Raw genomic sequence first — 67,731 nt, 5'->3', positions numbered from 1 at the left:
TGGTCATACCTTACAGCCTTCAGAATCTTAGTTCTGTGATCAGGGATCAAACCCAGGGCCCAGCAGTGAAAGCGCAAGTCCTAGCCACTGGACTACCAGGGAATTTCCTCAAAAGAAGATTCTGGGTTGTTTTGGCTGTGGGATATGTGGGATCTTGGGCTTCCCAAGTGGCATTAGTGGTAAAGAACCCGCCTGCCGATGCAGGAGACCTAAGAGACACGGATTCGATCCTTGGGTTGGGAAGATCCCTTGAAGGAGGGCACAGCAACCCACTCTAGTATTCTTGCCTGGAGAATCCCATGGACAGAGGAGCCTGGCGGGCTATGGTCCATAGGGTCACAAAGAGTCAGACACGACAGAAGCAACTTAGCACTGCATGTGCAATCTTAGTTCCCTGACCAGGGATTGAACCCACGCCCCCTGCATTGGATGCATGAAGTCTTAACCACTGGACCACCAAGGAAGTCCCAAGAGAAGATTCTTGATGGGCAATGACAGCTCCAAGGGCACAGGCACTTTGCAGACAGTGGGGAGGGGAGGACACAGGGAGGGAGAGACTTACCGTAGCCTAGGACCAGGATCACCATGACGATCATCACCCAGACCATAATGCCAGCCAAGAATCGGAGCAGGATGATGAACAGGAGGCTCAGCACCATGGCGATAATCAGGCCTCTGAGAGATAAAACAGGGATGTAAGTGGATCCTGATCCCCTCACCAATCTCAGATAGGGTAGCTCACCCTCCCTCTCAACTTACATGATAATCCAGTACCAGGAGACTGTGTAATCTTCAAATATCCTCATGGCCAGCTGCCGGGCCTCCAGGACTCCACTGGCCTTCCTGGGGGAGGGCAGACAAGGCTTAGGTAGGATCCCAATCCATGACTGGGCCAGCTCCAGGGGATGCCCTGTTCCCCACCTCACCCCACCCCCCAGGAAAGCACAGTGCTGGTGTGGCGGGTCGAGGTCCTCACTTGGCGCCTTCCACCAGCTCCGTGATGTTTTTCCGAGAGCCATGCCCATCCTCGTAGGTCGTCTCGTTGCCCACCATGAGGACCCCCTTGTGGGCATGGACAGCCGGGAAACATCGCTGGGCAACTATACGGAGTTGGAGATGGGACCAGTCAGGTGGAGCCCCTGAAACCTCCTCAGGCCCCTCCTGAGCTCAAGGGACCCCAGACTCACAGGGTTTGCTGGGAATGAGGACAGCGGGGCAGTCTCCATCTCGAAGGACTTCAGCCACACCCTGCCAAGAGACAGCATGTTGTCGATCCTGCGGGCCAGTACTCTGGACCTGCCTTTGCCCAGGCTCCCTGGGCAGTTATCCACTTACCTTGTTTTTCTGGAAGCCAGGTAAACAGTACTGCTTGTAGTACTCAAAGTCCTCAGATGCATGAGCATTCAGGTAGGTGAGGTAACGGCTGGGACATTTCTCCACACAAATCTTGGGAGGGGCAGGAGGCAGGGGTTGGGTGGGGTCAGAAGAGACACCTGATCCCCTTAGGACAGAGGTCCCACCCTCCTCCCCCTTATTCATCAAGGGGAGAAAGAGGGCTGGGAGAGAAGCTACTGCTAAAGGAGGAAAAAGGACCTGATTGATGTAAGCGGGGGAGAGAAAACAGGAGGAGAGGGGGGAAGTTACCTGGGGGGTGGGACACTGGAATTCCAGCAGGACCAGGGGGCTAGCACACTTCACGATGTTGAAATAAAACAGGAAGGGTTTGTTCCTGGGGTTGGGGAAGGGAGACGGAAACTGTCAAGACTTCTCCGTCGGCCTATATAGAATTTCTTAATGAAAATAGAAATAACAACCATAATAACCACAGCAGCAGCTTCATGCCAGGTGCCGTTTAAGCACTGGACATGTCCTGGCTCATCTAACCATCAGAAGAGTCCCACAAGAGTGGGAACATCAGGATCCCCATTTCGGAGATGAGGCCCAGAGAGGCCGAGACACTTGCTGTAGGTCACACAGCCAGGGAGCGGCACAGCTCATTTTGAACTTGCCCATTTGCCTCACCTGACATCAGATCTAGGGCTGTCTCTTCTCTGTCTCTCCCCTAATATTTGGGCCGCCAGAGGACAAGACTTTGAATGTCTCACTGAGAGCCCTGTCCCCAAGGCCTCGAACAGAGGCTGGGGATGGTGGGAGTTTTATAAATACTTGCTGACTGGACTGGTGGATGGATGGAGGTGAGGGAAGCCTAGAACCTTCTCCCCAGTACTGAGGAAGTCTCTCCAGACCCAGGAGGCCCCAAGGAGCCACACTCACTCATTTTTCGTGCCCTTCTGCCCGCAGAATTGGCCTCGGCTGTCAGTGGGGTAGATCACCTTTCGAGGGTCTCCATGGGTCCAAGCTGTGGAGGGATCCAGGAATGTTGAGGTGATGGGACTCCACCACCAGCTCCCTGTCTGCCCCAGAGGCTGTGGGCTGCCCGCAGACCCAGGAACTGCCATCCCATCCCCTCCTTCGCTTACCTATGATACCTACAGCTACATAACCCACGATAGCCAGGAAGAGGAAGACACAGCAAATGATATCTGTGCAGCCTCTGTGGAGGAAGAGACCATATCAGCGTGGGAGTACTGGTGCCCTGGATATCATGGACCCAACCTGCCTTGTGCACGCGTCCATGCTCAGTCATCAGTTGTGTCCGACCCTCTGGTACCCCGTGGGCTGTAGCCCACCAGGCTTCTCTGTCCATGGGATTTTTCAGGCAAAAATACTGGAATAGTTTGCCATTTCTTCCTCCATGGGATCTTCCCAACCCAGGGATTGAATCTGAGTCTCCTGCACTGGCAGGTGGATTCTTTACCTCTGAGCCACCTGGGAAGCCCTGTCCTGCCTTGTAAATGTACCACTGCTGCTGCTGCTAAGTCGCTTCAGTTGTGTTCAACTCTGTGCGACCCCATAGACGGCAGCCCACCAGGCTCCGCCGTCACTGGGACTCTCCAGGCAAGAACACTGGAGTGGGTTGCCATTTCCTTTTCCATGTGATATTTGGACACATGTTCCTGAGTGGTACCAATGCGGTGAATTTTAACTATTAATGCCTTTCATTGCAGCACTATTGATGATAGCCAAGATATGGAAGCAACCTAAGTGCCCATCCATAGCTGAGTGGATAAAGGTGTGGTATATGTGTATACAATGGAATATTACTTGTGTGTGTATCTCTGTGGGCACGCACTCAGTCACTCAGTCGTGTCCAACACTTGGCGACCCCATGGACTGTAGCCCGCCAGGCTCCTCTGTCCATGGAATTTTCCAGGCAAGAATACTGGAGAGGATTGCCATTCCCTTCTCTAGGGGGTCTTCCCAACCCAGGGACTGAACCCACATCTCCTACATTGTAGGTGGACACTTTCTCTCTTTTTAAAATTGTATCCTTTGTTTTTTATATCTGTTATTTTTGCAGGTGCATTCTTTACTGCTGAGCCACCTGGTAGCCCTGGAACGTCACTCAGCCCTCCATAAAGGGTGAAATCTTGCCATCTGCACAACATGCAACAGACCTGGAGGATATCCTGCTAAGTGAAATAAGGCAGACAGAGAAAAACAAATAATGTATGCTTTCACTTCTATGTAAAATCTACAAAACAAAACAAACGAACAAAAAAACAAACCAGAAACAGACTCACAGATGCAGGGCACAAACTGGCAGTTGTCAAGAGCGGAGGTGGGAGGGGGAACGGACAGAACAGGTAAAGGGGATTAAAAGTTACAAGCTTCTGAAGAGGTACAAACTTCCAACTACAAAATAAACAAGCCATGGGAATGTGATACACACAGGGAATGCGGTCAAAACCATTCTAATAACACTGTATGGTAATGGATGGTAACTGGTCTTATTGCAGTGACCATTTCACAACATATAAAAAATCCTGAATTACTAGAGAGTCCACCTGAAACTAATATAATATTGTCTATTAATTATAACTCAATTTTAAAAAGCAAAAAATAAAACATAATTTTAATACCTAATGCTACACTATCCTCAATGCAGGCTGCAGCATTGTTTAGCTCTCTTTTGATTACGTGCCCATTTCACTACATCCTTACCAGCATTATGGATTAATGTTTTTTAAAATTTAAGCTATTTTGTGGGGACCATTTTGCAATGTACAGAAATACTGAATCACTATGTTATGTACCCAGAATTAATTAAGTGATGTAGGTCAGTTATACTTCCAAAACAAAGAAACTAATTCATAGAAAGAGAGATCAGACATGTGGTTACCAGAGGTAGGGTTTGGGAAGTGGAAGAGGGCATTGGATGAAGGTATTCAAAAGGTACAAGCTTCCATTTGTAAGATAAATAAGTACTAGTGATATAATGTACAACACGGTAAATATAATGTTGCATGATAAATTATGAAAATTGTTAAGAGAGTAGACCTTAAACTATTTTTTAATATCATAAGGTTAAATATGAATATGATAAAATGTAAACCATACAGGGATTTACTTAAGTAAGAACTACCTCCCACATAATCCTCCTCTCCGTGAGAAACCTCTGTTAACGATTTCTTATGAGTTTTTAATTTACTGGTACAAATGTTTTCCAAAAAAAAGTTTTTTGGTTAACCCAGGTATGATTATGATACACCCACAGTTTGTGTCTTGCTTTTTCACTATTATATTGAGAGGGATCCATGTGAGGACTCAGAAGGGCTCTTGTACATTTTGGTTGTGGTGGTTTAGTCGTGTCTGACTCTTGCGACCCCATGGACGGTAGCCCGCCAGGCTCCTCTGTCCATGGGATTCTCCAGGCAAGTGGGTTGCCATTTCCTTTTCCAGGCTTGTACATTTTAGCAGCTGTGTAATAAGATGCACTGTAATGTATCTAACTAGTTCCCAGACATGCAACTCAGATTGTTGGTTTTCGCCCATCTAGGCAAGGTTTGTGGAGAAGGAAATGGCAACTTACTCCAGGATTCTTACCTGGAGAATCCCATGGACAGAAGAGCCTGGTGAGACCCAGTCCACAGGATCACAAAAAGTCGGACACTACTGAGAGACTAACACACACAGCTAAGGTTTGGGCTTCCCTGGTAGCTCAGCTGGTACAGAATCTGCCTGCAATTCAGAAGACCTGGGTTTGATCCCCGGGTTCTAAAGATCCCCTGGAAGAAGGCATGGCAACCCACGCCAGTCTTCTGGCCTGGAGAATAGCCATGGATAAGAGAAGCCTGGCAGGCTACACTCCATGGGGTGGAAAAGAGTCAGACACGACTGAGCGACTAAGCACAGCACAGCACAGGCAAGGTTTACTGAGAGAAATTTTTTCACATAATTTTAATTTCTGGAACGAAGAGCTGTACATTTTTTTTAATGTCATATTTCCTAATTCCCTCCAAAAAAGACTGTATCAATTAGTTTCAGAGCAAAATATGTATCAATTTTTTTAATTGAAGTAACATTGTTTTATAACATTATGTAATTTTCATGTGTACAATATTATATTCCTACTTGTGTATACCCTAGTGTGTCTTTTTTTTTTTTTTTAAGTGTGTCTATTTTTAACTTCTGCTAACCTGCGAGGGGGAAACTCTATTTGTTCCTGTTTTACATTACATTCATTTACTTTCCAGTGAGTTTGAACATTTCTCCATAACCCCACTGTCTATAGTATTTCTGGTTCTGTTAAATGGTCTGTTCCAGTCTTTTGCCTGAATTGAAAAAAATGCATTTGTAAAGACTATAGATGAAGAAAATTCCTTTATCATTCTGTTACCACTCTTTTATCTCTAAGTTGCAAATATGTATCACCAGTTTGTTGGAGAACAGATGTGGGTGCGGGTGTAAAGAAACAGGGGTGGAAGCAATGTTAGCTGACACTCCGCCCCTCCCAGGAACCCAGACCCCTTACCTGTTGTAAATGGGTCCTTTGAAGGCGGGGTCATACTTCTGCGGTGTTCCTGAAAATCAGAAAGATTGAACCGGGTGGTCCAAAATGAACCTGGCAGACCACCCTTCCCCAAGATGTTCCCAGGGATGCCTCTAGCCACAGAGGAGTAAGATTCAGAGATAACTGGATTTTCCGTGAACTGCCCGATTTATCACCTGGCTACCACTCACTGGAAGGACTGGGATTGGGGCTAAAAAAGGGGCTGCCCGGGAGTCCGGTGGAAGGGGGAGGACCCAAAAACGGGATCTGGAGAAGCAGGCTACGAGCCCAGACCTCTGGGATGCGGGAGTTTTGGAGGGACCTCCGGGTGGGCCTAGGGGCTGAGGGGTGCTGGCAGGTGATGCGGAGGCGAGGCAGGTACAGGCTGAGATCTGCCGTTCCGCGCTCCCCTCAACCCCCCTACCCCGGGTCCTCCGGCTGCTCCCTCCAAGTTGCCAGGCCCGCGTGCGCGGAGGGGGGCGCTGCCTACCGTGCTTCCCGTAATAAAGCTGCTGCTCCTTCCCCATCCCTGCGGGCGCCCGGCCCGACGGCGCCTGCCTGCTCCCGCTGCCGCTCCCCCTCTGGCCTCCGGTCCGGACGCGCGGGCGCCCCCAGAGGTGGAACCGAGGGACCGACTGGCGGCAGCTCCTCCCAGCAAAGAGCCAGGCGGGACGGCCCAAACCGGTCAGACCGGCCCTAGCGGAGCGGCTGCCTCGGACCTACTGGACCCAGAAACGGAGGGAGGAAGGGAGAGAGGGAGGAGAGAGCAGGGCGGGGCGGCAGCTGCTCCCGCCACTCACCCGCCGCCCAATTTAGCCCTCTCCGCCTCCCCCCCCCCCCCCCCCCCGCCAAACCCAGGGAACTCTGGCTTTACCCAATGGCCTGGGCTAGCCTCCCCCGCGCCCCGCAACGAGGCGACACAGCCCTAAAACATCTCTCAACCCTGGAAGGGACCTAATAATTGTCCCATTCTGCAGATATGGAAACTGAGGCATCAGTGTCTGGCCAGGCACCCCAAAACAGGCAGATGGCTGAACCCAAACAACCAATTATTCAGCCCATTTGGGCTGAATGCTCTCCAACCTGTGGGTGCATTTTTTAAAGAGTAAGTGCCAACAGTTAAATATTGAGACAGTCCATATAAAAATCCACACCCGTGTCTCCTGAGAATTCCCAAATTAGAAATGACAGTCCCTTCCCCTACCCCATGCCACATCCCTGTCTGGCACTGCTCCCCACTGGTTCCTTTGTGGCCCCCAAGGCTACACATCTCAGCTTACCATCCCTGCACCCTCTTACAGCTGATAATCCTGAAGCCTTTGCTTTGAAGAACATGCATTTATTGAGCACCTCCTGGGTACAGTGGCATTTGTGAAACCCAGTCTTGGGGAGCTGACATCTACAGGGTAAGCCTGGACTCAAATGATCCTGCCCCATCTGAGCCAGAGGATCCTCAGGTCAGTGCCTGTATTCTCTGAGCCTCAGCTTCCTCATCTGTGAAACAGGACTAAAGTGTAAAACCAAAACCAGCCATAGTGGGGACTTCCCTGGTGGTCCAGATGTTAAGAATCTGCCTTGCAATGCAAGGGACATGGGTTTGATCCCTGGTCAGAGAACTAAGATCCCACATGCCTCGGGGCGACTAAGCCCACTGGCTGCAACTACTGAACCCTTGAGCCATAGCTAGAGAATCTGTGTGCCTCAATGAAAGATCCTGAGTGCTGAAACTAAAACCCTATACAGCGAAATAAATAAAACAAAAACCAGCCAAAGACCAGGCATGGGATGGATACCAAGTATACAGTTGGCATAGATGTACTGTATTGCCAGTATAGGGGTATTCAACTGATGTGGAGGTATACAGTAGGTATGGGGTACTGGTGGTATGGGGTATATAGCCCATCAAGAGCTATACAACTGGGGGGGCATAGGGACAGCAAGGAGTTGTAAAGCTGGTAGGGTACACCCCCCTGCCCCAGCTATCCACCCCCACGTCAGCAGTATGCTCCTTTGATCATGCTCCTGTTCAAACTGCTTCTCCCAACAGCCCTTAGACTAGTTGCATACATCACACCACATTCAACTCTACGGGTGACATGGCCTGATACAATTGGTATGGGAGTGTAGGCAATAGGAAGAGATATCCAGGGTGGGGCACACAGTCAGCACAGGATTATCAATGTGGTCATATACAGTTGGTGTTCAATAATTGTTGCTGCTCCAAGTCAGGTAACCCCTGGTGGGAGTCTGGTCACCAGCTCAGCTTGTCCCTAGAGAAACAAAACATCACCTCCTGGAACTCCCAGGTGGCTCAGAGGTAAAGAATCCCCCTGCCAATGAGAGAGATGCAGGTTGGATTCCCGGTCTGGGAAGATCACCCCTCAAAGCAACTAAGCCGAGCGCCACAACTTCTGAGCCTGTTGTCCAGAGCCCAGGAGCGGCAACTACTGAAGCCCCAACTACCGTGCACCCTAGAGCCCGTGCTCTGGAACAAGAGAAGTCACCACAATGAGAAGCCCGCACAATGCAACTGGAGTAGCCCCCGCCTGTCACAACTAGAGAAAACCTGCACAGCAATAAAGACCCCACAGAGCCAAAAATAAACACACAATGAAAAAAAAAGAAAGAAATGTCACCTCCTCCCCAGTGGCTTCTAGCTGTCAAGGCCCCACTTGCCCCCTGGCCCACAACCTTCAGCAAACAGGCGAGGCCCAAGGCTCCAAGCCATGCCCTTGGGTGACCAGGCCTCTCAAAGGAGCCTTGTGGTTCCTGTGGTCCCTGCCAACTCAAAGGCAAACTGGTCCCACCCTGCCCAGGGCAAGCAGTGCCCAGGCTGAAGCTTCTTCTCTTTCAGATGTGCTAGGTCCCCTGGGGACACTCCTGCAGACTCCAGCTCCACCCTGATGATGCTCAAATGTGGGTCTCTGGGGAAGGCCTCACCCCTGAGTGGCACGGCCCTGTGGCACGTGCCCCCCTCAGCACCCCACATAGGGGCCTGATGGCACACCTCCCATTCAGCACGGCTATATCAAACCACCATGGTCCCCCAGGCTGCTCTGCCCTCCTGGTGCTCAGGCCAGAAACCTTGCAGTTCTCTTCCAGGATCCAACAGCTTCTCACCCCCTCCTCAGCCCCCGATCTTGTCACGTGGCTGTCATTTCCTGCCTGAAGAGTGCAGGTGTCTCCACCCTGGTGTCTGAGCTCTCACACTTGTACTCCAGTCTGTTTCCCTGGTAGGGCCCAGCGGAGGCAGTGATCACCCGATTCAGGGTATGTCCCTCCTCTGCCCTGAACCCTCTATGGCTCCCACCTCACTCTGAGCCAAAGCCCAAGTCCTCCCCATGGCCCACAAGGCTGTGCCCACTCTGCCCTGTCCCATCCCTGCCCTCAGCCCCTTTCATGCTCCCCTTTCCTTCTCTATTCCGTTCACTAGCCTCCTTGTTATACTGTAGGTTATACTGGTTACAGCTTTCCAGGTGGCTCAGCAGTAAAGAAGCCGCCTACCAATGCAGGAGACACAGGTTCGATTCCTAGGTCAGGAAGATCCCCTGGAGGAGGAAATGGCAAATGGCAATCCACTCCAATATTCTTGCCTGGAAAATCCCATGGACAGAGGAGCCTGGTGGGCTACAGTCCACAGGATCGCAAGTTGGACATGACTGAGTGACTGAGCCTGGAAAACCCTATGGACGCAGGAGCTTGGTAGGCTGCAGTCCATGGGGTCGCTAGGAGTCGGATACAACTGAGCGACTTCACTTTCACTTTTCATTTCGTGCATCGGGGAAGGAAATGGCAACCCACTCCAATGTTCTTGCCTAGAGAATCCCAGGAATGGGGGAGCCTGGTGGGCTGCCGTCTCTGGGGTCACACAGAGTCGGACACGACTGAAGAGACTTAGCAGCAGCAGCAGTAGCAGAGCGACTGAGCATGATACTATACTATACTCTATTATACTATACACTGTTGTTTTAAAACTTTTTCACTTTTATCAGTGGTTGTGACTATGAGGGATTCATAAAATGTCACAAAACTCTATTTGCTATTGAACTGTCTACTTCTAAATAGGAGACAGACACTGGTACAGCAATTGCTTTTATGTGGAAAGTTAAATTTTTTTGAGAAAAGACTGACACACACACACACATATATATATATGTTCCTTTTTTGAATTTCAACCCCCCAAATATTCCAGCAAAACAACAATAACAACAACAACAAAAAAACCAAGGGAAGTTGGGCTGGGTATCTGCTGCCGAGGATGGTGGAGTTGCCACCATGAGCCCTCGTCCCCCTGGTTATATTGTAAACACACCAGGTACGGTTCTTACATCAGGACCTTTGCACGGGCTGTTCCTTTTCCCTAGAGATCTCTTCCCTGAGAAAGCCACTTGGCTCCACATTTCTTTTTTTATATTTACTTACTTGGCTGTGCCAGGTCTTGGTTGAGGCATGTGAACTCTTAGTTGCAGCATGTGGGATCTAGTTCCCTGAGCAGGGATCAAACCCAGGATCCCCGCATTGGGAGTGTGGAGTCTTAGCCACTGGACCACAGGGAAAGTCCTGCTCCACCTCTTTCAACCTCAAACGTCACCTCCTTAGGCTTTCTCTGATGATCCTATCTAAAACAGCACCCTTTCCCCCGCTCCTGTTACCCTATTTTATTTTGTGTCTTGCCACCTGCCACATCACTTATTTACACACTGACAGTTCACTGTCTCTCCCCACATCTGCTGGCTGCACAAGGGCAAGGATTTCTGTTTTCTTCATAACACTGTCCCCAGCACTCAGCATTGCACCTGACACAGAACGGGCACTTAGTCAGAATTTGTTCAATGAACAACCACAATATATTATTCACTTATATATAGCTAAGACTGAAAATAAAAAATGCAGCTTAGAGTTCTCCAGATGCATGTATTTTTTTAAATTAATTTGCATTAATTTTACACATAGAAGAACTCAATTCATGAAATATCCAGTGGGCAGGGAAAGGATGAATCAGTCAGTTGCCTTGACTATGCGTTAGGGAGAAAATAGTTAATTCCACTCCCATCACACTGCAAAACAAATTCCACACAGATTAATCATGCATACAAATATATAAAACTCAAAACTTCAGCAAGTATGATGGGAAGATGAAAGAGCATATTTCTACCGTCTAAAAGCAGGTGAAACTGGTAAGGTGGGTGGGGGAGAGAGAAAGGAGCACTGGAATTTTCTCATGTCAGCCAAATGGCAGCCTGATCGGCAGAGGGGAAACAGTCAGATAAGAACAGCTGGTGCTGGGACTTCCCTGGCAGTCCAGTGGCTAAGATTGCATACTTCCACTGCAGGGGGTACAGGTTCAATTCCTGGTCAGGGAACTAAGATCCCACAAGCCACCTGGTGCAGCCAAAAAATATATACGTATATAGGACTTCCCTGGTGGTCCAGTGGTTAAGAATCTGCTTTGCAATGCAAAGGACATGGGTTCCATCCCTGGTCAGGGAACTAAGATCCCACATGCTGTGCAGCAACTAAGTCTGAGAGCCACAACTAGAGAGTCCATGAGTTACAAGGAATAGATCCAGCATGATACAAATAAGATCCTGCATGCTGCAATTAAGACCCGAAGCAGCCAAAAAAAAAAAAAAAAAAAAAATGGGCGGGCAAGTCTCAGCTCTCAGGGAAATCGGTAGCCATGGATGGGACAGGTGGGCTATAGCCTTGCATTGTCAACTTGAGTTATCCTTCCATAAGATGGAATTAAAGATGCAGAGAGAGGCACCTGGTTTAGCCTTGGCTCAAGGCCTTGCCTCGTGGGTGGCTCAGGAAATAAAAGAAGGAACATGGGTACTGCGGGGCTTCCCCCGTGGCTCAGCAGTAAAGAATCCAGCTGCAAGGCAGGAAATGCAGGAGACATGGGTTCAGTCCTTGGATCGGGAAGATCCTCTGGAGAAGGAAATGGCAACCCACTCCAGTATTCTTGCTGAAAAATTCCGTGGACAGAGGAGCCTGGTGGGCCACATGGCTCACCATGAGGTCACGAAGAGTCAGACACAACACAAGCGTCGGAGCACGCACAATTGGTATTGTCATCTGATCTGTTCCATTAGCTCCTGTTTTAACATTAGCCAAGTGGGGTGGAGGCAGGGGCAAGGCGAATACTAATGGTTTGATAACTGAGCCTGGTTCAAACACTGCAGGACAAAAACTTGCTGAATCTTTGCAACGATGATGCAAGATAATAAGAACAGTAGAACGCCCCAGTGTCCCCATATTACTGTGCGCCAGGCAGTCTTCTAAAACGTTACATGGTGTACCTTGGTTCACCCTTATAGCAATTCTGTGAGGTTGCTTCCATCACTGCTCCCATTTGACAGATGCAGAAACTGAGGCCCAGAGAAAAACAACATGCCAGTGGCCACAAAAATGAGGAGTAACAGAGCTGGGCCACCCAGCTACTCAGTTAGTGTTTCCTTTGGATGCTGTAAGCAATTACCACCAACTTGGTGGCTCAAGACACAAATTTATGGGACTTTCCTGGTGGTCTATTGGTTCAGACGTCACCTTCCAGTGCGGCGAGTGCAGGTTTGATCCCTGGTTGGGGAGCTAGGACCCCACAGGCTTCACGGCCAAAAAAAACAAAACATAAAACAGAAGCAATATTGTAACAAATTTAATAAGGACTTTAAAAATGATCCACATTTTTTGGATCATTTGTTTGTTTCTTCATTATTTGGATCATTTGTTTCATTTGTTTTGAAAACAAAACACACACAGATTTTATTATCACAGTTCTAGAGATCAGATGTTCAAAGTGCATCTCACTAAGCTAAAATCAGGGCGTTGGCCAAGCTATGTTCCTTCTGCAGTTTCTCAGAATCTGTTTCCTCGCCTCTTTCCAGCTTTTTGGCTCATGTCCTCCTCCTCCATCCTCAAAGCCAGCATTCCCATCAAGCCTACATCTACTTCCATTGCTGCGGCTCCTCCTCTGACTCCCCTACCTCCATCTTTTCTTTATGAGGACTCTTGTCCTTGGGCCCATTTGGATAACTGAGAATAATCTCCCCATCTCAAGATCCTAAACTTAATCCCATCTGCAAAGTCCCTGTTGCTGTGAAAGGTAACACATTCATGTTGTTTAGCTGCTCAGCCATGTCAGACTCTTTGGGACCCTATGTACTGTAGCCTGCCCAGACTGCTCTGGGCATGGGATTCTTCAGGCAAGAATACTAGAGTGGGTTGCCATTCCCTTCTCCAGGGGGAATCTTCCTGGCCCAGGGATTGAACCCAAGTCTCCTGCATTGGCAAGCAGATTCTTTACCACTGAGCCACCAGGGAAGCCCACAGGGTTCCAGGAATTAGGACATGGACATCTCTGCATGTGCGCTAGGTTGCTTGAGACATGTCCAACCCTTTGCGAACCCCTGGACTATAGCCCACAAGACTCCACCGTCCATGGGATCCTCCAGGCAAGAATACTAGGGACGGTTGTCATTTCCTTTTCCAGGGGATCTTCCCCACCTCAGGGTTCTGGCACTGGTAGGTGGGTTCTTTACCACTAGAGGCACCTGGCAAGCCCATGGACATCTTCGGGGGTGGGGGTGGGGGTTATTATTCTGTCTACTATGGCGTCTCAACCATTTTTTTCACACTTTAAAAAGGATAATTTTTACTATCTTCTACTACTTTTACTATCTTCTACTATCTTTTACTACACCATGCCGCATGCAGGATCTGCGTTCCCCAACCGAGGATAGAATCCAAGCCCCCTGTGGTGGAAGCGTGGAGTCTTAACCACTGGACTGCCTGGGGAGTCCTCATATCTTAACCATTTAGGACAGGAGTTGTCAAACCATCCGTTCCCCACTGGGCAAATCAGTCCACCATGTTTTCATATGGTTCAGGGCTAAGAACGGTCTTTCTGTATTTAAGTGGCTGACAAACATCACAAGGAGACTACTTTGTCACATTAAATTTGAATATCAGCAGACTTCCCTGGTGGTATGGTGGATAAGAATCCATCTGCCAATGCAAGGGACACAAGTGTGATCCCTGGTCAGGGAAGACCTCACATGCCTCAGAGCACCCAAGCCCGAGCGCCACAACTACTGAGCCTGTGCTCTAGAGCCTGGGAGCCACAGCTACTGAAGCCCCCCACCTCTAAAGCCCCGACTCCGAAACAAGAGGAGCCATCACAATGAGAAGCCCGCACACCGCATAGAAGAGTAGCCCCCAGTGCTCACCGTTAGAGAAAGCCCGAGTGCAGCTACAAAGACCCAGCGCAACCGAAAGTAAAGGAAGAAAGAAAATGTTTAAAAATTAAAACGTCACCAACTACAAATCAAATTTGCTTGGCACACGGCCATTCTCATTCGTTTTCATACGGCCAGTGGCTGCTTGCTTTCATGTTGTCTGTTATCTGTGGCAGACTAGAGTAGCAGGCATAGATTGTATGTGAAAACATTCACTCTCTGGACCTTTACAGAAGTTCACTGCCCCCTGATCTCTAGGCCGTGAACCAACAGGTGTTGGGCCCAAGTCTGTGCCAGCGTGTTGTGTGTGCTCTGCTTATAATGGTAAACGGTGGTAAAGGCACACCATTCATTCCCCGGCATTACAGATGGGGAAATGGACAAGCCCTTTCCCTTTGCAGTCCGCTGTTTTCCTGTGTGGAGAATGGGGCTCATACTTCATTTGCTGGTAGGTGTTGCCAGGGCTTGATGCTCAGAAAGCACTTAGCAGGGGCTTCCCTGGTGGCTCAGTGGTAAAGAATCTACCTGCCAATGCAGGAGATACGGGTTTGATCTCTGACCCAGGAGGATCCCACATGTTGCAGAGCAACTAAGTCCGTGTACCATAGCTACTGAAACCCTCTTGGCTACAGGCCTGTGCTCTGCAGCAAGAAAAGTCACTGTAATAATAAGTCGCAGCACCACAACACAGTGGACCCCGCTCACCACAGCTAGAGAAGGCCCACGCAGTAATGAGGACCCAGGACAGCCAAAAATAACTAAAGAAATTTACATTAAAAAAAAAGAAAAGAAATGCTAGCTAGGGACTTGCCTGGTGGCCCAGTGGTTAAGATTCTGAGCTTCCACTGCAGGGGGGCAGAGATTCAATCTCTGGTCAGGGGACTAAAATCCTACATGCCACATGGCCCGAAAAAGTTGCTAACCAGGAACATGGTACCATTTGACAGAGGAGGCAAACAGAGGTCACGTGCTCAGACCACATAGTTGATCAGGGAAGGAGCTCTGAATCAAACCGAGGGTCCTCTGGCTCCAACCCAGGCCTTTTAGGGACAAGTACTGCGAGAGGCAGAGCTAAAAATGCGACTGTGGTCGGGGAGAAGGCGTGGGAAGTCGAACCGTTAGATCAGGCTCCGGGAGGAGAGGCGGCTGTTGGGTCCCTCCCTTGCTGGGCACGAGGGCCAGCCCGCCCAGTTCAGTGGGTGTAGGAGATAAGTGAACAGGCTGCCCAGCCACAATTCCAGTGGTCAGGACATCAAGTGCCACCCAGCCCTTGTAGCTTCTGGAGACAAGCCAAGTCCCCAAGGCCTCCCCCACACAGCCAGCCCAGCCCTCCCCTGCCTTCCCAGAAACCTCTGCCTGGGTAATGGACATCCCAGCTGCCCAGACAAGTCCCCTTGTCAAATATTTCAGGACGGCAGCTGGGTAAGAAAACTAGAAGTGATTCTACTGACCAAAAGGCTAGGAGCAAAAGACTGAGCGCCTACTGTGTGCTAGGCATCAAAACAGAAATTTCCTCCTACTATTTCATTTTATTTATTTATTTTTAGCTGTGCTGAGTCTTCGTCGCTGCATGGGTTTTTCTCTAGCTGCAGTGAGTGGGAGCTACTCTCTAGCTGCTATGGGCTTCTCATTTCAGTGGCTTCTCTTGTGGAGCACAGGTTTCAGTAGTTGTGGCTCCTGGGGACTAGAGCACAGGCTCAACAGTTGAGACACACGGGTTGAGGTGCTCCTCAGTCCGTGGGGTCTTTCCGGATCAGGGATTGAACCTGTGTCTCCTGCATCGACAGGTGAATTCTCTACCAGTGAGCCACCAGCGAAGGCTTAGGAACTCATGTAATCCTTATGATGAAGGATTTCCCTGGAGGCTCATTGGTTAAGACTTTGTGCTTCCACGGCAGCGGGTGTGGGTTCGATCCCTGATAGGGGAACTAGGATCCCACATGCCTAAAAAAAAAAAAAATCCTTATATCGAGGCTCTGAGGGCATGTCTATGCTGTGCTTAGCTGCTCAATTGTCTCTGACTGTTTTGCGATCCCATGGACCAGGCTCCTCTGATCATGGGATTCTCCAGGCAAGACTACTGGAATGGGTTGCCGTGCCTTCCTCTGGGGGATCTTCCTGACCTGAGGGCATATTGCTCAATGAAGCAGAGACACAATGATGCTTCCTGACTTGCCTGAGGGACACAGAGCCAGCAGGAGCTGAAATTTTGAACTCTTCTCCTGAGACCATGCTCTTCTTTTTTTCCCTTCAAAACTTTTTCTTTTCTTTTCTTTTTTTTTTTTTGGTCGCACCTCGAGGCTGGTGGGATCTTAGTTTCCTGACCAGGGAATGGAAATCAGGCCCTTGGCCGTAAAAATGTGGAGTCCTAACTATTGAGCCTACGTGCTGTAACTACTGAAGCCTGTGCGCTTCCAGCCTGTGCTCCATCCACAACAACAGTACCAAGCAATTCCCTCAATTTTTATTTTGCATCGGAGTATAGTTGATTTACAATGCTGTGTTAATTTTAGGTGTACAGCAGAGTGATTCAGTTGTACATATATGGTTTAATCGGCTAAGTCACGTCTGACTCTTTGCAACCTCGTGGACTGTAGCCCGCCAGGCTCCTCTGCCCGTGGGATTTCCCAGGCAAGAAGACTGGAATGGGTTGCATTTCCTTCTCCAGGGGATCTTCCCAACCCAGGGACTGAACCTGCGTCTTCTGCATTGGCAGGAGGATTCTTTACCTCGGAGCCGCCAGGGAAGCCCTCAAGTCATGCTGTGCAGCCAAAAACAGCAGTAACAACAGAAACAAACAGGGCTTCCCCGGTGGCTCCGCGGTGAAGAATCCGCCTGGCAGTGCAGGAGACATGAGTTCAGTCCCTGATTCAGGAGGATCCTACAGGCCACAGAGCAACTGAGCCCGAGAGCCAAAACTACCGAGCCTGTGCTCTAGAGCCCAGAAACTGCAACTAATGAGCCCATATGCCACAGCTACTGAAATCTGAGCCCTAGAGCCTATGTTCTGCAACAGAAGAAGCCGCTGCAGTGAGAAGCCCCTGCACAGCAACTAGAGAAAAGCCCACACAGCCACAAAGACCCAGCACAGCCACGAATAGATAAATAGAAACAGACAACAGAGGCCCAGCTCCTCCCACGGTCCACAAAGCCCTATACACTCTGCCCACTCCCTCTCTTCCTTCACCTCTTCCTAGCCTACCCTTTTATCTATTCACTCCAGCCACAGGCCCTCCTGACTGCCCCTTCTAGAAACTTGAGACATGACCCTACCCCGGGGCCTTTGCACAAGCCTTGCCTACTGCCTGAGACGTTCTACAGGGCTCCCTTTCCTATGCCTCTGGTGACCTCTGAAGAATGACCGGTTTCTATTCGAAATTAAACCCTGCCTCCAGGCACAATAGATCACTGCCCTCCCTCCTTCCTGATAAACTTTTCTCCAGAGCCCTTCTCTGAAAGGAGAATTTCCTTAGTATCTTATCTGGGGGCCCCTTGACAAGGTCAGCTGGACAAGGGCTGGGTCTCTAGAGTTTAGGACAAAACCTGGCCCATGGTCCCTGCACAATAAATGTTTGCTGAAGGAAGTTAGGAACCTGTATGCTTATCAAGATTAAAAAAAAAAAAACTTCAGGGAGCCTTTAGACTAAGAAAAATCACTCTTCCCTGGTGGTAGAGTGGATTAGAACCCGCCTGCCAATGCAGTAGACACAGGTTCGATCCCTGGTCCGGGAAGATCCCACATGCCTCGGAGAAACTAAGCCCAGTGCCACAACTACTGACCCACGTGCTGCAACTACTGAAGCCTGTGCTCCGCAGCACAAGCCACTGCCTTGAGAAGGCCATGCACCTCGACGAAGAGTAGTCCCCACTTGCTACAACTGGAGAAAGCCAGTGCGCAGCAATGAAGACCTAGCACAGTTTCTTTTTAAATAAATAAATCATTTAAAAAATACAAAGGGAAAACCACTCTCCCTCTCACCCCTGGCCTAGAGCCATTACTTCCTCTCTGGGGGGCAGAGGGCAGTTCCTCTCACTGGATTCCCTTCTGAACACTGTCCACAGGTCACATACCCAAGCAGATTTCTAGCTATATTTATCCCTTGTTCTTCACTCCCCTTGTTTCCTTAAACACCCGGTTCCCTACTTTGCTGTTTCACAGCCTAACATAATTAGACACTGTTTCCCCATCAGCAAGGTTAGACCTACTTCATCTTACAAGGCAACATAGTAGCCCATTCTAGGAACAGTGCCTTTTCTCATGAAACCAACCTGAGGAGCTTTAAAAAGATACAGATGCCACACATACACACAGAAATAAACAGTCTAAGCTCTGGAAAGTCTTTCTGGCTGCCTTACCTCCCGGGCAAGGACAGTGAGCTGAGAGCATATGAAGAGTTCTTTTACTCAGAAACCTAAAATCTTCTGTGCGGTTGAGGGCTTATTTTTAATTTTCAGCCCTCCCCACCCCAGTAGACAGAATACATTAATTTTCTTATATGAGTTTTAAATCCTATTTTAAAATAATTTTCCTTGGGACTTTCCTGGTGGTCCAGTGGTTAGGACTTGGCACTTTCACTGCAGGGGCCTAGGTTCTATTCCCCGGTCAGGGGACTAAGATCTCACAGGCCACCTGGTATGGTCAAAATAATGAAAATTCTTCCACTGGGGACTGACTGGGAGCCGCAGGAGATACCTTCCTTATCAGGAAAGAAGGGTCTTATCAGAGATCTGCACATTTTTTCCTAAGGGCAAGGTGTTAAAGATTTTAGTCTTTCTGGTTAATATATTGCCTCTCTCACATATTTTTCTTCTTTTAAGAACCACTTAAAAATATAAGAGCCATTCTTAGTCCTTGGGCTTCCCTTGTAGCTCAGTTGGTAAAGAATCTGCCTGCAAGGCAGGGTTTGATTCCTGGGTTGGGCAGATACCCTGGAGAAGGAAATGGCAATCCACTCCAGTATTCTTTTTTTTTTTTTTAATATTAATTTATCTCTTTGGTTGTGCTGGCTCTTAGTTGCAGGATCTTTGATCTTCATTGCCTCAGGCAAGATCTTTAGTTGGGGCTATGAACTAGCTTCCCTGGTGGCTCAGAGGATAAAGCGTCTGCCTGTAATACGGGAGACTCAGGTTTGATCCCTGGGTTGGGAAGATCCCCTGGAGAAGGAAATGGCAACCCACTCCAGTATTCTTGCCTGGAGAATCCCATGGACAGAGGAGCCTGGCGGTCTATAGTCCACAGTGTCGCAAAGAGTCGGACATGACTGAACGACTTCACTTTCGCTTTCACTTTATGAACTCTTAGTTGCGGCATGTGGGATCTAGTTCCCTGACCAGGGATTGAACCCAGGCCTCCTAAACTGGGAACATGGAGTCTTAGCCACTGGACCACCAGGAAAGTCCCCACTTCAGTATTCTTGCCTGGAGAATCCCATGGACAGAGGAGCCTGGCAGGCTATAGTCTATGGGGTCGCAAGAGCTGGACACAACTTAGAGACCAAACCACCACCAGATGCATGAAGGAAGTGTAATGTGGGGGATGGAGAAGAAGAATGTTTTCTTAATAAAGCTTTCATCTTCTGTCTTTTGAACCACGTGAATGTATTATCACTTCCTCCAAAAAAGGTATAATTAACAATAACCTCTCCCAACAATATTTTTTAAAGCTCAGATGCCAGAGCCCTCCTACTGGCTGAGTTGAACTCTTTAGCGAATGGGGCTTTGGAATCTGTTTTTAAAACAAGTGCCATGGGCAGCCTTCCCTGGCAGTCCAGTGGTCAAAACTTTGTGCTTCCAATGCAGGGGGAATAGGTTCAATCCCTGGTCAGGGAACTAAAATCCCACCTGCCTTGCAGCGCGGCCAAACAAAACAAACAAACAAAAAAACAAGCACTGTGACTTCTTTCTCAATCCCGCACCCCCATCAGAGTCTATTGTTTTAGGTTCTAGAGTATTTTTCCATGCTGCTCATGCCAAGGGTGGGTTGGAAAGGATGGCAGTGAGCCTTCCTGACATCCGTCAGGGACAGGAGCCATTTCCTGGCTTCCTCAGAGATGCTGCCTTCCTCTAGGTATGATGTATAATAGGGAGGAAGCTTTCTGTCCTGCCCAGTCTTATCTAAGTATATGTCCTGACAAAGAGGTTTGCTTCCACATCAGCTCCTAGAAAAATCCACATCCTCAGGATCACCAGTCCCAGAGGCCTCCTGAGTGTCTCCAGATAACCAGGCACTGTGCAAAGCACTTTTCACCTGCCAGTACAGTCTGCCCAGCCCGACTAATGAAAATACCAAGTTTCAGAGAGGTCACCAACTCACCTACAGTCACACAGCTTGTATGTATCAGAACCAACCAGGATTTGAGCCTCTATCAGTCTGACATCACCCCCTAAATTCACAGTGACTGATAGGAAGACGCCAGAGTACAAGGGAAGTATAGGGGACCCACTCTTTCCAAAGCACAATTTCCCAGGGGAAATCTCCCTGTTTTCTGGCAGGGACTTCACAGGGCAGTGCGAGGACCCTAGATTTTTGGTTCTGATGAGAATGAATGACTTACAAACTAAGCAAGAAATCCCCATCGTCACGCCCACCCTTCGCAGCCACTTCAAGGAGTCAAATCCTGTGGCCCCTCTGGAGGAGGTGCAGGCCTGGCTGCAAGACCTGTCTCTCATTCTGAAGTCTCTATCTCACACTCCCCTGGACTTCACAGAGAGAAATCATGAAGCAACTGTGTGGTTAATTTGCTGTTCCCTCTGCCTGGACCACACTTTGCTTTAATCTTCCCATGGCTAGCTCAATCTCCAGCCGTTGGTCACCTAAAATAATCCCAGATGATTCTGCCCCAAATATACACACACACACACACACACACACACACAAAGACAGACACACACACACACAATGTCCTGTTCATTGCCTCACAAAGCATACAACAACCTAAAATTACTTATTTATTCAAGAATTTTTCCACTCTGTTCACTGCTGTATTCTGTGTCTAGACACTGCCTGAAAAAAGGATGCTCAACACATACTTGTCGATGGAATGTGTTTCTAATGCCCAGCACAAGGTCTGTTGGACACATAAGTCCCCTGTCTCTGGTGTGGTCCTGGCAGGTCTATGGCTGGCTCCCTTTGGCCAAATACCGGGTGAATCACATTATCGTCCCCTCTGTCCCCAGGCTCGCCTCCCAGAGGCCAAAGATACCAAAGGTGCTGCCCACAGACAGGCAGGACCCCCGGTGGAGAATTCCAGATCAGAGAAAGCCAGCCACACCCAAGGGACAGACAGCACTGGGCAGCCACGGGGTCTGGGGCTTGGGCCAAAACCAAGAGTGAGGGGGCCCCTCAGGAGGTCGGGGTTGCTAGCTTCAAGCAGGGAAGGGAGTGGCTGGGCAGTTGCCAGGCTCTTGGCTGGGCTGGGCAGGGACAGCCGTGTCTATCTGTCTGTCTGTGCAGCCTCTGGAGGCCGCAGTCCCTGAGGGGAGGGAGGCACAGCTCTACTCGGCTTGTTTTTCTTGATTATTTTTAAGTGGTTTCCGGCCCCCTCCCCAAGGCCCTTGGGTCTCTCACAGTTTCCAGGAAGTTTCGGTTACACAAGGAGAGGTGGCATAGCCCCTTTACCCCACGGCAGTGTCACGTGGGGCGTGTGACCAGCTGGGCTCTGGGGACCCAAAAATGGAGAAGAGAAAAGAGAAACTGAGGACTACACACCCCTCCGCGGGAACCCGGGGAAGGGAAGCACCACAGGGCGTGGGTGGGGAGGAAGCCTCATCATTGCCCCATTCCACTGACCCAGAGGCTAAGGCCGCCCTCAGAAGTTGGCGGGAGCTGGTACCTGTCGCGGGGACCCCTTCCAAAGGCGAGCCAGGCCCCTGGCCGCTGGCACAGGGCAGGGAAAGTTTCTCAATTGTTTCCTGCTTCCTTCCTGCCCCTTCGCCGGTGGCGCCCCTATTTCCTCCCTTTCCAGACGGCGGGCGAGACCCGATGGGTTCCCATCCCAGGACTTGGTCCGCCGAGACCTGCCTCAGTTTCTCCATCTGACCGAAAGCCCAGAACGGTTACTTCTAAGGGCGTGTGAGCCGGAGGAAGCAGTGGAGAAAGGGAATTGGAAGAGGAGGAGGATCTAGAGGGAGGCTGGGGCCCTGGTCCTTTTCTGAGCCCCGATCGCCGTGCCTCCCCTCCCCCGCCCTGCATCCGAGCCGCCCAGATAACGGGACCTCCCCAAGCGGAGCATGCGCCATGCGTCCCCGCCGATCAACCGGAGGGGTAGCAGGGGCTCCCGAGAGGGGACGCGGGGCGACCAGGCGGGAGCAGGGGGTGTGGGCTCGGCGCAGAGCAGGATGCAAGGCCGGGAAGCAGCAGGAGGCCCTTAGCTGCAGCGCGGGTGTTTAAGATCTCGGATGTCCCTTTCCCAAGGCCCCCCAACTCATCAGAAGCGGACGCGGGCCAGAGGCAACTCCTACCATAGGATCCGTCCTTCCGCTCGTCCACCATGGCCGCGGCGGGCGGGGAGGGGTGTCCGGGCCAGCGCGACCCCAGCCCAGTCGGGCTGGAGGCTCCGCGGGCTGCAGCTCCCCGCCCAGGGCCCGGCCCCGCCTCCCATCGGTCAGCCCCTCGCACTCCCACCAATAGGAGCCCCGAGAGGGAGGGGGCGGGACCCGGGGCGGGGCGGGGGCGGGCTCGAGAAGGGGTGGGGCCCCAACCTTTGTTTTCCATCTGGGATCCTGCGAGACCCTCTTGGTCCCTTTAGTGGGCTAGCGGCAGACGTCATTCATGCAGTCACCTATCCAACCATTCAATCGCCAAATAGATACTGAACATCAACTGTGTGCCAGTGAACAGACGAAAAGACGCATGTTTTTCATACATCAGATTGGCAAGAACTTTAGAGTTTGATAACATCAAGTGTGTAGACAAAGCTATGCTTTTTCCTCTAGTCGTGTATGGATGTGAGAGTTGGACCATCAAGAAGGCTGAGAGCCGAAGAATTGATGCTTTTGAACTGTGGTGTTGGAGAAGACTCTTGAGAGTCCCTTGGACTGCAAGGAGATCCAACCAGTCAATCCTAAAGGAGATCAAAACTGACTATTCTTTGGAAGGATTGATGCTGAAGCTGAAGCTTTGGCCTACTTTGGCCACCTGATGTGAAGAGCCGACACGTTGGAAAAAAACCCTGATGCTGGGAAAGATTGAGGGCAGGAGGAGAAGAGGACAAGATGGCTGGACAGCATCACAGACTCAATGGACATGAGTTTGAGCAAGCTCCCAGGGACCGTGAAGGACAGGGAAGCCTGGCGTCCATGGAGTCGAAAAGAGTCAGACACAACTGAGTGACAACAACATCAAGGGAGGTGATCTGATGCTGTGGGTCTGAATGTTCTCTAGCAAAAAGATTAAATCCAAACTGTGCTCACTCTGTACAATTCCTCTCTGTCACTGACCCTAGAGAAACCATAGCATGTATGTGCACAGGCAGTTAGTGCCAGGTATTACCTGCAGCTTTGAACATTCTTGTATAAAATGGGGGAGAATGTGTATGTCCACCAGTAGAGCAGAGCATGCAAACCCAGCGGTGTGCTCACAGAAGCAGGCAGCATTCAACGGATACTAACAATGCAGCCGGGCTTCCCAAGGGGTTAAGAATCCACCTTGCAATGCAAGGGACACCCAGTTCAATCCCTGGTCCTGGAAGGTCCCACGTGTTTTGGAGCAGCCATTCCCGTGCACCACAACTACTGAGCCAGTGCTCTAGAGCCCTGGAACCGCAACTACTGAGCCCACACGCTGCAACTGCTAAAGCCCAAGCATTTAGAGCCCGTGCTCTGCAACAAGAGAATCCACCTCACGTGAAGCCTGTGTGGGGCAACTAGAGAAAGGCTGCATGCAGCAGCCGTGAACCAGCACAGCCAAAAATAAATAAATAGATCTAAAAAAAAAAAAGGCAGCAAAGAAAAGGAAACAGGTCATCAGGGAAATGCACATTAAAACTTGATAATACACAACTACACACCCACCAGAATAGCTAAAACTCAAAAGACAGACGGTACCAAGTGAAGGTGAGTATCTGAAGCAAACGGTGGCTCTCCTACACTACTGGTGGGGGTGTAACATGGCACAACCACTTGGGGAAAAACCTGGTGGTTTCTTATAAATGAGCACCTACAGTACGATGCACATATTTACTCCTAAGTATTTACCCAAGAAAAATAAAACTGAAACCACTCACAAAAGAAAGGCTAGACCTGCAAAAATGGGTATGCAAATGTTCACAGGAGTTCTGTAATAGCTTTATTCATAATGGCCCCTAGCTTAAAGCAGCCCAATGGTCCATACCACAGAAGACTCCTCAGCAAGAAAAAGGAATGAATTATTATTGGAAAGTGCAACATCATGGATGAATTTTTAAAAAGGGAGAGGGAGAGAGGCTTTCCTGGTGGCTCAGTGGTAAAGAATTCGCCTGCCAATGCAAGAGACACAGGTTCGATCTCTGGTCAGGGAATACCTCACATGCTGTGAAGCAACAAAGCCTGTGCGCCTCAACTACTAAGCCTGTGTTCTAGAGCTGGGGAGCCACGACTACTGAGCCCACATGCCCCAACTACTGAAGCCTGTGCGCCTAGAACCTGTGTTGCACAGCAAGAGAAGCCACCACAATGAGAAACCCATGCACCACAACTGGGGCGTAGCTCCTGCTTGCCACAACTAGAGAAAAGTCTGCACAGCAAAGAAGACCCCGAACAACCAAAAATAAATAGATGAATAAAATTATATGTACGCATAATACACACACACAGAGATATAAAACCATTATGCCCCAGTGAAAAGGGCCAGAGACTTCGCTATGAAGTCCTAGGACAGGCACAGCTAATCGACCTATGGCTACAAAACATGGACCAGAGGTGGCCTTTGTGGTTGTTAGTGACTGGCAGAAAGGGTCAAAGGGTGAGTCAGAAACAGGACTGCGGACTGCGGTTTACCAGGTGGGTTCAGTTCTTCACAGTTACTTGACATTTGCCCTTTCTTAATAGCTGCTACATTTTAAAAGTGGAAAATATCTCAGCAGTTTAAGAAAGAAGGAGGTGGCCCTGCAGATTAGTACAAGAGTGGAGCTTAGTCAGTATAAGGCATGGTATTATGTACATGAAATCTTTATTACGTTTTTCCAGTTGGGGAAAGTGACCGTATGAAGTCACTCACTCAGGTCTGACTCTTTGCGATCCCATGGACTGTAACCTACCAGGCTCCTCTGTCCATGGGATTTTACAGGCACGAGTACTGGAGTGAGTTGCCATTGCCTTCTGCAGGGGATCCTCCCAACCCAGGGGTCAAACCCGGGTCTCCTGCGTTGCAGGAGGACGCCTTACCGTCTGAGCCATTAGGGAAGCCTGGTGGAAAAGTGACAGGGGAAAGTGACAGAGAGAGATTAATCCGTTTATGAAGTGTTTTGTTACTCCTTGCAACCACTGGAGAAGAAAATGGCAACCCACTCCAGTGTTCTTGCCTGGAAAATCCCAGGGATGGCGGAGCCTGGTGGGCTCTTGTCTATGGGGTCGCACAGAGTCGGACACGACTGAAGCGACTTAGCAGCAGCAGCAGCAGCAACCATTTTCCAGTAGCAGAAAATGACACAGAGAGGGTAAGTAATTTACCCACAGACACAAAGTTAGTGAGCCCTGAGCTGAACAAGAATTTCAGTGCACACACTCCATACCCCTCAGCTGTAACCCTGCAGAGTAGTTGGGGAGGGTTTCAGGTCCTATCAGAGAGTATAAATACCAAGTTATGTTTAGTGTGGTATGTGGAGGAGAAAGAGATAGAGATACCTCAAACAGATACACATGAAATAGATTAATAGCAGAATAGTAATAACAGAAAGAGATTTCAACAAGATAGAGGTTATCAGAAGGGTCAGGATGGGAGGGAGGAGGCAAAAGGGATTTTTTTCCTGATCTATCATTTGAAGTGTCCAGTCCAGTGGGATTAAGTATATTCATATGTTGCAACAACATTACCGCCATCCATCTCCTGAGCTCTTTTTTCCTTTTTTGAAATGGAAATTACCCTCCCCCACCTGATCCATAAGCAATAACTTCCCACCCACTTCAGCTGCCCCGGCACTCACCATTCTACTTTCTCTCTCTAAGAATTTGACTCCTTTTGCAACAGCCTGTAGGTGGAATCAGAAGGTATGAGATTTTATATGATATATATATATATGTATATGTATGTATATATATATATGTATAAAACCACCATAGAAGTTTTTTAAATTATTTCATTTATTTACTTATTTATTTTGGCTGTGTGGGCTTGTGGCGAGCCAGGGTTTGCTCTTGTTTCACACATGGGGCTTCTCATTGTGGTGGGTTCTCATAGCTCCAGACTCTGGAGCACAGGCTCAATAGCCCTGGGACGCTGGATTAGTTGCTCTTCACATGTGGGGTCTTCCTGAATCAGGGATGGAACCCATGTCTCCTGCATTGGCAGGTGGATTCTTTACCACTGAGCCACCAGGGAAGCCCCACAATAAAAGTTTTTAAACAGATGTTTAAGAATATGGTGTGACACAGCTATGCTGGGAGAGCCACAGGAGACTTGGGAAAGTGCAAGGGAGGAACCTGACCTAGATGGGGTTGGGGGAGAAGGTCAAGAAGGGCTTCTGAAGAGAAGACCTAAGAGCTGAGTGAGAACTAAGTGGAGAAAGCAAGATGGGTAGGCATCATGCATTAAGCTGTCATGGGCTAGAGGAAGACAAAGAAAGAGGGGAAATGAAATTAAGGACGTCAGTGTGTCTGAGTCTGTGAGTTCAAGCATGCTTCGTGGGAGAGGTCAACAGGGGTCAAACCTTACCATGCAGGACAGCTTGAGGGCAATGGGGAGCCATGGCTGATGCAAGGGTGAGGGAGGGCCAAAGAAGCTGTGAGTATCAGGGAGATCCCTTTAGTGCTGTGGATAAGGAGTTAAGGGGGTGACAGGGCAATGCTATGACAGACCTAAAAATGAGAGACATCACCATGCTGACAAAGATCCACATAGTTAAAGCTATGGTTCTTCCAGTAGTCACTTATGGATGTGAGAGTCGGACCATAAAGAAAGTTGAGCACCGAAGAACTGATGCTTTTAAACTGCGGTGCTGGAGAAGACTCTTAAGAGTCCCCTGGACAGCAAGGAGATTAAACCAGTCAATCCTAAAGGAAATCAACCCTGAATATTCATTGGAAGGACTGATCCTAAAGCTGAAGCTCCGATCCTTTGGCCACCTGATATGAAGAGCCGATCATTGGAAAGATCCTGATGCTGTGAAAGATTGAGGGCAGGAGGAGAAGGGGGTGACAGAGGATGAGATGGATGGATGGTATCACAGACTTAATGGACGTGAGACTGAGCAAACTCTGGGAGAGAGCGGAGGACAGAGGAGCCTGGCATGCTGCTATCCACGGAGTCACAAAGAGTCAGACACAATTTAGTGACTGAACCACAAAGAGGCAGGATGCCCGTAGGCTTTTAGAAGGAACTGGGGCAGGGCCCCAGGCTCTGGGGACAGCGGAGGTTGCAGCTGCTGCAGGGTGGTTCGGCAAACAGAGCTGCTCTGTTCTCTGACTCCACTGAGGCTTTTGGGCTCATGAATTTTTCAGCCAAACAGACCTTGAGTTTCAGATTCCAGGGCGCTAGGCCCAGGCTTCTGGGTTCTGTTTACTGCCTGAAAACATCTGAGGGCCCTAGGAGATGGGCCCTTGCAAGGTTCAGTGATGCCCGGGCTGGGGCGAGGGCGTGACAAGTCCTCAGTCTACCAAGGTCACCTTCTGAGCAAGGGGCTGTGTGCTCAGTAGCTTCAGTTGCGACCCCATGGACCACATCTCTCCAGGCTCCTCTGTCCATGGGATTTTCCTGGCAAGAACACTGGAGCAAAGGGCTGGTAGGAGTGAAACCGGTTGGTGATTGGTGTCGTTTGGGGCCGGGGGGCTCCGAAGAGCTCTGGTACCATGGTCCTTCACGTCTTACCATAGAAAGAATTCAGCAAGTGGCAAAGTGATAGATAAGGGATTTATTTATTAGAGTAGGATACCTGTGAGATTTACAAGCAGGTAGGTGAGGGGATGCCATGCCCTGAGAACTTAATGGGCTACAGTTTTTATGATCAAAGGAAAAGTGGGGACATGGAGAAGAATTTCTTCGTCTTTCTTGAGTAAATGTCATGCTTCTATCATCAGTTCGTCCTTCAGGTTGAGCAGGGGAGTTTTTTTTTGTCCCTACACGGTCAGGTCTGGCTTCCCAGGTGGCTCAGTGGTAAAGAATCCTCCTGCCAGTGCAGGAGATGTAAGACGTTCAATCCCTATGTCAGGAAGATCCCCTGGAGGAGGAAATGGCTACCCATCCCAGTATTGTTGACTGGAGAATCCCATGGACAGAGGACCCTGGCTGGCTACAGTCCACGGGTCCCAAAGAGTTGGACACAACTGACAACCGAGCATGCACACAAAGACAGGGTCAAGCTGGGTCCACAGATTTTTGTTTATTTGTGCAGAGAGCATGTCCTAGGGATAACTGACTTACTGAGCTCACTGGACAGGATGCCGGGCTCATGCCACCATTGTTTTATTGTTTGTGGGCATGTCTCGTCCTTCTGTTGCATAAGCAAGTTGTGTGGCTAAGCAAGCCCACCTGACTCTGTGGTTAAGCAAACCTGATTTTTTGAGTAATCATTAATTTACAGGGGTCTCCCCTATTTTTCTAATTATAATCCCCCAATGGAATTAGCTATTTAATCTACTTTGTCCCTTTGGCTTTCCAGTTGATGCTAGTGGTAGAGAGCCTGCCTGCCAATGTAGGCGACGTAAGAGATGCAGGTTCAATCCTTAGGCCGGAAAGACTGACGAAGCATGCATGCACTTTGTCCCTTTTCTCTGCCCCTATCAGGTACAGAAAGGACAGCTTTCTTTTGGGCAGAGGTGACATAAAAGCTAGGGTGGGGCTTTGCAAGGGCTAGACTTTCCAGCTCTGTCTCTGCTGGCTGGGGTTGATTTTTGTACAAGTCATTCACTCTTCCTGAGCCTCAGTTTTCTTATCTGTCAAATGGCAACACCAGGTTCCTGAACTCAAAACATTCCCTCCCACTTGGAAGACTTTTAGGGTAGCCCCTGGGTGTGCACGAACGTGTGCTTAGACTCTCAGACGTGTCTGACTCTTTGCGACCCCATGGGCTGTAGCCCACAAAAGCTCCTCTGTCCATGGGATTTCCCAGGCGTGAATACTGGAGGGGGTTGCCATTTCCTCCTCCATTCCCCTCCTCCAGGGGAATCTTCCCCACCCAGGGATGAACCTGCACTCCCATGCCTCCTGCATTGCAGGTGGATTTTTACCAACTGAGTCATAGAGGAAACCAGCACCTGGGTAAAGTGAGCACCACACAGGGGTTAGCTATTGTCAGTAACAGGAATGCTTGTGTGTTACACACAACAGAGCCACTGGATGAGGACTGGGACTCACAACTCAGGTTCCAATTCTGGCCCAGCGCTTGTGTGGCCTTGGGCAAGTGGCTTCAGTGCTCTGTGCCTCTGCTTCTTTCTCTGTGAGGGGACATGTGCCAGAAGCAGTGCATGGCTCTGACAGCAGTGGTCCTCCTCCTTTCCTCAAGTCCCCTGTGGGGACGCCCATCCCACCCTCAGGGGCTGATAAAGACCGGGCTGGGTTTGGCGGAGGAAGCACGATGCCTGGGAGAGCTGAATGTGGCCCCCTTGTGGCCTTGCAGGATTCTCCCTCCCTCTGAGGTTATTCAGCTGCTCAGCCGCGTCCTACTCTTTGCCACCCCATGGACAGCAGCACACTAGGCTTCCCTGTCCTTCACTATCTCCCAGAGTTTGCTCAGTCTCATGTCCATTGAGTCGGTGATGCCATCCAACCATCTCATCCTCTGTCACCCTCTTCTCCTGCCCTCAGTCTTGCCCAGCATCAGGGTTTGTCTAATGAGTCAGCTCTTCACATCAGGTAGCCAAAGTATTGGAGCTTCAGCTTCAGGATCAGTCCTTCCAAAGAATATTCAGGCTGATTTCCTTTAGGATTGACTGGTTTGATCTCCTTGCTGTCCAAGGGACTCTCTGTAGAGCAAGATCACTCCAACCCGCCTGAGATTTATTTTCCCTCTCCTCTTCACCCCCAGCCTCACCTTCCCTACCAACAATTTTGGGGTGGAACCCAGGGTCTGCAATAGCTGATGAGTGGGGGTAGCATAGGTGGTGTGCCAGGCATTGAGTTATGCCCTGTAAGTCAGTGCTGTGCAGCCTGAGGAAGCGGCACTATGGCTTTTATACCCATTTAAAAGAAGGGGAGACTGAGAAACAAGAGGTGCCATTATTAGCCCAATGCCTTACAGCCAACGGCAGAGTCAGGATTCAAACCCAGCCCCTGTAGCCTTACCTGCCATACAGTAAACAGTAATAACAGCAAATAATAGATAATAATAACATGATTGAGTGTTGGCTGTATCCTAGGCACAGTTCCAAGCATCACGTTGCATGTCATCACTCAGTCGAGCGAGCTGCACTCTAATCTTATTAGAAAAGAGCATTTTTTCTTTTATTGTGGTTTTTTTATTGTGTTTTGTTTTTTCTTTTTGTCCTCTTCTTTTCAAGACTCAAATTTTTTTTGGTGTATAGTTGATTTACAATAGTGTGTTAGTTTCAGGTATACAACAAAGTGATTCAGTTATTCATATATATTCAGTTTTTTTCAGATTTATTTCTCTTGTAGGTTATCACAGAATATTGAGTAAAGTTCCCTGTGTTAATCAGTAGGTCCTTGTTGGTTTTCTATTTTATATATAGTAGTGTGTGTATGTTAATCCCAAGTTCCTGATTTATCCCTCCCTATTTTTTTCTATTTTTTACTTATTTTATTCGTGTGTGTTTTAATTGAAGTATAGTTGATTTACAATATCATGTTAGTTTCAGGTGTACAGCACAGTGATCCAGTCATTTTATATATATATATATATATATATATATATATATATATAAAATTTCAGATTCTTTCCCCTTGTCGATTACTACAAAATATTGAATAAAGTTCCCTGTGTTATCCAGTAGGTTCTTGTGAGTTATAGGAAAGCACAGCTTTAACTACATTTCACAGATGTGCAAACTGAGGTCCAGGGAGGGGAAGCCAGGTGCCCGAGGCCCCCAGCTGGCTGCTTGCATACCCAGCACGAGATCCCAAGTGGCAGGCTCCAGAGCTCATGCCCTCAGCAAGCACACACAGCACCACCAACAGAAACAATATTAGCACCAGCTTTGTGCCAGGCTCTTCCATGGGACTTTCTCTTGGGTTGCCCCTGCTCTTAAGAGCATTCTGGAAATTCAGGGATGGGAAGCCCATGAAACCCTTAACACACTTAAGGGCTTGGCAAATAGTTGCTGCCAGTAATGTGAACTTTTCACGTCTCCATTTACCCTCAGCCCCTCAGACCTTTCTCGAATGTCAGCTCATTCTCTGATCTCCCTGCCGCACAGTCCCCCATTTGTCCTCCAATACACACAAACACATGCCAACTGCTTGCTTTCGGGGCGCCCATTCTCATCAGGAATCACTTTTTTTTTTTTTTTGGCTGCATCATGCAGCTTGTGGGATCCGAGTTCCCTGACCAGGGATAGAACCTAGGCCTTTGGCAACAAAGCACAAAGTCTTAACCAGTGAACCACCAGGGAAGTCCCAGGGATCACCTGTTTTGTTTTGTATTTTTTTCCAAGTTGTGTCTCTTGCTCTTCCTAGATAGAGAGCCTGGAGTGGCTTTGTCTGCATCACCTAGTGCCACAGGTGAAGTGAGAGTCACTCAGTTGTGTCCGACTCTTTGCAGCCCACGGACAGTCCATGGAATTCTCCACTCAATAAATACTCACTCACTGAGTGAACCGTTATCACCATAATAAAAGCAGCGTCCATACGTCCAGTCAAGCACATAGTAAGTGCTCAATAAATGTTGGTTGAGTGAATAATATAACAATTACAGTCATACTAAAGATAACCATTTATCTTTTCAACATTCTGCCATTGTTGTTCAGTCGCTTAGTCAAGTCTGATCCTTTGTGACCCTATGGACTGCAGCACGCTATCAGTATCTTAATGTCACATAGTAGGACCTTATAAATATTTTGGAGTGAATAAGAGTAATAATAGGGAATAGAAAAGATGTGCTCCATATATACAATGGAATACTACTCACCCATAAAAAAGTATGAAACTGCCATTTGTGGCACCATGGACTGACCTAGAGATGACCATATTAAATGAAGTAAGTCAGAGAGGGAAAGACAAATGGCATAAGATATCCCTTATACGTGGAAGCTAAAATATGACATAAATAAACACAAAACAGAAACAGACTCACATAGAGAATGGTGTTGCGGTTGCCAAGGGGAAGGAGGGGAGGGAGAGGAAATAGTGGGAGTTTGGGATTAGAAGCAAACTATTATATTTAGAATGGATAAACAACAAGTTCCTACTGTGCAGCACAGAGAGCTATATTCAATATCCTATGATAAACCATAATGGAAAGTATATGAAAAAGAATATATATAGTCTGAAAAAATATATATATATAACATATAAAGCTGAATCACTTTGCTGTAGAGCAGAAATTAACACAACATTGTCATCAACTCTACTTCAATAGAATAAAAATTTTTAGAAAGAAAAACATTAGGGACTTCCCTGGCAGTCCAGTGGTTATGACCCTGCACTTCCAGTGCAGGGGCTGAGAGTTCAATCTTTGACCAGGGAACTAAGATCCCACATGCTTTGCGATGCAGTCAAAATAAATAAATAAAAAAATTAAAAAAAAATAACATTAGAGTGTCCATCAACAGATGAATGAATACAGAAGATGTGATATATATACAATGGAATACTATTTAGCAGTAAGAAAAGAATGAAATTTTGCCATTTGCAGCAACATGTATGGACTTGGAAGGCATTAGGCTAAGTGAAAGAAGTCAGACAGTGAAAGACAAATACTGTATAATATCACTTATATGTAGAATCTGAAAAATACAACAAACCAATGAATATAACAAAAAAGGCAGCAGACTCACAGATACAGAGAACGAATTAGTGGTTACCAGAGGGTAGGGGAGAGGCAACATAGAGTGAAAGGGGAGCCACAAACCAGTGGGCGAAAGATAAGTCACAAGGATGTATTGTACAACACAGGAAATAGAGCCAATATTTTGTAATAACTGTAAATGGAATGAAAATGTTAGTTGCTGAGTCCTGTCTGACTCTTTGCAACCCTATGGACTGCAGCCCACCAGGTTCCCCTGTCCATGGGATCCTCCAGGCAAGATACTGGAGTGGGCTGTCACTCCCTTCTCCAGGGCATCTTCCCGACCCAGGGATTGAATCCGGGTCTCTCACACTGCAGGCAGATTCTTTACCGTCTGAGCCACCAGGGAGTGTGACCTTGAGAAACTGTATAAAAATTTAAAAGTTAAAAAAAAGTTTTGAAAGAATAACATTAGGAATAACAATAAAAACTACTTGGGGAACTCCCTGCTGGTCCAGTGGTTAAACCTCTGTGCTTCCACTGCAGGGGGAATGGGTTCGATTCCTGATCAGGGAACTAAGATCCCACTTGGCCCACCAAAAAAAAAAAAAAAGGCAGCTACGTTTTTCTTGCTGAGAATGTAACTCATAGTTCTTGTCACTGAACGAAAGAATAAATTAATTAGCAAATATTTATGGCATGTATTAATTAATAAATTACACACACATCGAGCACCCAGCACTGGGCCCTGGGGACACAGACATGAAAAGGACTAAGTCCCTGCTCTATTGGGGTGGACGTGAGTGTGGGAAAGACCGAAGAAACAAGATGAGTGGATGGGTGGATGGATGAATGGTTGGGTGGGTGGATGGATGAATGGATGGAAGGATAGATATTCGGTTCCTTGGAGGGAGAATCGGTTGGTCTGGGGTCTCCGCCCATTCTCACTCCAGGGCGCAAAGGGAAAGTGAGGCGGGGCAGTTGTCACATCTTAAGCTCCGCCCCGCCCCGCCCCCGCAGCGTCTTCCCGTCGGCCGACGGCGCCGCTCACCTGGTGGCCCTCCCCTTTAAGACGCGCTCACCTGGGTCCTCACCTGCGCGCGGGTGCTTCCGCAGGAAGAAGGAAGCGGCGACACCGTCGCCTCCCGGCGCTCCCTCCCCACCCCCCAGGTCCGCCGGCCGCCACCATGTCCGCCTCGGCTGTCTTCATCCTCGACGTCAAGGGCAAGGTGAGGCTGGGTGCAGGGAGTGGGAGGCCGACAGGTGAAGGTTGCTCCCTCTCGGACCCAGGGGGCGGCCCCTCCTTGCAGGCAGCGAGGCCCCGGAAAGCTCTGGGAGCGTGGGAACACCCCTCCCCCAATTCCTGGGACTCCCGCCTCGAACCCCACCTCCACTTTTACTAGCGGCGTGTCTGAGGCAAGGGGCTTCCCTTCTCTGAGCCTCAGTCTCCCTGTCTGTACAAATGGGAATAACAGAGGTCCCCACCCAAGAAGAATTAATACAGCCGTATGCAGCGTGTACCACTTAGTACAGTGACCCTGCTGCAAACATTAGGCGTTCGAGCAATTGAAATTATTATTTCTATCACCGTCGTCATCCACTGCACTGATATTTGGGGAAGAAAGCCGGGGCAGACCGTACTTCCCCTGAGGGGCTGCCTTGTCTCTTTCTGGCGCCCCCTCCCATTCATTTTGTTCTGTCTGGGGTGGGTTGCCCTGACCTCAAGGAGATCTTCAGGGCCCAGGGATCGAACCTGCATCTCTTTGGTCTCCTGCATTGCCAGGTGGGTTCTTTACCAGTAATGCCACCTGGGAAACCCAGCAATAGTAACCGTGGTGATGAGAATAATATTCTTGATAATAAACATAGTAAGGGCTAAGATGTGTGAGCACCGGCTGGGTACCCGCTTCCTTCTAAACACTGGACTAAACAACTCCCTTACGTAAATATTATTAAAATTAACCACTTACTGCCTGCCAGGCAGAGCTATATGAGCTATGAGTGATAAATGGATATAATCATCTTTCTTTTCTTTTTCCCTCTCTCTTTCTTTTCTCTCATCACCCCTACCCCGCTGATTTGATGCCTCTGAAACCTTGCTCAAGAGCAGGAATTCTGGAGCCAGGGCGTCTTGGCTCAATTCCCAGCTTCCTTGCTGGCTATGGACCGGGTCCATGCCTCAGTTTCTCCATGTGTAAAATGGAGATGGTGAGACCGCCTACCTCACAGGGTTGTGGTGACAACAAGTAAGCAGACGTCCAGGTTTAGCAGAGCACGGCTGAGGTCCGTGAGGGCTCTAGACGCTCTGGCTGCTACTGCCACGAGCCCATTCTGCAGAGGAGGAAACCGACATGCCGAGAGGCAGAGCCTTGTCCATGTCCCCTCAACCAGCAAGTAGGGTCAGAACCTGGCACTCTGATGCCCCTGGGGGGAAGGTCCCTGGATCCCAGCAATGACCAGACCTTCTCTGCTCATCTTCAGCCCCTGATCAGCCGCAACTACAAGGGTGATGTGGCCATGAGCGAGATCGATCACTTCATGCCTCTGCTCATGCAGCGGGAGGAGGAAGGCGCCCTGACCCCACTGCTGAGTCACGGACGGGTCCACTTCCTGTGGATCAAATACAGCAACCTCTACTGTATCCAGCCACGGGTGGGTCCCTGGCGGCCTGGGCATCTCAGGCCCAGAGATGATGGGCTGGGACGAGAGGTGCTCGACATAGCAGTGGCTCAGGTTGGAGAGTGGGAGCGGACAGGGTGGCGTTTCCAGGTCTACGCTCCATTGGAACTCTCCAAAATGCTGCCTTTCCTTAACCTCGCTGCCTGCAGTGGTGGCCACCACATTGAAGAATGCCAACGCCTCCCTCGTGTATTCCTTCCTCTACAAGATAGTGGAGGTAGGTTCTGGCCTTCTATTGGTCGGCTCGTCTGTCTGTCCACCTGTCTTGCCCGCCTCTTTCGGGATCCATCCCACCTAGAAAGCCTTCCCTGACTTCCCAGGGGGTGCCGCCATCACTCTGTTCTCATCAGCTGTTGTGAGATCAACTCTCCCTATTGGGCAGGAAGCAAGGAAGTCTTCAAGATGGTGTACTGCTCAAATCTGAACCCGAGGATACTGGGTTCCAGACCCAGCTCCGCTGCTTACTGGCTGTGTGACCTTGGACAAGTTACTTCTCTCTGTGCCTCTAACCTGGGTTTAATCCAGATGGTCCAGTGGTTAAGACCCCATGCTTCTACTGCAAGGGGCTTGAATTCCCTGATCAAGAAATTAGAATCCCACATGCTGCAAGGTACAACTGGAAAAAAAAAAAAAAGAAATACTATAAGCGAGGTTTAGCCCTGCCTCAGAGTTGTTGTAGAAAATAATTCAATCCAATTCATACCTCTAGAGCACTGAAAACAGTGCTTAGTATACAGTAAGTGCTTAATAAAGGTTTGGTATTATTGTTACCATTACCACTAATGTCCTATCATATGATCGCATAGTAATCTTTTGACCACTTGCTATGTCATTCTCAATGATTGAGCAAGTACTTTTTTTTGTAACTGCTCAGAATTTTATTTGGTAAACAAACGATAGTATACCCCCAAGATGTGAGGGCAGGCTGACCCTGAAGAAGTGGCTGAGAAAGTACTTTTTTTTTTTTTTTTTGTCACTTCCTGGCTTACAGGAGGTTAGTTCCCAGAGGGATTTTTGGGATACTTTTCAACAAATAAAGAGATCTGTATTGATTTGTCTCCTCTCTGCCAGGCAGAGGAGGGACACACAGCTGTGTATAAGGCAGGCACGGTTCTGGCCTGTGCTCAGGAGTTAAAGGGCATGAAGGATATTCAAGGGGACATTGTTTTAACCAGTGACTGGGTAGGTGCTAGTCTCACCCTGATACTCACAGGGGTCAAGGGATAGTGGTGGCTTCACCAAGGAGTAAGGCCTGTCACAAGGAGCCTGTGTGAGAGTATCCTGAGGCAGTGAGCATAGCATGTGCAAAGGCCCTGAGGTGGAAACAGGAAAGAGGCCACAGAAGCTGGAGCAGGATGAGGGATGGGGTTTCCAGTGTTGGGTGCATGACAGATTCTCTGCTAAGGAGATACTTGCTAATTCCCAGGGGCTCCCGTCTGGGGGGGGTCCCCCAAGTCCCAAGGGCCCCTGGATGGAATTCAAGGAATCCAAGAACTTAGATGTATTTCTGTGTAGTGTAACAGTTTTCCTTTGCCATCTTGTGGGGTTATTTTGGTTTGTTTTTGTTTTGACCATGCTGCATGGCTTGGCTTGTGGGATCTTAGTTCCCCAACCAGGGATTGAACCTGGGCCTTCAGCAGTGGAAGCGTGGAGTCCTACCCACTGGAGTGCCAGAGAATTCCCATATTGTGTCTTTTGTTTTTTGTCTGTGTGTATATCTTTTATTTCATGCATTTACAAACCTTATTCTGAGGTGGGTCCATTAACATCACCAGATACACGGCAATCCCATGATTCACACACACACACAAAATTCTGAGCCCTTCTAATCCCTCTTCCAGGAAGTCTTCTTGGACCTCCCTGCCTCTGGGTTCCTACTTCACTTGTTTTCCTCATTATTGCACTCTACACGTTGGATAATATTAGTTCCACTACCTACCTGTCCATTCCCCCTCAAGACTGTTCCAGGAGGGCAGAGACCTTGTTGGCTTTGTTCACCGTTAATATCCTGACACTGGTACACAGTAGGTACTCAATAGTTGCCTATTGGGTGGCTGGCTGGATGAGTGGGAACCCAGCCCAAGAGTTGCACCAGCCGCATCTCTGTGGGTGTTGGTCTCCTCGCACCCCTAGGTATTCTCTGAATACTTCAAGGAGCTGGAGGAGGAGAGTATCCGAGACAACTTTGTCATCGTCTACGAACTGCTGGATGAGCTCATGGACTTTGGCTTCCCACAGACCACAGACAGCAAGATCCTGCAGGAGTGAGTGGGCCGGGGGTCAGCCACAGTGTGGGCCATGGGTGGAAGAAACCTGGGGAGGGTCAGGGAAGTATCCTTGGGTTTATGTGCTCATCTCCCGGCCCCCCCGCCAGGTACATCACGCAGCAGGGCAACAAGCTGGAGACGGGCAAGTCACGAGTGCCACCCACTGTCACCAATGCTGTGTCCTGGCGCTCGGAGGGCATTAAGTACAAGAAGAATGAGGTCTTCATCGATGTCATAGAGTCCGTTAACCTGCTGGTGAGCCTCCACACCTCTGCCCCACCCTCGCTACAGCCAAGGGCCAGGAGAGGGAGCCCTATGCTTGTTAACCGCCTCCCACATCACCAACGTTTGCATCCTCAGGTCAATGCCAACGGCAGTGTCCTGCTGAGCGAGATTGTGGGCACTATCAAGCTCAAGGTGTTTCTGTCGGGAATGCCAGAGCTGCGGCTGGGCCTCAACGACCGTGTACTCTTCGAGCTCACTGGCCGTAAGTTTCTGGAAGGGGGCGCGCGGGGGAGCCTGAGACCTCGCCTCATCTGGGGTGGGTGGTATCCGGAGACCTGCAGTCAATTCTGAAATAGTACTCGCCTGCCCTCTACTGGTCTTGACCAGTACTGCAGCTGCTCGTGCCTTAATGCAAACAACTCTGCTTCATTGTTGAGTGCCAGGCACAAGGACATGGCAGAAAAGAAAAAATAATCTCTGCCCTCACGGAGCTGACGTTCTAGTGGGAGTAGGAGACAGAATAGCATTACATTTCTTCCCTGGTGGCTCAGACAATAAAGACTCTGCCTGCAATGCAGGAGACCTGGGTTCGATCCCTGGGTTGGGAAGATCCCCTGGAGAAGGGAATGGCTACCCACGCTAGTATTCTTGCCTGGAGAATTCCATGGAGAGAGGAGCCTAGTGGGCTACAGTCCATGGATCACAAAGATTCAGACACAACTGAGCGACTAACACCCACAGGATAACATCCTGACAGCAAGGGCCTGATTCCCTGGGGATCCCAGCTCTGTTCCTGGCCAGCTGGGTGACCCTGGGTGAGTTACTCATCCTCTCTAGGCCTCAGTTTCTTCATCTGTAATATGGGGGTGATCGTAGCAGTAGACAGGGAAGGTAAGGATAAGGACCCTGCCCTGGGCTCCAGTGTCACCCCGCTAACTCGGCTCTGAGTTTCAGGGAGCAAGAACAAGTCTGTGGAACTGGAGGATGTGAAATTTCACCAGTGCGTGCGGCTCTCTCGCTTTGACAATGACCGAACCATCTCCTTCATCCCGCCTGATGGTGACTTTGAGCTCATGTCCTACCGCCTTAGCACGCAGGTGAGGCAGGGTCAAGCCCCTGGCTGGGGGCAAGGGTTGACCCCAGAGCCTTGGAGAACTCCCTCTTCCTCTGTCTGCAGGTCAAGCCACTGATCTGGATTGAATCTGTCATTGAGAAATTCTCACACAGCCGCGTGGAGATCATGGTCAAGGTGGGCCCCCGGGGTAACAATTACAGTGCTCAGATCACCCCTCCTACCCTTTCAGCAGTCTAACCACATCTCCCACCTCCCTCCCCAATCATCACGTCCTTCCAGCCACGCAGGTCTCCTGGCTGGTTCTCAAACATGCCAGGCATGGTCCCTGACTATCCCCTCTCCCTGGAGCACTCTGCCCCCAGCCACCCAGATATCCCCCTGGCTCTTCCCTCGCCTCCTTCAGTTCTTTGCTTCAGTGTCACCTCCTAAGAGGAGCCTTCCCTGATTTCTCCACCTCCCTTCTTTGCTCTGTTTTCTTCTCTTATTACTGAACCACCATCGTGTGACACATGATCTGTTTTACTTAATTTACTTAAAAAATATACATTCATACTACTTTATAAATTTACATTTACATCAAAATTTACTTTTTATGAATTTACATTTATATTCATATATGTATATAAACCATAGAGTGTGTTAGATATCAATGTTATCATTGTCATACCATATCATCATATCATACCATGCAGCTTAATTGAATGTGCCTGGTTCAACCAGCACCTCTAAACCCCCACCTGCCCCTTGCCCGACCATGGCTCCCCCAACCCTTGCCCACAGGTGGTCACAATTTGGAATTCCATGTAAATCGTTTCTTTGCTATTGTTTGTAATTTTGCCACCGTCATCTGTAAGCACAAATACTTCATTCTGCCAGTCTCTGACCTTTATATCCGTGAACTCTTGCTGTATGACTTTTTTGTATAATTTGCCTTCTTTGTGTAATGTCGACTTTTAAGAGGAATCCCAGGACCTGCAGCGCAGGGCATCCGTTTCGGTGCCTGTAGACTATTCCACCAGGAGAATCTTCTGTCCTGTGTTTTGCATGTATGGTTTTCATTTCTTGGCTTCTCTGGTTCACATTGCCATGGATAGCCCTGTGCATGTCCCCAGTCCCCCAAACAAGAGCTTCTCCAGAACATATAATTAGTCCCTCCCCACCCTTAAAAGTTTTTTTTTCCCAATCTCTTTTTTAATTAAAAAAGTTGGGGGGATGGTGGAGGACACGCCATACTGCATGTGTGATTTTAATTCCCTGACCAGGGATTTAACTTGGGCCCTGTGCATCGGGAGTGCAGAGTATTAGCCACTGGACCACCAGGGAAGTCCTTAGCCCCCTTTACAGATGGGGAAAGAGGCCCAGAAGAACTAAGATGTCATTCATCTAGGAAGGGAGGGGTCACGTTGAACTTGGGGCTGCCTGGCTCAAGAGTCTGTGTTCTCAGATTTAACTTTGCTCCCCAGTCTTAGAGTCTCAGGGGAACTGGTTCATGATGTGGACAGTCACTGGTGGTGGGGGAATGGTGTTGGTGCTCCCCAAAGTCCCTGTCTCTATAGTCAGGGAGAGGAGAAGGGGCCACTAAAGCTGGTGCCCTCCTGGGACTTCCATGCTGGCCCAGCAATTAAGACTCTGAAATTCCAGTGGAGAAGGCCCGGGATTTGATCCCTGGTCAGAGAGCTAGATCCCACAGGCTGCAACTAAGCCCCAGCACAGCCAAATAAATACTAAAAAGTTGGTGCCTTTCAGAAAGAACATCCCCTGCCCTGTTTGCCTCCAGGTCCTCTGGGCCAATCCTGCCTCTCATATATCCCCACCCCCTGGCACCAGATGATTAAGAGCAGCTATCATGGTGCTAGCTACTGCACATGGACACTTAGAGTCCTTGTGTTAAAAGCTTGCCCATGTCAAAATGGATCTGGATCTAGCTATAATGTAATAACGTATTATCTGCAAGGAGAGCATGTGAGGATTGAGAACACAGGCTCAAGTCAAATCTCTGTGCTGTGCCGGCTACCAGCTACACAACGCAAGCAAAGTGCTCTTTCTCTCTGGGCCTCAGTTTCTTCATCTGTAAAATGGAACTTTGGAATGGCTCCTACTTTAGAAAATTAGTGAGAGGGTTAAGTACTTGGCACAGGGCCTTGCACATGGTAGGGGCTCCGTAGATGCCAGCTTTCAAATGAAAACTCGGAAATTCCTTGGTGATCTCTTGGTTAGGACTCTGAGTTTCCACTACTGGGGACATGGGTTCGATCCCAGACTGGGGAACTAAGATTCTGCACGTTGCAGCACTGCCAAAAAAAAAAAAAGAAAATTCTGATAGACTGAGGGTCCCATCCTGGCTTTGCAGGTGTGAGTGTGTGAGTCTTGACCTGGAGCCTTTATTATCTTGTCTGTGAAATGGGCTGAGGTGAGCCTGCCCTAGGAGCTGTTCAAATGAGGGATTACATTTTGAAGCAGGAAAAGGTATATGATACTTTCCAAATGGAAGGCACCAAAAGCAGAACCGCTGGGGTCTCTTGTGGGTGTGACTCTGCCCCTTGTTGGCTGTGTGTCTCCAGAGAAACGCCTTAATTTCTCTGTGCCTCTGTTCCCTCGTCTGGAAAATGGACAGGATTGTGGCCCCACTTCTGGGCTCTTGATGAAAGGGCTTGGTCTCCATTTGCATGAATGCACTCTTCACACCCCACGTTCCCTCCACCGACAGGCCAAGGGGCAGTTTAAAAAGCAATCGGTGGCTAACGGCGTAGAGATATCTGTGCCCGTCCCCAGCGACGCTGACTCCCCTCGCTTCAAGACCAGTGTGGGCAGCGCCAAGTATGTACCAGAGAAGAACATGGTTATTTGGAGTATCAAGTCTTTCCCGGTGAGCCTCGGGGATGGGCCGGGGAACTGGGGGGGCCCTTGATGATGGAGGGCGAAGTAGAGAATAAATCAGAGCCACGTATGCATGCACGTGGCTGTCCTTTGCAGATGATAAAACTGGATGATGGTTAAGCTCTCCGCATGGTTAAGCTCTCCTTGTCCTAGGTCTTGAGGAAACCAGCCCTGGGTTCAGATTCCTCACCCTTGTTTCTCTGAGCTTCCCAGCCTTGGGGACCCTACTTCCCCTCATGAAGCCTCAGTGTGTTCATCTGTGAAATAGACAGGATCATGCTACCCACATCCTTGGGCTGCTGGAGGATTTGGTCTCTCTTTGGGATCTTGGTTGGGGATGTTCGTCGGCCCCTGGAAAATGGGAGATGATCACCAGAAGGCCCCCAACTAGGCTTTGCTATCAGAAGCTTCGTCTGTGAGTTTTGGCCAGGAGACTTTACTTTCTGGTCTGTCAAATGGGCTGAGAGCAAAGCCTGCCCCCAGGGGGCTGCCATGAGGAGTGGTCTGGGGTATAGGGGCCCTCAATGTGTCTGATAACTCCCATGTTCCCTCAGGGGGGCAAGGAGTACCTGATGCGCGCCCACTTTGGCCTCCCCAGCGTGGAGAAGGAGGAAGTAGAGGGCCGGCCCCCCATTGGGGTGAAGTTTGAGATCCCCTATTTCACTGTCTCTGGGATCCAGGTGAGGGAAGGGGGCAGGGTGGTTCCTCTTCTTGACCTTGGTGGGTCCCCCTTACTCTCATCTCTTGGCTTGGACCACCTCCGTTCCCTGGCTTGTCTCATCTCCTCCTTTATAATCATTCTTGTTTTTTCCTGGAACAGTGTTGCTTTTTCTTTAAACAAACATTTTAATGTCAACTTTTGGGTGCGCTGGGTTTTCGTTGTTGTGTGTGAGCTTTCTCTAGTTTCAGTGAGTCGGGGCTATTTTTTTAAATTGCGGTGGCTTCTCTTGTTGCAAAGCATGGGTTCTAGAGCCCGAGGGTTTGAGTAGTTGCAGAATGCAGGCTCAGTAGTTGCAGAGCACAGGCTTAGTTGTTCCTTGGCATGTGGGATCTTCCTGGACCAAGGAAGATCCCACATGTCGCACATCCCCCAAACCCAAGTCCCCTGCATTGGCAGGCAGATTCTGTTTTTCAAAAATGATTTTATTTTATTTTTGGCTGGGCTGGGTCTTCACTGCTGCACGGACTTTTCTCTAGTCGTAGTGTGTGGGCTGCTCACCGGTGGCTTCTCTCGTGGAGCGCGGGTTCTAGGGTGCACAGGCTTCAGCAGTTGCAGCACGTGGCCTCACTAATTGCGGCTCCTGGGCTCTAGGGCACAGACTCAGTAGTTGTGGCGCATGGGCTTAGATGACCCAGGGCATGTGGGATCCTCCCAGATCGGGGATTGAACCCGAGTCTCCTGTGTTGGCAGGCAGATTCTTAACACTGAGCCACCAGGGAAGTCTCACAGTGTTGCTTTTTCTGCTCTCAGCCTGGGTCCGCTTCCCCTCCCCCCTGGCTTTGCCCTGTGCCTAAACTGCATTGGGTCAATTCTCTTAGAACGTGCCATCTTTCCCACTGTCCTGGACCACCTGATCTCCCCACACACATACACTGTCCTGGTCACATCTTTGTCCTGAGCCTTGTTACTTCATTCCTCCCAGGCTGTGCTTTCTTATTCCCGGGAGTTGTGTTATTTATGTTCCCCTGGCCCCAGCCTGCTCTGTCCCCCCTACCCTGGGCCACCTCCTTTCATCCCTTTCCAGGTCCGATACATGAAGATCATTGAGAAGAGTGGTTACCAGGCCCTGCCCTGGGTCCGCTATATCACCCAGAGTGGCGGTAAGGTGGCCCGGCTCCCTGAGATGACAGGGACAAGGAGATGAATGGGCATGGTCTTGGGGCTTTGAAACATCTTGTCTCAGAGAGCTCCAAAACCGACAGGCGTGGCCCTCAGGTCTATCCTATCTTTGTCAGTGTGCCCTCCCGAGTCTCGGTTTGCCTATCTTTAAAATGGGGACAGTTGCCAGTTCCAGGGTGGTGGTGGTGGGGTTTGGATAAGCAACTGAACACACAGCAGCCCCGTCTGTTGCCTGGAGACAGGCATGTTGCTGTGGTTACAGTCGCCATGTTTGAGCCCATCCTTAGCCCTGTTACAAACTTGTGGGGTTGATCATGAGCACTGGGGAAGGGGATGGGTTGTGGGTGGGGGTGCTGTCCTGTCTCCTTCCCCCAATTCTGAGATGGTCCCTGCTCATTGTTTCCCTACAGATTATCAACTTCGTACCAGCTAGAAGGGAGAAGTGGGGGCCTGAACCTGGGCTGTCTTCTCCCCAGGCCCCACTGCAGCCTCCACTAAAGAAGGAGGGAAGACGGGGTGTGTGTGTGTGAGGGCAGCTCTTGAATTACTGGTTTGTTACTCCCAGCACCTGACTTGCTCCTACCCATTTCCTTTACTGGTAGGCTGGGAGTGATAATCTCCAGCTCTCAGACTCTCACCCCTCCCCCTCCCCCAGTTTTATATGAAGAAATAGAAGAGGGGCTTGAAGTCCCCCTCATGAGTGCCTTTTTGCAGTGACCTGCCTTAGGAGGCGTGGGGAGTCCCTCCTCCACAGCTGCTGAGCCCAGAGGCCCCACTGGTCCATTTCTGAGTTTTAGGATGGCATTAAAAAGATGAATCTAGCTGCTGTTATGTACTTTTTGGCTGGGGGCTGGGGATGTCAGAGGTGCCCCTGGGGTGCTGGGAAAAGAGTGGGCAACATATCCATTTCTCAGCCCTGGTCATCTCTCAGCTGGGCCCTCGCAATTGCTCCCACCTTGGGCTCCCAGGCTCTGGGCTTCCCTCTCCCATGACAGCCAGTTCCCATCATAGCCACCAGAGGGCGCCTATTAACTCCTAAACTAGACCGTGGCTCCTCAATACAGAAGCTTCCCAGGGTTCCACCCATTGATTTCTGTCGTTTTGAGCAGCTTGAGGGACCGTAGTTCCCCGACCAGGGATTGAACCTGGACCCCCTGCAGCAGATGCGCGGAGTCTTAACCACTGGACCGCCAGGGAAATTCCCCATTCTTTTTAAAAAGTAAAAGTGCTCACCACAGCCCACACACCTGTTCACCCCTCACCTCCTCCCCCTTCTCTCCCTCTCTATACCTCGCTCTTCCTGGACTTACTAGACATGGTTACAGCTCAGGGCCTTGGAATCTGTAGCGCCTCCACCTGGTATGTTTTTCCTGAGAGACACACGGCTCCTTCCCTCACCTTCAGGTCTCAAATCAAATGTCACCTTCTTAGGGTGGCCATGCCCGACCTCTCTATTTCAAAGCCTTCTTTTCCCAAGACACCATTATTTATCTCATTTTGTCAGCTCCACAGTGTATAGCACTCTGAAAATATTTATTGTCGTCTCCAGCTCTAAAAGGTAAGTATCCAACAGTCAGGAGGCACCTGGCTTGCTTTCTACTGGGGTGCATAGTACACAGTAGCAGGTCGGTAAATGTGTGAAGGCCCCGCTATTGAAGGCCTCTGTTAAGAGCCTGCGACGCGACTCTCGCCTCCCAGTCTCACCCACGTGGCAGCTGGTGAATGAACTTTCTTCCACACCCTTGCATTTGCTGTGCCAGGGCTGGCGCAATCTGAGCCAAACGTGATTCCTTTTTCACTCACCCCATTTCCATGCTTTATTTTCCTCACGGTGCTTAACACTAAAATTACTCAGTAGCTCGAATGCAGGACCCCCAGCGCCAGGAACGGCTCCAGCACACAGTGAGTGAATGAAATAAAGCACTTTGCACAGTAAGAACTAACGAATATTATCGCACCGCATAACTCCAAACTGGGCGGTCCCAGCCCTGCCTCCTTTTCCCTCGGAAGTGCCGAGGTCCCGGAGCAGCCCGCGCTACCCTGCGCCTGACCTTTCTCCCCTGGGTCAGTTAAACGGGCCCTCTTTCCCGCCCGCCCGTCGCTTTTGAAAAACCGAAAACCCCGCCATTGTTCGCGGTTCACCGGTCGCCGCAGTTCGTCCAATCAGAAGCGGGCCCGCCCACGCCGGCGCCCAAAGCCTCCCTGGCAACGCGTGGCCATTGGCTGCGCTGGCAAGGAGGGCGGAGCACTACAGGGTCGGGAGCCGGGCATCGCAGCTGGGCTACAACGTAGCAAGTTCATAAGAAAACAAATCCGCGGAGTTTGGGGGCGGGGCCGCGAGAGCTCTGGCTCCGCCCCCTAGCGGCCTGCTCCGCAGCGGCGGAGACGCTGGCTCAGAACAGACCCCGCCCGAAGAGGAGGAGGGAGGGTGAGTTGGGGGGAGACCCGGCCCCCAAGGGGCGGGCGCCGGGCAGGGCCCAGCGGGCTAGCGGAGGGTTGGGCCTGGGCTCTCAGCCCCTCTCTACCCACCGGCTGACAGGGGGAGGAGCCGGCCGGGAGGGCGGGGGTCGCGCCCGAGACCCGGACAGGAGAGTCCGACCTCTTTGCAGGCCGGCGACGCTGCGGGAGGGCTGTTCGGGCTAGCGCCGGTGGGCTCCCCCTCACTGACCGCCGCGGGGTGGGGCGGGGGGCTTCGCAGGCCGCCAGTATCGACATGCTGCTGGAAGAGGTCCACGCCGGCGACCGGCTGAGCGGGGCGGCGGCCCGAGGAGACGTGCAGGAGGTGCGCCGCCTTCTGCACCGCGAGCTGGTGCACCCAGACGTTCTGAACCGCTTTGGCAAGACGGCGCTGCAGGTGAGCCCGGGCAGGCCCGCAGACCCCTTCCCTCTTCTCTCCTTGTTCCCGTTGGTAGCCGACTGAGGTCTGTTCCTGCGTCTCTGGGCTGACTTGGCTCCCTAATGTCCCCTTTCTTAGGTGGGTGGTGGATGGGGTTAGGTTGGGGGGAGGGGAGAGCTTTCCATCTTTGGAGGATTCCTTGTTCTCTGATTGCGAAGGATTCAGTTTCCCTGGAGAAGTTCTTATTCCCTGGGTGAGGGTTCACCTTCTTTGGATCCGAGTTTCATGAGGGCAGCTCCAATGTCTTGGAGCATCTATGGACGATCCGACCGCAGGAAGGAAGGATTCCTGTTTCCAAGGTGTACCCATTTTCAGGGGGTTCTCTGCGAGGTATCCAGTTTCCTGTGGGGGAGAATCTCTATTCCCGCGGGGTTTTCTTACTGGCATATTTGGGGAGGGGGATACCAATAAGGGAGTAGTCACAGATTACATGGGAGTCCGTGTTCCCTTGGGGACATTTACAAAAGGGGAACCCCATTTCATCAGAAAGGATCCCTACTATATGGGAGGGGGAAATTCCTTGGAGGAGTTTTAAATTCCCTGGCCATCTCCATTTCCTGGAGGGGACTGTTCTCTGAGGTCTGTTTCCTGGTGGGGTTCATAGTTCCTGATGATTTCCCATCTGTGGGGAGAAGTGTCTCTGGTTCCTTGGGGGAGGGTCTTAGTTTCCTTCAAAATTTCCACGGGGGTATACCCTAGCGGGGGGCGGGGGGTGACCAGTTTTTTGAAGTTCCTTATTCCCGGGAGATCTTGTTCTCTGGGGTCTCAACAGCTGCCTGAAAGTTTTTGTTCCCCGGAGTTTTTCCTTCTCTTGAGAACCTTGTATCTGGCATTGTCAACCCCTCTCTCCAGTCACCCGTTTCCCCAGACCTCCTCCTTTGGAGACTCCCTGACCCTTCTCTACCCCCATCCCCCCACCAGGTCATGATGTTCGGCAGTCCCACCATTGCCCTGGAACTCCTGAAGCAAGGCGCCAGCCCCAACGTCCAGGACGCCTCGGGCACCACTCCGGCCCACGATGCAGCCCGCACTGGATTCCTTGACACCCTAAAAGTGCTGGTGGAGCACGGTGCCGATGTCAACGCACCCGATGGCACCGGGGCGCTCCCCATCCACCTGGCAGTGAGAGAGGGCCACACCCCTGTGGTCAGCTTCCTGGCTGCCGAGTCTGATCTCCATCACAGGGACGCCAGGGGGCTCACACCCCTAGAGCTGGCACGGGGGAGAGGGGCCCAAGAGCTCATGGACATACTGCAGCGGCACACAGTGGCACCCCTGTGACCTGGGGCCACCCACTCCAGCAGCAGGACCCAGCTGAGTTCTGTGTCAGAAGAGGGAAGAAACACTTTCTCCTTTTGCTCCTCCTGCCCGCGGCCGAGGGGCACCGGTTTGTGGCTTGTTGGTGTTGATTTCTGGGGTGTGTGTGTTTGACGTGCATTTCTCGTTTTTTTTTCTCACCCCTTTCGGTGTGTTGGGCAGAGAAGGGCTCCTAGAGGCAACAGCCACCTGAACGGTTCAGTTTCCTCCACGCCTACAGACTGAGTCCCAAGGGCAGAGCGTTTAAAACCCCAGCCCTCGAGAGTGAGGGAGTGAGGTCATCTCTTCCAAGGCTCTTGGAACCTGTCGACCTTGGCCGGCTTACGGAGAGAGACCTCAAGTGTGCACACTGCTTTCCGGCATGGGGGAGGGGGGAGTGTTCCAAATCGATAAAAGGGTAGTATGAGTTCATTAATATTTTGTTGAAAGCTTCATTTCCAGTCCCTTTGTACAGCGTTTAAAAAAAAGTCTATTTATTAAGCTTTATAGAAAATATTGTTGTGTGTGTAATTTAATGTTTTTACCCATTAAATTAAGACTTGTGCATGACCACAGCTCTAGTGGCTTGTCATTTTTGATACGCGATGGAGAGTCGCGTATCCTGGATGTTTGTGGGGATGGGCCCTGGGGGTCGAGGATCGTGGATGCTTTGGAGGAGGGGAGAGAGTGGTAATTCCCAGGGCGCCAGGGGTGAGTGAGTTGGGTGGGGCAGCGGTTTACGCTGTCGGAACGGAAGGGAGGCAGGAAACCGCGAGTGGAGAAAGGGCCCCCAGATGTCAGCTGGGTGCCGGGAGCCCCGAGGGTGGGGGAGTGGGATGGGCGGTGGCTGCAGCCTTCCCCGCAGAGGCGTGGCTCGTGGGCGGGGACTGCGGTCCCAGGGCCAGGGATCCCGGAAGGGCCCGGGGCAAGGTTCTGGGCGGCCCAGGAGGCTCCGCCCCTATTTAAAGTAAACTGTGCGTAGCCCCGCCTCCAGGGAGGCGGTGCTTCCCTGACGCGTGCGCAGTGGGTCGGAGAGCAGCCATGCCGGAGCCGCGCGGGTCGTCGCCCCTGCGGGTGAACGCGGCGTTTGCGGCGAGGTACGGCCGCTACCGTGAGCGAGAGGAGCTGCAGCGGCGTGAGTGCGGGGCGCATGCGCGTGGGGAGCCGGCGCCTGTTGGGGAGTCTGCAGGTGGGCCTTGATCTGGTCCCCCAGGCTCACCTGGGTGGGGGGCTCGCATCTTTGTCCCACAGTGAAAGATCGCTACGGAGACCGGCGCAGCGGCAGCGACTCCAGCTCCGAATCTGATTCCAGCGACGAGCACGTGGTGAGCTTCTCCGCCTCCGTTCCGGAGTTGCGGGAGGTGTCCAGGGGCGTGTCTCATCCTGGCCCGGACTTACAAGGGGCAACTAACCTCCAACCCCATTGCGCCTTCAATCCCTGACAGTCTAACCATTTCTCCCTGTCTGCCTCTGTTCCCAAAATGGGGCATCCCTCTGCCACGTGGAGCACCCAGCTTTTCCCCACACCAGCTCTGATCTTCCCAGACTCACTGAGCCATCCATCCCTTCCTTTGTTTTTCATATGCCTTCGCTGCCACCTGCCCCTGTATCATCCATCCCGTATTGATTCCAGGAAGTACCACCACCCCCTTGCCTGCTACCTTTTTTTGCTTCCTATTCTCTACTCGTGTGTGGTCCACCCCCACGGGGTCCCCTTGACCCTCCCTCCCACTGAGATCCAGCCCTCCAGCCCTCCCCCAACCTTCCTCTACCCAGCTGGATTCTCCCATCTTCTAACCTGTACCCCTCCCTACACCCTAATTCCCACACTCTCAGCCCTTCTGCCCCTGTGGCTTACTGCCCCCATCACAGCCCGCTTCTGAAATCTGTCCCCACCCCCTTTTTCTGCTTTAGGAATTTGACCCTCAGCAAGAGCGTGACTTTTACAGGACTCTCTCCTTGTTGAAGAAGAAGGACCCCCGCATTTATCAGAAAGATGCCACCTTCTATCAGCAAACAGGTCTGGGGCTGCTTCTCATGGGATCCTGGGTCCTCACTGCCTTAGAAGCTGTTGTGGCTATTTAATGAATCTTTCCATGGTGGCTCAGACAGTCAAGAGTCTGCCTGCAATACCTGGGTTCAATCCTTGGGTCAGGAAGATCCCCTGGAGAAGGGAATGGCTACCGACTCAAGTATTATTGCCTGGGAAATCCCATGGACAGAGGAGTCTGGCAAGCTACAGTCCGTAGGGTGCAAAGAGTAGGACACAACTGAGCAACTAACACTTTCACTTTTTTTTTCACCTACAAGTCAGAACTGATTAGCAGAGGGACTTCCTTGGTCGTCCAGAGGTTAAGACTGCACTTCCATCCCTGGTGGGGCAACTAAGATCCCACAGGCCACGCAGCACAGCCAAAAGAAAAAAAAACTGATTACTAATCAGCTAAGAGTGTCCAGGGTTATGACCTGTTGTTACTAATAATGGCTGTGTGTCTGGCACTGTTCTGAGTGTGAATTACTCACCGAGTGATCACCACCAGCTATTACCAGGTAGTAGCAAGTGTGATGCCTATTTGATAGCTGGGAACTGGTGGCTAGGGGATTTGAAACCTCCGTCTGACTCTGGCCCAGCACAGTTATTCTCTGCCTGGGGGAGCAAGGGGGTTGTGGGTGTGGGTGATGACAGGTGTCTTGTGGTGGCCCTGCAGTATCATCCTCAGACAGCGAAGAGGAGCTGGCAGCTGAGAAGCGAAAGAAGGTGCAACCCATGTACCTGAAGGACTACGAGAGGAAGGTTATCCTGGAGAAAGGAGGGTGAGGAGACAGCCTAACTCCTCTGCTTCCACCTTCCCAGGGCAGGTGGACACATGGGGGACTTGGGGTGGGGGTGGGAAGAAGCCCACACCCAGCAGAGTTGGGGGAACCTCAGAGAGCAGAAAGCTTGGTGACCTGCCTGCATCCCACTGCCCCCATCCCCCAGCTGGTGCTCTGTTTTTGAATTTTTGTCTCTTTTAATAATTTTTATTTATTTATTTTTGGCTGTGTTGGGTCTTCATTGCTGCGAGGGCTTTGCTTTAGTTGCGGCAAGCAGGGGCTACTCTCTAGTTGTGGTGTGTGGGCTTACTGCGGTGGCTTCTCTTGTTGTGGAGCACAAGCTCTAGGGCATCTGGGCTCCAGTAGTTTCGACGTGTGGGCTCAGTAGTTGTTCCCAGGCTCTAGAGCACGTGCTCAATGGTTGTGGCCTAAGGGCTCAGTTGCTCCAAGGCATGTGGGATCTTCCTGGATCAGGGATTGAACCTGTGTCTCCTCCTGGATTGGGAGGCGGATTCTTTACCACTGAGCCACCAGGGAGGCCCCAGCTGTTGTTCTTAAGAGCCCCTACCCCATGGTGACAGGCCCGGGGGAGTCTGTTCTGAAACCTTCATCCTTCCTTGCCCAGCAAATATGTCGACGAGGAGAATTCAGATGGGGAAACCTCCGATCAGAGATTCCAGGTGTGTGGGATGGAGGCTGCGTGGGAGGGTTGGGGAGCTAAGAGGCCCATGGCAGGGTCTGAGGCCCCTGTCACTCTCTATGCAGCAGACCTCGTCGAAGAGTTACGTGGAAGAACAGAAACAGCTGAAGGAAAGGTGAGCCCTGGAGCCGGCTGAGCTCCAAGTGGAAAAGAGTTGAGGCTCTGAGGTTGGTGGGCCCAGGTTCAAATAGAGTTCTGTCACTTAATGTGCCCACTTGATGGGCGCTTGTATTCCCTTGGGCCTGTCATTTTCTGTTCTCTGGGCCTCAGTTTCTGTATCTGTGTAATGGGGTTGATCATAGGCTGTATGTCACAGCACCACTCTGGGCTGGTCAGGAGGAGCTCAGGACTTATTAGTAGATAGGGCTTATCTTTGGATCAGCGGGCAGAGCCAGCACACCCATCCTGAGGCTTGTTTTCTTGCTTGGGCAGCTTCCGGGCGTTTGTGGAGGACAGTGAGGATGAAGACAGCGCTGAGGAAGGTGGCTCCGGGTTGCTGCAGAAACGTGCTAAAAGCAAAGAGGAGAAGGTGGGTGCTGGGTCCCAGTGGGATGAGGGGTGGTGGCGGAGAGGGGGCACCAGGAGTGTCCGGCAGATCCTCATGGCTGGCCATTCCTCAGGCCCAGGAGGATGCTGACTACATTGAGTGGCTGAAGGGGCAGGAGATTCAGAACCCCGACACCCTGAAAGAACTGGTGAGTTCCCATCCCTGGTTACTGACCCCCTAAACTTTCTGGTCTGCCTCCATCCAGCCTTTTCCTGGAAACTCACCCTTGAGTGGCCAGCCAGGAGCACATAGTCTGTTCCTTTTCTTTTTTGACCCTTGCACCATGTGGCCTTTGGGATCTTAAGTTCCCCAGCCAGGGATCAAACCCATGCCCCCTACAGTGGAAGCATGGAGTCTTAACCACTGGACCCCCAGAGGAGTCCCCAGGAGCACATCCTTTGAGGATGGGGGCCCCAGATCTCTGGGCCTCAGCTTCTATATCTATAACATGGGGATTATCCCACTTACTTCATAGACTGGCTGTGAAGTTGCAGTCACTTACATCCACTGGCTCCCCACAATCCACGCCCCCACCCTCCTGCTTCGCTGACCCTGAGTCCCTGACCTGGGTCTTATCACACACCCTTCACCCCTAGACTCACCTCAGGGAATTCTGGAACAACCCAGAGCTGGACGAGGGGGAGCGCTTCCTGCGAGATTACATCCTCAACAAACGCTATGAGGAAGAAGGGGAGGAGGAAGATGAGGAGGAGGAAGACGAAGAGGAGGAAAGGTGAGCGCCCCTGTCCTCCAGGGGCCTGGAGACAGCACTGGCCAGAAAGGAAAAGGCACTGGGTGTTTACTTTATCACACAGATGGTAACAGAATTAGGGACTTCCCTGGTGGTTCAGTGGTAAAGAATCCGCCTGCCAGTGCAGGACACATGGGTTCGATCCTGGGGTCGGGAAGATCGCCTGGGGTGCTGGAGAAGACTCTTGAGAGTCTCTTGAACTGCAAGATCAAAGCAGTCAATCCTAAAGGAAATCAACCTTGAATATTCATTGGAAGGACTGATGCTAAAGGTGAAACTCCAATACTTTGATATGAAGAGCTGACTCATTGGAAAAGACCCTGATGGTGGGAAAGATTGAAGGCAGGAGGAGAAGGGGACGACAGAGGAAGAGATGGTTGAATGACATCACTAACGCAATGGATATGAGTTTGAGCAAACTCCAGGAGATAGTGGAGGACAGAGGAGCCTGGCTTTGTGACTATGAGGTCGCAAAGAATCAGACACAACTTAGCACTTGAACAACAGCAGCTGAGTTAGCCTTTTTGGCTGGGGGCTGCACCACACAGTATGTAGGATCTTAGTTTCCTGACCAGGGGTTGAACCTGTGCTCCCTGCACTGGAAGCGCAGGCCTTAACCACTGGACCACCAGGGAAGTCCCCAGAATTGGCCTTTCTTGAGGAAGAGACCCAGAGTGTGGGCTCTGGAGCCAGGGGGCCCTGCTCCTGGATTTCCAGGCCTCAGTTTTCCCATCAGTAAAATGGGGTAACAGTGGCTACCTAGCAGAGTGTTCTTGTGAGGATTAAATGTATGAACACGCTGGTACATAAGCATTCAGGAGCTCTGCTGACCCCTCAGCCCCACCCCATCTCATCCCTCAGGGTCCCCGGTCCCCCGGTCCAGCTGGCTGTGGACGACTCCTCAGACGAGGGTGAACTGTTTCTGAAGAAGCAGGAGGACTTTGAGCTGAAGTACAACTTCCGCTTTGAGGAGCCAGACTCTGCCTCAGTGGGTGGCTGGGCCGGGGGCTGGGGGCTGAGGAGGCCCTGGCCAGAGGGTCCCAAGCCAGGGAAGGAACCCAGAATCATCTCTGGTGCCCACAGGTCAAGACCTACCCTCGGAGCATCGCCTCCTCCGTGCGCCGAAAGGACGAGCGCAGGAAGGAGAAGAGGGAGGAGACACGGGAGCGGAAGAAGAGGGTGAGTGACTCTCAGGGTGGCCTTTGGGGGGACGTGCAGCCTGCAGGGGTTGGGGGCGTTGCTGACACCCTCTGACCTGCCGCCTGCAGGAGAAAGCGAGGAAGCAGGAGGAACTCAAGCAGCTGAAGAACCTGAAGAGGAAGGAGATCCTGGCCAAGCTGGAGAGGCTACGGCAGGTCACAGGCAATGAGACGCTGGGCTTTGAAGAGCAGGACCTGGAGGATGACTTCGACCCTGCCCGGCACGACCAGCTCATGCAGGTGCAGCCCCAGAGCCCCAGCCTGGCTGTGCAGCTGAGCGTGGCTCTGGAGCGAGCAGTCCCTTTCTGGCTCAGAGAAGTGACTTGACCTCTTTAATCCTGTGTCTCTTGTCTGTAAAGTGGGTCCAAACTGCAGCATTTATCTCAGGGCTGTGAGAAATACTAAATGCTAATTAGCTTGGTAAATGCTCAAGGAACCATGGGCTGCTATATTTTCTTTAAACACGTTTATTGAGCCATTAGTGTTGATTGTTGTATGGGGAGGGGGAACGCGGGTTCAGACCATGGCAACAGGCAGTGAGGCCTGGATGGGAGCCACAGTGGGGACTCCGGGCACCAAAAAGTGGACCCAGACTCAGCCTGGGGGTTCATGGAAGGGAGAGTAAGGATGAGTAGATGGGCCAGGTGAAAAGTGCAGTGGGTAGGTGCTGTGTAGTTGAAGTTAAACCTTCGCTTTCTAGGAGCTTCTTAATCCTGAGCTTCAGGTTCTGTGTTTATTAGTAGTTCTGTCTTCTGGGGTGCTGGTGAGAATGCAGTGAGACACAGCCCAGTGTTGGGCATGTAGTAGGTGTTTATAAGTGGCACAGTTAGCAATATTTGCCTTTGCGAGCCAGTGGAACGGGGAGGGGCAGAGAGCAGGAGGGTCGATGGAGCAAGATGAGCTAAGAAGTGGGGGTGGAGGGACCTAGACACACAGGGTTCTCCCCACATCAGGAGCTGGGTCCTGGGGGGCAGTGCTGGGAAGCCACAGAAGGTGCAGGAGCACCAATGTCTGGCGGGGAAAGGGCCCTGCTGACCCTCCCGGCCCTGACCCTGTAGAAGTGCTTCGGGGACGAGTACTATGGCACCATGGAGGAGGAGAAGCCACAGTTTGAGGAAGAAGAAGGGCTGGAAGGTGAGGTCACTTGGGGTACCGGGCTGGGGGTGGGGGTGCTTGGCCTACTGATCCCTTATTCACCCCCTTCCTGTCTGGCCTGAACCAGATGACTGGAACTGGGACATGTGGGCTGGGCCGGAGCAAGGTGGAGCTTGGAGCCAACAGGAGCCGCACTGCGAGGACCCCGACTTCAATGTAGGTGCCCTGGGCATGGGAACCTGCGGGGGACGCCTCAGAGGGTCCCCCAGCAGGCCTGACCTGTGTGTCCTGGCAGATGGATGCCGACTATGACCCCAGCCAGCCCCGGAAGAAGCAGCGAGAGGCCCCTTCGTTGGGCAAGAAGAAGCGGAAGTCACCCTTCGCTGCGGCTGTGGGACAGGAGAAGCCTGTGTTTGACCCCGGTGAGGCCTAGGCGGGTGCTGGTGGGTGGGCAGGGGCTCCCTGGGGCCCAGCACACCCCGACAGCCTGGCTCTGTCCCCACTCAGGGGACAAGACATTCGAGGAGTACCTGGACGAGTATTACCGTCTGGACTATGAGGACATCATTGATGATCTGCCCTGTCGCTTCAAGTACCGCACGGTGGTGCCCTGCGACTTTGGACTTAGCACTGAGGAGGTGGGACCCTGGGGTACCCCAGAAGCAAGCGGGGATGCCCAGAACTGGCCATGCTGTGACACAGCCTATTTATTTCTTTATCTCCAAAACAACAGGACCAACAGTGCTAATAATAATACTGGTAATATTGCCTGCCACAAAGGTTTTCTGTGAGGCAGGGGCTCAAACACTGCTCTGTCCACAGGAAGCCCCTGTAAATATCAGTTTTAATTCTGTATATTGGCAGCAGCGTGGCCATTAAGACTTGGCACCAGCTGAAATCTTGACTGGGCCACTCACCAGCTGTATAACCTTGGACGTATGACTTAAGGCTCTGTAACTTGGCTTCCCCATTTGTAAAATGGGCCTTATAACAGCTCCACCTTATGACTGTGGATGTGAAACAAATGTGCTTTGAATGTCACTGTGCCCTAGCCATGATGGCTGTGGATGCTTGACAGTAAAAACAGCCAATGATAATTGAGCTTATACCATCTGTATTCACTTTATCATCCTGACAACCTTCCAGTAGGTTCTAAGAGGGGGTGCCCAACTCATAAGTGAGGAGACTTAAGGTCTTAAGGTTGGGAACCTGGGTCTCATCTGTATTAGCAAAGCTGGTCATTGGCATGGAGACCCCTCCCCTGGTTTGAGTCTGCTGGGACCACAGTGTACCAGTCAGGGCCCAGATTGTAATCTGACATTAGCCATTTCCTGGCCATGTGACTTGCGGTAAGGATCCCCTTCTCTTGAGTTTCCCCATCTGATGCCCCCAACAAAAAAACCTCCATTGGCCTTTACAGAAATCAGTTCTCACCATCATGACACTGCTGCTTGGTGGAACTAGCATTACCTTGCTTTGACCCATAGGGTGACTAAGGCTGAGAGTCAGGGCCCTCCGGGGCTCACCAGCAGGACCCCACCCTCCCTTCCCTTACAGATCCTCGCTGCTGACGACAAGGAGCTAAATCGGTGGTGCTCCCTGAAGAAGACCTGCATGTACAGGTGATGGGGTGGGGCTGGGCGGGGTACCCGGGGAGGAGGGGCAAGCAGGCTGGCAGGCAAGCATGGGCCCCATCCAGGCCACCCAGCAACAGACGTGTCCACTGGGGGACCGCAGGTCGGAGCAGGAGGAACTGCAGGACAAGAGGGCATACAGCCAGAAGGCCCGGAACGTGTGGAAAAAACGGCAGATCTTCAAGTCACTCTGCCCAGAGGAGTAAGTATGGCTGGTGGAGGGGTGGGCTTCGGAGCCCTGTCAGGCCCAGGGTTTGAGTCATGCTTTGTCAGCTGTTTGCCACATGACCTTGGGGGTAGGGTTTCCTTTCCAATACCTGGGCATCAGGTCTTGGCTGAGCCATAGCCGTATGATGTTGGGCAAGTCATTTTCCCTCTCTGGGCCTGTTTCCTCATTTGCAAAATGGAGATACAGATGGCTCACTTGTTGCTGGGTTCTTTTTTTTTTTTGAAGATTAAGTTAATCAATTCATGTAAAGTGCTTAAAACAATAAATGCTGGATAGCTATTAGCTCTTGTTACTGTAACTGTGCCTGTTATTTCCTGATCAATAAATCAGGAGTGCTCACAGAGTTGACATAAAGCTAAAATGAGTTAGTCTGTGTGAAGAGCTTAGTGTAGGCACAGGCTCAGTGATCAAGAGCATCAATCACCCACTCTAGCTTCAGAGTGGAAAAATCCCAGTGTGGTATCAGACCCATGTTTGAGTGCAGGCAGGCCCCCAAATTGTTCTGGCCACTTCTCTGAGCTGCCGCTTTTCTCATCTGTAAAAACGGGCCTATAAAAATTGTGACGCGCCTGGGCTGATCCATGACTTTTCTTCCTCCAGGGCAGAGATGCCCACGGAAGCCACAGGGAAGCCACAGAGAGACAGAGCTGGCTCATCAGGACAGCTGGTGGCACTTGATGGAGCCTGTGGCAAGCGGTCCCGGCCTGAGAGCACCCCAGCAGAGGAAGAGGCAGACCCTGTGACACCCACGGAGAAGCTGGGCCCCCAGAGGCGGAAGAGGGGCAAGAAGGCACGTCTCCTGGGCCCCACAGTGACACTTGGGGGACGCGAGTTCAGCCACCAGAGACTGCAGGCCTTTGGCCTCAACCCCAAACGGCTGCACTTCCGGCAGCTGGGCCGACAGCGGAGGAAGCAGCAGGGGCCCAAGGCTAGCCACTGAGCCCGAGGGAGCCTGCAGGGGCCCCTTCCCCTTCTTATTGACTGTATGGACCCTCACATCTACCTGTAGGCCAGGGAGTCTTCCCATCTTAGAGATGTGGAAGCTGAGGCCTACTCAACAAGCTTCCCCAGATGACTCAGGGAACCTCCCCGCAAGACACACTCAAATGCTGGGCCCAGCAATAGCCACAGTCAAGTCAAACGGCTTTATTACCCCCCAGCGGCCACAGCCCCTCCTCCCTCTCACCAGCTCTTGGCAGGATAGGGGCTTTGTGACCAGCGAGGGGCATGGACGGTCCAGTGCAAACTACAGTACGGAGTCAGGCCCTGAGTGGGTGCCCGGGGGCCTCCCTCCCTGCCCCATGAGGAGGGCCCAGCTGGTGGGAGGCAGGTGTGCGGGCTCTGTTCCTGGCTGAGCAGCCCCAGCCCTGAGGCTTCCTGGACTGGTCTCTCTCAGCTGCACTTGTCAGGGGGGAGTTCAAGCTCCCACACCTAACATGACATAAGTTAAAAATAAATAGGGTCGTGTCTTCTCCCTTATCCCCTCCCTTTATAAAAACACAAAGTCCTCAGAGCTTGGGCGTTTAGCCTTGAGGAGCCGGCCACTGCGAGGGAGCCGTAGTGTCTGCTGGGAGGGCGGGGAGCAGAGGTCATCCAGGCTGTGGTCCTGAGCGTGGCCCTCGACCAGGGTGAACATGGGGTATCGTTCTGTGGCTGAGGAGGAGCTGAGGACCTGGTGGGAGGCGAGGGAGCAGCAAGTAGATACAATTAACAGCCATGCTTCCTGAACTCAACTCCCATCCCTCCAGCGCAGTGATGCAGAGCAGCCAATCAGCACCTTCCGTGCTCTGGCTACAGTGATTGGCTCAGTAATGAGTATATGACCTTGTACAACCAATGAACCACAGCCCTGGGATTTTCCTTCTCTGCTAAGAATATGGGGCTCTTTCCACTGAACTAGATAGTGGGGGTGGGGTGGGGGGCAGCTCCCCGGTGGCTCAGCAATAAAGAATCCCAGGTTCCCTGGGTTGGGAAGATCCCTGGAGAAGGAAATTGCAATCCTCTCCAGTATTCTTGCCTGGGAAATCCCATACACAGAGGAGCCTGGCGGGCTACAGTCCATGGGGTTGCAAAAAGTCAGACATGACTGGTGTGCACAACAAGAGAAGTTGGTCGTCATTCTTGCCACCATAAGGGTAAATCCCTGATAGAACAGAACCAAAGGACAAGGCAGGTCCTACCACTTCAGCCTCTGGGGACCAGCTGTTCCCTTAAATTTTTCATTTCATGAAGCTTTTTGCTCTAATCAGCAGGGCTTTCTAATCAGACCTAACCCAAGCTGAAAAACCCTGGAGGGCTCCTGCAGGATAATAATCCTGACAACATGGCCAGGTCTGCTGGCCTCATGGCCTCTGTTCCTCTCCTGCTGTAGACCTCCCCTTGACCCCCCACCTCCCAGCGCACCCAGCTCACCCTGGTCAGCTCCGAGCAGAGCGTCTCAAACTCCTTTCTGTCTCCAGCATAGAAGCCCACGGTACAGCTCGGGTCCATCTTGGCAAAGGCCATCTTGCGGGGTGAGGTGCAGTGGAAGGACTGGGGTGGATAGATGAGGGGGCTCAGCGGGTTCCCTGCACACACCTCCAACCCCACCCTGGGGATCCCAGCTCGCTCACCTCCAGGGGGAAGTCGGCCTGGCTGACATCGACGGTGGGCTGGCAGTAGTGTGGGTCCAGGTAGAGCAGGAAGTCATCTGCAGGGAGGGCGTGTGAGGGGGGGGTGGCGGCGGAAAGGGGGGTAGAGGGATGCGATGGAGCAGCATGGTGTGGGCCTACCCTGGTAGCCGATGAAGTACAGCGAGTGGCGGGGCTTGCCCCCCATAATGCCCAGGCACAGCTCTGAACGAAGGAGCTCCTGTGGGAAGGAAAGGGGATGGAGTGAGGGCCCAGGGCAGGTGCTGTCAGGCACCCAAATGCCTCACAAAACCCCAGGGCTTCTTCCCTGGTGGCTCAGTGGTAAAGAGCCCGCCTGCCAGTGCAGGAGACATGGGTTGGATCTCTGCTGGGGGAAGACACCCCCCGCCCCCCCGCCCTGCTCCATGCCACGGAGCAACTAAGCCCACACGCCACAACTACTGAGCCTGTGCTCTAGAGCCTGGGAGCTGCAACTGCTGAAGCCTGTGCCCTAGAGTCTGTGCTCCCCAATGAGAAGCCATTGCAATAACAAACCTGCACCCCCAACAAAGAGCCCTGGCTCGCCGCAACTAGAGAAAAACCTGTTCAGCAACAAAGACCCAGCACAACCAAAAATAGATAAATAAAATCATTTAAAAAAAAAGACAAAGGCCCAATGTGCGCAAACCCAAGCCAGGGCCCTGGGGGGTGGCAGTGACCAAGATAGACAAAACCATGTCCCCATGGAGCTTATGTTCTAGTGTGGGAGAATGAAGAACAAGAGGAATAAGTTCTGTCATGTGTCAGAAGGTGGTAGCTCTCTGGAGAAGAATAAAAGGAGGGAAGAAGGCTTTGCAGTGTTAAGCAGGGGGAGTCAGGAAAGACCTCACTGAGAGATGATCTTTCAGTAAACAGTTAAGGGAATTCAGAAATCGTTTTGGGAAAGAGCACTCTAAGTGATGGGAATGGAAAGTGCAAAGGCCCTGAGGCAGGTGTTTTCTGAGAACAGAAAAGCGGCCCGTGTGGCTGCGGCAGAGTCAAGTGAGGTGCAGCGTGTGGGCAGATGGCAGAGGGCCTTGTGGGCTGTGGGGAGATTGGTGGCCTTTGTTCTGAGTGTAAACACACCAGGGTCTTTGCAGCCTTGCTGTTTCTTTCGCCTGGACTACCGCGCCCCTGGCTTCTCATTTGCTTCTGGCCAGAGAGGGGCTTTCCGAGGCCGGGCAGCCACCCCCACCTGCCCTTCACCACGTTAGTTTTGGTTCCGTTAGAGTAGGAGCTGCAATGCCACAGCTCTTGACGTGGTTCCACACCTACTGCTGTCACTCCCCAACTAGAATGTCAGTTCCCAGAGGGCATGAAGTGTTGCCTGTTCACCTCTGAGTCCTCAGCAGCTGAGAGGGTTTTTGGCACATAATAGGTGCTTCATAAGTACTGGATAATCCAATGAAGAGACAAAAGGAAGCATAAATCCCTAACCCAAGCTGAAAATGTCTGCAAGGCTCCAGTGAGGGGGGCAGTGCGGGGAGGCACGGGGAGGCCTGGCAGAACCTACCTTCACGCAGGGCACATACACGGGGTTGAGAGTTTCTCCACCAAGCCGCACTGGTACCAGGATGACCACGGACTTCCATTCAGCCGTGGGGTCTGACCGAGCCACCAGGCGTGCCACGTCCGCCTTGTATACTGCAAGAACAGGGCAGCAGGTCACATTCTCACCCGCCTTTCAAGTCTCATTGTATGACCCTCCATCCTTGGGGCTCAGCCTCGCCTGAGCAACCACCCTGGATGACACTCCTGTTGCTGGCAGAAAAGCTTTCCAGTATTCCCCACCCTCTGCCCCAAACTCCCTCAGACAATCCCAGGCACGCCAGGCAGGTATGGACACCTTCATTTCACAGAGAAGGCAACTGAGGTCCTGAGATTATGACAAAGAGTGTAAAGCCAGCAGGGAGGTGAAGAGCTTTCCCCACAGCCCAGAGTGCCTGCCCAAGCCCGGGCCTGACTAGTCTTCCCCTCCTCAGCACCTGGGTTTGCCGAGATGGAAATGGGAGCGCCAAGCAGTTCGTCAGTCAGTTGGATGTCCCTGTATGTCCCTCCTCAAGTTCCAGCCACTGGTCTCTGCTTTCCTGTCGTCTCCCTCGTGCCTATGTAACCCCCTCCTGACTCCCAGAAAAGTACATTTAATCTTTCCTGGAGACAAGAGCTGCAGTGGTCTGAATGCTTCTGTCGTGTCCAACTCTGTGAGAACCCATGGACTGCAGCCCACTAGGCTTCTCTGTCCACAGGATTCTCCAGGCAAGAATACTGGAGTGGGTTGCCATGCCCTCCTCCAGGGGATCTTCCTGACGCAGGGATGGAACCTGAGTCTCTGAAACATCTCCTGCATTGGCAGGCAGGTTCTTTACCACTAGAGCTGCCTGGGAAGCATCCCCCCCTCACAGCCCACGTCCCTCATTTCATATGTTGAAATTCTAACCCCCTACAAGTGATGGAATGAGGAAGTGGGAGGTTATGAGATCATGAGTGACATCACTGCCCCGGTAAAAGGAACCCCAGAGAGCATGCCTGCCCATTTTGCTGCCTGAAGATACAGAGAAACAAACCAGGAAGTAGGCCCCCAACAGACATCCAAACAGCCAGTGCCTTGATCCTGGACTTCCCAGCCTTTATTATAAAAAATAAACACCTTGTTTACAAGCCACCCAGCCTGTGGGTGCTTGTTTTGTTTTGTTGGCTATGCTGTGTAGCTTGTGGGATCAGAGTTCCCTAACCAGGGATCAAAACCAGGTCCCAGCAGTGAACGCACCTAACCACTGGACCACCAGGGAATTCCCTGGCCTACGGTATTTTCGTTATACCAGCCCTAACAGACTAAGAGGCTCTCTGTGAAAATTTACACCTTGCCCCAAACATCTATATTCTTTCATTAAAATGTATAGGATCTGTAGATTCCTTGATATCAATCCACAAAAGCTCCCTTTCTAAACTGATTGGGAGGGCATAATAACAATGAGGGGGGTTTCCCTGATAGCTCAGTTGGTAAAGAATCCACCTGCAATGCAGGAGAACCCAGTTCAATTCCTGAGTTGGGAAGATCCGCTGGAGATGGGATAGGCTACCCACTCCAGTATTCTTAGGCTTCCCTTGTGGCTCAGCTGGTAAAGAATCGGCCTGCAATGCAGGAGCTCTGGATTCAATCCCTGGGTTGGGAAGATCCCCTGGAGAAGGGAAATGGTGCCCACGCCAGTATTCTGGCGTAGAGAATTCCATGGACTGTGTAGTCCATGGGGTCACAAAGAGTCAGACACAACTGAGCGACTTTCACTCACTCAATAACAGTGAGAGCTAATATTCAGTGAATACTTACTATATGAGAAGCTCTGTTCTAAAAGTTACTTTTTTTAATTTAAAATTTTTACTCATTTTTGGTTGTGCTGGGTCTTCACTGCTGCTCTGGCTTTTCTCTACCTGCAGAGAGCCGGGGCTACTCTCTAGCTGTGTGCACCGGTTTCTCATTGCCAGTGGCTTCTCCTGTCGTGGAGCACGGGCTCTAGAGTGAGGGCTTCAGCAGCTGTGACCCTTAGACTCAATAGTTATGGTTCTTGAGCGCCGGTCAGTAGTTGTAGCGCATGGGCTTAGCTGCTCTGTGGCATGTGGGATCTTCCTGGATCAGGGATCAAACCCATCTCTCCTGCATTGGCAGGTGGGTTCCTTAGCACACTCAGCCACCAGGGAAGCCCCTAAGAGTTATGTTTATCACTGACTCACTTAATCCTCACGAAAACCCTGTGAGGCAGAGGAAACCTGACTTTTGTATGCATTAGCATTGTTTACAAAGTACAAGTGAGTGGGGGACTTCCCTGGCGGTCCTGTGGTTAAGAATCTGCCTGCCAATGCAGGGGACACAGGTCTGATCCCTGGCCTAGGCAGATTCCACATGCCGAGGGGTAACTAAGCCCATGCGCCACAACTATGCAATCTTGAGTGCCTGGAGCCTGTGCTCTGCAACAAGAGAAGCCACAGCGATGGGAAGCCCATGCACCACAACTAGAGAGTAAACGAGAGTAGCCCCTGCTCACCAGAGCTAGAGAAAAGCCCACCCGCAGCAACGATGACCCAGTGCAGCCAAAAATAAATAATCGTTAGTTCTCTTTAAAAAAGAGTGCGTTGGACCCGAGAGGGGAATTCCTGTGTCCTTTATTCTATTACTCAGAGAAGCTCCTGAAGTCTCCTCTCCTGATTCCAGAGACAATGAAGGGATCCTGAGCAGCGACCCCGCCGCCCAGTGTGGGCCTCCAGTCCTTTCCAAGGGTCCCTCTGCTGCAGACCTTGTTTCAGCCTCTGAGGAAAGTGGGTCCTAAGAGGCGGCTGAGGCAGTGACTGGCTCAGGGTGAGAACCCCGTGACCTCGGCCCCCAGTCCCTTACCTGTGCAGTCCTGAGAGACGTACACCACCAGGCGGGTGACCTCTGAGCAGCTCTCCACCGCTTTCCTGGGGATGGGAGGAAAGGCCTGAGTTCCCCGGGGGGCACCCAGGGGCTCCCGCGCCCCCTGCCACGGCCCTCACCTGAGTATGTGTGCCACCAGTGACGGCCCATACCAGTCGCCTGCCTTCTTGCCTGAGCCCTGCCCCAGCTCCACCAGCCGGTGTAGGCCGAAGGGGGCCCGGGGGTGATCAGCGAACCAGGACACAATCTGCCGGTGCCGGCGCTCCTGCTCCAGCTCAGGGGCCTGGGCCCAGCGTGGAGGCAGCCGCCGGGCGGGCCCCCGGCACCGGCTGGGAGAGCCCAACCCCGGCGGCTCGGCGGGGCCCAGGCCTGCGCCCTGGGACCACGTCCAGTCTGGTAGGGATGCAGCAAATAGTCAAACGGCGATGGGGTGGGGGTGGGGCAGTTCCCATGATTCACACACAACACTAATGCTCCATTAGAAACCTCATGTTTAACTACACTGTTCACATTCCTTAAACTTACTATTATTTTTTACATTTTGGTTGCACTGATGCCATGTGGGAGCTTAGTTCCCTGACCAGGGATTGAACCTAGCCCCCTGCAATGGAAGCACAGAGTCTTAACCGCTGGGCCACCAGGAGTGAGTGAAAGTCGCTCAGTCATCTCTAGCTGTTTGCAACCACATGGACTGGGGCCTGCCGGGCTCCTCTGTCCACAGAATTCTCCAGGCAAGAATACACGGAGTGCATAGCCATGCCCTTCTCCAGGGGATCTTCCCAATCCAGGATCGAAACCACATCTCCCACACTGCAGGTGGATTCTTTACCGTCGTCATCGTCTAAGCCACCAGAGTAGCCAGCCCCCTTAAACTTATCTTACAAACAATTCTCACTCCACTCCCAAACTTCAACTTTACACACAATTCTAACAGGACTTGAAATTCTTGGTTTACAAACCATTGTAACACTGCTGATCTGGGGTTGGCGCTATACTCCTACTGTGCCCTTCCCCCTCCACCACCGCTCACCTCTGGGCAGGAGATGAAGCAGAAGGCCCTGAGCCAGCATCATCTGGCCACTTCGTAACATGCACCCCCAGCCACAGTCTGAGGTCAGGGTGCCTCCTGCGAGGGGTGGGAAGTCCCGGCGGTATGTGAGCCATAGACGGGATACAAAGTCCCGCTGGAAACGCTGGATGTCACCTGCAAGAGCAGGCTTGTTAGCTACCACCAGAAACTCCCCTTTGGGGCTTCCTCCAACCCTAGTCAGGGGCCACCAGCTCACCCTCGCCCTCGAAGCGGTAGCGGCGGCCACAGAGATGGACACTGGAGATCTTGCTAAAGCTGGTCCGGCTTTTGACTGCCCAGCCTGGGGAGACATAGGGCAGCCCCCAGCAAGATGAAGCACTTGCTTGGCAGATACGCACCCTAACAGGACAGCAACAGCGCTTACGTGCCCCCATGTGTGAGATGGGGACTCCCGTAGTTCTTATGTCAGGATAGGCTCTTGGGGAATCTGCTACATTCCTCTCAGATGGAGGTGGGGCCCCTAGTAACAGCCACATGTGTTCCCTATGCATGCTCAGTCATGTACAACACTATACCACCCCCATGGACTGTAACCCACCAGGCTCCTCTGTCCATGGGATTCTCCAGGCAAGAACATGGAAGTGGATTGCCTGTTTCCTCCTCCGGGGGATCTTCCCCACCGAGGAAGCGAACCAAAGTCCCTTGAGTCTCCTGCATTGGCAGGCAGATTCTTTACCAACTTCGGCACCTGGGAAGCCACATGCATGTCTGCCATTAATTTCAGGATGAATCAAAGCAGGTCTGATTATTGTACCCATTTTACAGAGGAGGAAAATGGAGGCACAGGGAAACAAAAAAACCCGTTTCCTAGGTCACACTGAGGTGTCGGCTGAGACTTGAAAACACATTCCCCTTTGGACCTGCCAGCCAGCGGCCCGCCCTGGACTGGGCAGGGCGGGAGACGACCCACAGGTGACTCACAGGAGGGGAACAAAGGGTGGAATATTTGGCAACGGCAGGGTCCTGGCTCTCCTTGACTCCCACCGACCTCCTAGCCCTGCCCGCCTGAACTTCAGCTAGCTCTCACGTCAGAATCGAAGCCCCGGGCCCCGCCCCTTCCTCACCGTACTTGACGTTGTTCCAAGCGGTCAGGAACTTCGCCTTAAACTTGTCCACTTCGTCCGGCTCTCCGGGGCCGGTCCCGGGCGATGCAAGAGCGGGGCCGCTAGCTCCCGAGGGCCCCAGGCCGTTGGGGTCCAGGGTTCGGGGTCCCCGCGGCCTGCGGCCCTCCGGGCGGCGCGCGTCCTCCGGACTCCCGCTCCGGTACTGAGCGGCGGCCGGCGACACGGAGTTCATGGGCGCGCCGGGAGGGCGGACCGAGGGCCCCGGGGGCCGCGTGCGAGCGCCCCAGAGGCCAGGACGCGGCCGGGACGCGGACGCCCAGGAAAGTGCTAGCGGGGCCCCGGCGCGGCGACCAGGCCCCCGGGCCCAGCGCGGGACGCTATCGCCGCCGCCGCCGCCATTTTAGCGGCCCTGGCCCCGGGAGGGAGGCGGGCGTGACACGGCGCGCCCCGCCCTGGCCCGGCCCCCAGCCTGGGTCCCCGGCCCCGGTCCCGGGTGGCGGCGCTGAGGCCTCCTGATGCGGAGCCTCCCGGCAGCGCCACGCGGCCCTCACCGCCGCCCGCCTTATCGCAGCGCCCAGGCGCGACCGAGCCCCTGCAGGTACTTATCGGAGGCCCCAGGGCCGGGATGCCCCGCCCCGGTACCGCCCCGCCCCCGGTTTCGACCCCGCCCCTGCCCGGCCCCGGCCCCGCCCCCTCCAGGTGCTGAGGGACTGACTAGCCCCCGCCCGCGAGGCGGGGCCCCTTATGCCGTTTGCACCTGCCTGCGTCCCCCGAGGGATCAGAGCGCCCCTCCGAGAGCTGCGCACCCAGGACCCGCCTTCCCCGGGAGCCCAGTCTGTGCGTGACACCCACTCACCCCAAATCCCCCTTCAAGCCACATCTCTTTGTGCTTCAGTTTCCCCAGGAGCGAAAAGGGGCTCGAAAATACAACACAAATGAATCTTTCTAATTCTACTGAGGGAAAGACGCCAGACCAAAAATTTAGAAAGTATGTACTCTACGGTTCTATTTAAACTCTAGAAAATGCAACCTCATCTATAGTGGTTGCCTGGGGTTTGGGTGCGGAGACGTTGGAGGGAGGGATTAATAAAAAGAACTAGGATTTGTTTAGTATTAATATCTTGATTATGGTGATTGCTTCCAGCTCAACGGATTGTGCACGTTAAAAGTGTATGGTTTGTTGTATGTCACTTATACTCAATAAAACTGCAATAAATGTTTTCAATGCGTCTAACT

At 51.6% G+C, this 67,731-nt stretch overlaps 5 protein-coding genes across 14 annotated transcripts in view; 3 read left to right on the top strand and 2 right to left on the bottom strand.

Annotated features, from left to right (window-relative positions):
• Positions 1-22,728, bottom strand: part of SLC44A2 (solute carrier family 44 member 2) — a 31,249-nt gene extending 8,521 nt beyond the window's left edge. For 2 of the 4 annotated variants that reach the window (XM_060415472.1, XM_060415473.1), the window contains exons 1-11: positions 22,591-22,728; positions 6,384-6,615; positions 5,876-5,924; positions 2,481-2,554; positions 2,275-2,359; positions 1,645-1,729; positions 1,336-1,446; positions 1,188-1,248; positions 977-1,100; positions 760-843; positions 563-675 (exon numbers count right to left, since the gene is read on the bottom strand). In XM_060415472.1, coding sequence (XP_060271455.1) covers positions 563-675; positions 760-843; positions 977-1,100; positions 1,188-1,248; positions 1,336-1,446; positions 1,645-1,729; positions 2,275-2,359; positions 2,481-2,554; positions 5,876-5,924; positions 6,384-6,420 — 823 coding nt within the window. In that variant the 5' untranslated portion in view covers positions 6,421-6,615; positions 22,591-22,728. The remainder of the gene's footprint in view (positions 1-562; positions 676-759; positions 844-976; positions 1,101-1,187; positions 1,249-1,335; positions 1,447-1,644; positions 1,730-2,274; positions 2,360-2,480; positions 2,555-5,875; positions 5,925-6,383; positions 6,616-22,590) is intronic. The other 2 variants (XM_027969642.2, XM_042249947.1) reach the window with 1 other exon arrangement.
• An 11,539-nt stretch (positions 22,729-34,267) lies between these two features.
• Positions 34,268-44,945, top strand: AP1M2 (adaptor related protein complex 1 subunit mu 2). 3 transcript variants are annotated; one of them, XM_004008521.5, is made up of 12 exons: positions 34,268-34,390; positions 35,643-35,799; positions 35,990-36,057; positions 37,974-38,104; positions 38,215-38,362; positions 38,468-38,594; positions 39,287-39,429; positions 39,510-39,581; positions 42,115-42,273; positions 42,839-42,964; positions 44,030-44,105; positions 44,535-44,945. In XM_004008521.5, exons 1-12 carry the CDS (start codon positions 34,349-34,351, stop codon positions 44,555-44,557), a joined length of 1,272 nt encoding a protein of 423 aa, XP_004008570.2. In that variant the 5' UTR covers positions 34,268-34,348; the 3' UTR covers positions 44,558-44,945. The 3 variants fall into 3 exon arrangements, with proteins under 3 accessions (XP_004008570.2, XP_012033279.2, XP_060271451.1); XM_012177889.4 differs by having other exon boundaries at positions 39,281-39,429; XM_060415468.1 differs by having other exon boundaries at positions 42,839-44,945.
• Positions 44,946-46,499: 1,554 nt separating this feature from the next.
• On the top strand, positions 46,500-48,891 carry CDKN2D (cyclin dependent kinase inhibitor 2D). Its single transcript, XM_042249945.2, has 3 exons — positions 46,500-46,552; positions 46,823-46,978; positions 47,942-48,891. Exons 2-3 carry the CDS (start codon positions 46,838-46,840, stop codon positions 48,299-48,301), a joined length of 501 nt encoding a protein of 166 aa, XP_042105879.1. The 5' UTR covers positions 46,500-46,552; positions 46,823-46,837; the 3' UTR covers positions 48,302-48,891.
• Positions 48,892-49,338: 447 nt separating this feature from the next.
• KRI1 (KRI1 homolog) lies at positions 49,339-58,764 on the top strand. Of its 3 annotated transcripts, none has more exons than XM_042249942.1 (19): positions 49,339-49,413; positions 49,568-49,641; positions 50,231-50,336; positions 51,025-51,130; positions 51,756-51,810; positions 51,896-51,945; positions 52,263-52,359; positions 52,451-52,525; positions 52,974-53,110; positions 53,990-54,116; positions 54,212-54,307; positions 54,397-54,567; positions 55,386-55,461; positions 55,550-55,638; positions 55,718-55,844; positions 55,930-56,060; positions 56,980-57,044; positions 57,160-57,258; positions 57,886-58,764. In XM_042249942.1, the coding sequence occupies exons 4-19, from the start codon at positions 51,084-51,086 to the stop codon at positions 58,223-58,225; spliced, it is 1,782 nt and encodes a 593-aa protein (XP_042105876.1). In that variant the 5' UTR covers positions 49,339-49,413; positions 49,568-49,641; positions 50,231-50,336; positions 51,025-51,083; the 3' UTR covers positions 58,226-58,764. The 3 variants fall into 3 exon arrangements, with proteins under 3 accessions (XP_042105876.1, XP_012033275.1, XP_004008569.1); XM_012177885.4 differs by having other exon boundaries at positions 49,339-49,451; positions 51,899-51,945; XM_004008520.5 differs by having other exon boundaries at positions 49,339-49,451.
• On the bottom strand, positions 58,417-67,099 carry ATG4D (autophagy related 4D cysteine peptidase). 3 transcript variants are annotated; one of them, XM_060415466.1, is made up of 11 exons: positions 66,496-67,099; positions 65,970-66,119; positions 65,628-65,711; positions 65,372-65,545; positions 64,461-64,734; positions 64,321-64,385; positions 61,447-61,577; positions 60,057-60,135; positions 59,898-59,974; positions 59,698-59,817; positions 58,417-58,957 (listed from the first exon to the last, which is right to left on the bottom strand). In XM_060415466.1, the coding sequence occupies exons 1-11, from the start codon at positions 66,725-66,727 to the stop codon at positions 58,775-58,777; spliced, it is 1,569 nt and encodes a 522-aa protein (XP_060271449.1). In that variant the 5' UTR covers positions 66,728-67,099; the 3' UTR covers positions 58,417-58,774. The 3 variants fall into 3 exon arrangements, with proteins under 3 accessions (XP_060271449.1, XP_027825441.1, XP_060271450.1); XM_027969640.2 differs by lacking the exon at positions 65,970-66,119; XM_060415467.1 differs by lacking the exons at positions 64,321-64,385; positions 64,461-64,734.
• Between the last annotated feature and the right edge of the window lie 632 nt (positions 67,100-67,731).

The sequence above is a fragment of the Ovis aries genome, chromosome 5, assembly GCF_016772045.2.
Source record: "Ovis aries strain OAR_USU_Benz2616 breed Rambouillet chromosome 5, ARS-UI_Ramb_v3.0, whole genome shotgun sequence".
NCBI classification, from domain to species: domain Eukaryota; kingdom Metazoa; phylum Chordata; class Mammalia; order Artiodactyla; family Bovidae; genus Ovis; species Ovis aries.
Note: the sequence above shows the minus strand (reverse complement) of the source record. Positions and strands in the feature narration are given on the sequence as shown.

Excerpts from the sequence above, each read along its gene's own strand:
- AP1M2 (XM_060415468.1), top strand. The coding sequence starts at position 34,349 with ATGTCCGCCTCGGCTGTCTTCATCCTCGACGTCAAGGGCAAG. Across the intron at positions 38,363-38,467 it reads TAGAGTCCGTTAACCTGCTG|GTCAATGCCAACGGCAGTGT; the intron begins GTGAGCCTCCAC and ends TTGCATCCTCAG. Across the intron at positions 38,595-39,286 it reads ACTCTTCGAGCTCACTGGCC|GGAGCAAGAACAAGTCTGTG; the intron begins GTAAGTTTCTGG and ends TCTGAGTTTCAG.
- CDKN2D (XM_042249945.2), top strand. The coding sequence starts at position 46,838 with ATGCTGCTGGAAGAGGTCCACGCCGGCGACCGGCTGAGCGGGGCGGCG. Across the intron at positions 46,979-47,941 it reads TTGGCAAGACGGCGCTGCAG|GTCATGATGTTCGGCAGTCC; the intron begins GTGAGCCCGGGC and ends TCCCCCCACCAG.
- KRI1 (XM_004008520.5), top strand. The coding sequence starts at position 49,358 with ATGCCGGAGCCGCGCGGGTCGTCGCCCCTGCGGGTGAACGCGGCGTTT. Across the intron at positions 49,642-50,230 it reads ATTCCAGCGACGAGCACGTG|GAATTTGACCCTCAGCAAGA; the intron begins GTGAGCTTCTCC and ends TTTCTGCTTTAG. Across the intron at positions 56,061-56,979 it reads TTGGACTTAGCACTGAGGAG|ATCCTCGCTGCTGACGACAA; the intron begins GTGGGACCCTGG and ends CTTCCCTTACAG.
- ATG4D (XM_060415466.1), bottom strand. The coding sequence starts at position 66,727 with ATGAACTCCGTGTCGCCGGCCGCCGCTCAGTACCGGAGCGGGAGTCCG. Across the intron at positions 64,735-65,371 it reads GCTTCATCTCCTGCCCAGAG|ACTGGACGTGGTCCCAGGGC; the intron begins GTGAGCGGTGGT and ends CATCCCTACCAG. Across the intron at positions 59,818-59,897 it reads AGGCCGACTTCCCCCTGGAG|TCCTTCCACTGCACCTCACC; the intron begins GTGAGCGAGCTG and ends TATCCACCCCAG.